Here is a 72,089-nt window from a genome sequence, read left to right on the forward strand (position 1 = left end):
ATAAAGCCACAGGGTCTAATAACCTTAACAAATGAACTTTAAAAGTACAATATAAAAAAAGAAAAAAAAAGAAAAACTAAATATTGCACAACAAGCTTTGCTTTTTTTATATAATAATTTAAAATGAATACATTTTAAAATAAATAACACTTTTGTGCCAAAATAAAAACTTTATATCAAAGAGGATAACTATTCCCCAAATAATTTTAAACCATTTAAATAAAAATAAATGAAAATGAAGAGATACTAAAGCTACGGAGCCTTATAACAATAACAAATTACCTTTAAAATCACAACAACAACAAAAATATTGCACAACAAGCTAGTGTTTTTCTAAATAAATAAAAATAAATAAGCTTTAAAATAAATAACACACTGTGGCTATATTTTTAGGACTTGCTTTAAGGCATGTTTGCATTAAAAAAAACAAGCTCCCTGACCTTGGATGGGCTGAGTCTGTTTCTTCTATCTGAGATAATCTGCCCAGTTTTAGAAAAAATTCTTTCAGATGGCACAGATGTGGCCACAATGCAAAGTCTTGTCTTTGTGACTTCAGAAAGGCTTTTGTATACTGGTGAACATCTCCTCCACCAGGCCAGAGGGTCTGATGTACGGGGTAAGAGTGGCTCTGCAAGGTAGGCCTGCACCTTTATAGCATCTGATGTCTTAGAAGAGGTAGCAGAAGGCCTCAAGCTTGCTACCCTCTCGTCAAAGTCTTCCTAAACATGGCCCCTGCACTGGCAGTAGCACCAGGATCTGAAGTATCCTCCTCACTCTGAGCTGGGTTAAAATTGTTAAAGCTGAAGTTATCATAACCTTAATGTTTTAAACTAACATTAATAATTCAAATTCAAAATTTTATTTGCTTTTAATGTATATGTCATTATGTCCTTTTTTGAGCAATCTTCTTATACATATATTACACCAATATGTCAAGTCTGCATAGGAAAAGCAATTATTATACCAGCAAACTCAAAATTGGAGTAAAAATGAACAAACTAGTATAAATACTTTTTATTGTAAGCTTGTATTATTATATTATTATATAGCCTAGTGTTTATTTACCGATAGACAGTCAAAAAGACAAATTAATCAATATTTTATTTATAACAGGGTTTTATTTATTTATAAAATAATAACAAACCACAGATCCTCAACAAACAGTAACAAAAACACAGTGACAGAAATAGCGTATGGGTCTGTCACATGATTAAGGAACGAGTCAAACTCGACCCGAGACCCGAAAGACTCATGAGATGAACTAATCAATTCTCTTTCCGGCTCAAGACTGCGTAAGTTTTGCGTATGGGGCTGTCACGTGATTAAGGAATGACTTAAACCCGAGTACTTCTTGTCAGATAAGAGGTGAGGCGAGCTAATCACAGACTGAAGACCCAGGTAAAGAAGGATTTTTTTTTCTGTATCTTATAGCATTTTAGTTTTGTATTGTTTTTAGTGTGATCAACGTTTGTGTAAGTACTAGATGTGTTGGGGAAGTAACATAACATTTTCATTACATTTTGCTAAAATGAACGAAGTGACTCGAAAAAAGATTTGTTCATTTTGCTGAACGAGACTCAAAAGTCCGAGTCGGTAAAATGATCCGAACTTCCCATCACTAGTCTGAAGTATTCCTTCCACACGTTCAAATTTCCTGACTCTGCCTCTGCTTCAAATTCATTGGTTGAATCTGTAAACCAATCACTTTCCTTTCTGCCCTCAGAACATGTTTGAGTAAGTAAAACTCCCATCTGCCCAACTTTACAGCACGAAATAATGATTACAGACTGGTACAAAAAGTAGTTTTGGTCTATATAACTAATTCTAATTCATGACAACTGTGAGGGGGTGACTTTTTCTTTATAACTCATCTGTTTAAATCTGTCCCCTTCAGTGTCTATGGTGGATGGTGGTTACAGCTCTGTTTTATGCATTGCATTGAATTTTTCATTGGCTCGGGGGCAAATCCATTAATGTCTGATAAATCACTGAGATGTTTTAGAAAACTAAAAATCTGCAATTATATCTTGAGACGTCCATCAGAGAATGATAATCTCTGGTCACAAATAAGTAGACATGTTTTGGTTCATCCATTTGCGTCATCCAATCAGACACAAAATAACACATGCAATTGCTCATCGTTTTAAATGAGGGCAAGAAGTTAAGCTAACACAGGGACAAGAATGTAACCAATGGGCCAAATGAAAAAGTTCTACCTCTAGTTCTACCTGTCCCCAGTGTTCAATGTTCCTGCCCAGCTACAGTCCTGACTCCAATAACTTGATTCCCATTTGACTAGAATAATGACAAGCTGAGGTCCAATCCACTGGTGGTCTAATGTGATGTAACATGTCTTTGATGTTGAATTAGATCTATAATTGAGGGTTTGATGTGATTAACATTTGTTCTTATTGGGCAGTATTTGATTAAGCTAATTAGCATTTCACCGTTATTAATGGTCAGTGGAGGAAAAGGGTGATGCTTTGAATATGGAAGTTCTATCCAGCTCTCGGGCATTTAAATATTGCCTAATTGTAATAGACAGTGACACGTGTGTGTGTGGCAGCTGACCAGTCTAAAGACATATCCCAGATCCACAGCAGCTTGATGTTTGGTCTGTTATTATATAGAGAGGCATCTATTGGTCTTCCAGTCTATTGACGTCTCTGTTTGCTTGTGAAACAGAAATCTTTACCCTTGGACATTGTATCAAGCTCAGTAAGTCCCTTGAGCATGTCTTGAAGTTTAAGAAACCTTCTACTCTCTCTGTTTTCTATCCCTAAGTAACATCTGAATAATGGTCTTTTAGAACCAGATTTTTTTCCACTCTCTCCTGTTAATGTTCCTTCATTTACTCATTTATCGATTTTTACTTTCTTTTCAAGCAAAGAGGATTTATGACACTGCACTTTTAGCCGCAAATACTTAAGCTGTTTTCCCAGTACTTCCTTCCATTAAAAGCGAGTTCTTGTGGTTATAAGTTGTTTTGATGGACAAACTGCCAGAGTCTAGGGGATTTAAGGCCAAAGTTGAATGCTGACCTGATTTATTGAAAATTGTGGTTTCAAGAAATTCTGACAAGCACATCAGCTTAATGGTTCTCTTTATGCAAAAACCACTGCATATGTGACAAATAAACTCAAATAAAATGTCAAAACTGAAAAACAACAACTTTGAGACTTTTTTTTGTCTTTTTTTGCAAAATTAGGCATATTATTAATTAGGCATTAGGCATATTATCAATAATTAATCTTATATTATGAATATTGCATTATACTGGTTTCTTAACAAATGTACATTAGAATAATAATAACAGTAGTAGTAATAAATATAATCTTTATTTGTAGTTGAGGAACCAGATGATATATATGGATTTTATGATGAATATTCATATTCCTCAGCACTCCGGCGGCCAAAATCCATCCAGCCAACATAATCCCGATCTTTTATCCGGTGGTTAATGCTGTTTGCTCTGTTGTTCATGGAGGAGTTACGACGAACAGAGCCTATGAAAGAAAGAAAGAAAGAAAGAAATGAATACAAATCTCTTAACATCCTAAATATATAACCAGCAGTGACGTGATGAAAAATGTATAGAAGTAGAAGGAAGTGGATTTTATATCTATGGATTTAGTTCCATTCAAACACTTACAGTATAAATAATTTATCTGTCAAACATCTCTGTTAGACACTGCTTTCTAACATTTCTTACATAAAACCTTTTTCTAGGTGGCAAACTATCAATGAAGTTGGCACTGTGTTAATGTCAAAACAAACGGTTCAAAAAGATGTGAACTTGTTTTTTCTTTTTTAGATGTGTCAAAAATGGCATTCAGGATTCTCTTGACTTGCTGTAAACTAATAGTAGAGAAGGAATTATTTTTAATAGTAATTGGAAAAGAACAGGCTACTGTGTGTGGCAATGTTTTGGCATTGTTTCAGCTACATACAACATGTAAAGTGTCATTCAATCTGTTTTCAAGGTGTTTGCAACTGATGGGAGAATTTTAGCACACGTTACATTCTATCTTTTCTAAGTTGTAGACTTGTTGTAAAATGCTGACATGTGTAAAGCTTTCACCTCCTTCTCACAATTATTAAAAGAGAGAGAGCTAAGCTTAATAAAAAACTAATGCAATGAAAAGGACTCTCGTTAATGGGATCAGTTAGTTCCCCATGCACATTGAATGTCATTGTTTTCATCACGTACGTGCAGATTTGTTGTTCTATCATGGTTCAGGTTTTTTTATTTTTTATGCTGGGCTAATTATATACCTTATCCCCAAAATCTAAATCTAAGTCTTGAAGAAAACCTTTCCACATCTTAGACATAATTTATCTGTTTATTAAACAATTTTCCTTTTGGAGACCATAAATGCTCCCCATTTTTTTAATTGAGGTCCTTATGGAAATGTTTATAACGGGGTTGCTATAACGTGTAGAAAACCTGATCTACATACACACACACACAGACACACACACATTACAGGCACTCGTTGTTTACAGTTAAAAATGTCATGTCACACTGAGCTTGAATGTTCAAAGGTGCACTTCCCTTTTCCTGCGATTAGGAATGATAATAGTTAGATCCTCTTTGAATAGGATACACCCTAATGAGCAGTTATGCAATTTAATGGTACACACCTGACCTAAAAATATCCACTCCTCGTACACCTTGGGTATAAACACGCTTCACTCAGCTGTGTTTGTGTTTGTCAATGCCCAGCAATGCCAAACTGGAGCTACTGTATAGTGCTTGACAGGTTTTCCTTTCATTATTCGGAAACCTGTAGTTTCATATAATCATTTTACCTGCTTGTTTTGTTTGGGGAAGTCGTGGCCTAATGGTTAGAGAGTCGGACTCCCAATCGAAAGGTTGTGAGTTCGAGTCCCGGGCCGGCAGGAATTGTGGGTGGGGGGAGTGCATGTACAGTTCTCTCTCCACCTTCAATACCACGACTTAGGTGCCCTTGAGCAAGGCATCGAACCCCCAACTGCTCCCCGGGCGCCGCAGCATAAATGGCTGCCCACTGCTCCGGGTGTGTGCTCACAGTGTGTGTGTGTTCACTGCTCTGTGTGTGTGCATTTCGGATGGGTTAAATGCAGAGCACAAATTCTGAGTATGGGTCACCATACTTGGCTGAATGTCACGTCACTTGTTTGTCATTTTTACCTTCCTTTTTGAGTATTTTATGTGTGTTTATGTGTATCAAAAATATGCGCAAAAGTCAAACAGAGAGAATGCAGAAGAGATGGAAATAAACACACAGAAAAAGCAGAATTAAATCAGTCTTGATCAGTTTGTCTGTTTCCTTTCTTTCCAGCTCTTCCTTCTGTCCGTACTGCAGTATGAGTTAATTTCACTGTTTTACTCATTCATTGTTTCTCTCCTGGTTAGTGTGCAAAACACGAAGCATTCGCTGAAGCTATTTTTTTGGTTTTCAAGACAATTGTGGTCTTTCTGTCACTGAGGATGGTTCTTCTTCATCATGTGTTTGGTTGTTAGAGTGTCTCTCACCTTTTTTGGAGATAAGTTTGGCCAGCAGTTCGCTGAGGTTGGCATGGGTGTCTGGGTCTGTGTTGCCTTCTGGCTGCTGTTTGATGGTGAGGCTGGTGGAGCGGACGACCCGGTGGTGCCCACTTAAACTGGCGTCCAGCTGCGAGGGGAGAGGGCTGTCATCAGTGTCAGGTGAAGAGGAGCGGGGCAGACCCAAACAGGAGGCAGAAAGCGCAGCCAGGATCACACACATGCACACCCCGCTGTTCATCCTGCAAATGTGAACAAGAGGAGGAACAGAGAGAGAAACGAGCATGTTCAAAGAAATCATTGTAGTAAGACTGTTTAATTCTTATCTTGCTGCCATACAATTTTACGCTTTTTCTTTTTAAATTGTATTATATATATTTTTTATATATTGAATGTATGTACATATTTTTAGTTTTTACTGCCTTACAATTTAATTTAAGAAAATACAGTTATTTGATGTAACAAATTAGCTATTCTTATAAGACTTTTTGTCAAGTCATTGTAAAGGATGAAAGACAGTTTTAAGTCTATATAGATAAAAAGTATTAAAGTAAATAATTATTCGAAAGACAGGAAAGTTATCAAGCATTGTTTAAAATTATCCTCTGTTACTCTAATGTTTGACATTTCATACAAAAATATTGACAGAATGTTAAATCTTTGAAAAGTTAAACGATAGATAGATAGATAGATAGATAGATAGATAAATAGATAGATAGATAGGATCTCTTACCTTATTCTGTTTTGCGAGCTTGAAGGAGAATGGAAGTGGGTATTCTAAGGAAGGAGGGAGAGAAGCACTTATATACCCAGCTGTGACGTGCACACACACGCACACACATGCATTTACTCACACACGTACACAGACATGCACGTACATGGAAAGTGTTTAAGCGTAAACATAATGTGCTTCATTCTATTTTGGCATCTGCTTTTTCTACAAAATTGGAAAAAATGCTTTTTTTTAATTTAAATGATTTCATTTTTATAATCAAACTCTTTTAATTGTCATTCTTTCTGAATTTGGTGATACTTTAATCCAAACTCAATTACACAGACAAAGACAGTGAGGGAGTCTCAGCATAGCAGTTTTAGCAAAAATCTGCAACAACTGAGGGTCAGGTATCATGGGGAACAGGAAGCCAATTAAACCCATATCTGGCTATGTGGTGGTCATCCAAACATGCAGTTTGTATGCCATTTCTGTGTGTTAGATATACTGCATTTCAGTCCTTCCTGTGTAGGTAAGTGGACACCATCATGGCACCAGCCCCACCTGTACTCTCTGGATGTCCAGGTGTGGGCCAAAGTAGTGTCTGACTGACTTTATGTAACTCTTTATGTAACTTACAGCTTTACACACACACACACACACACACTTCTTCTGCCGTCACACTGCTTTAATAAACCCTTGTGGGCAGAACGGAGACTGTGGTGTCAGACAAAAAAAAAATCAAACAGATTCATTTTGAGATAACCTGCATGATCAATAACAATTGATCCCTGTCATTTGCATAGTAATGGGAAGAGTTGATCAGAGTTGATCTGTGGAGCTCTAATAGTGTTTCCAACGTGAACTTCGAGGGATACTTCACCCAAAAAGGAAAACGGTCATCATTTACTAACTCTAATGTTGCACCACATTACTTTCTCTGAAGAATTCTCTTTCTCTGGTTTCACTATAATTTTTGTGAATCAAGCTGCTAAGCATCAAAATGACAATGAAAAAAAAGAAAAAAAAAGTGAGTCTGTCATCCCTCTTATTTTTGGCTTTCTGCCCCATCCTTTTTGTAGCTTTTGTTTTTTTCATATTTGACATCTTCTTTAAAGCTTTTATGAGGTGAGAATTTAAGTACTCATGGGGTACTTAGTTAGTTAGTTTTCACAGAAAACAGCTGTAAATAAAAACATCTTTGTCTGTCCACCTGTCTGTCATTCTTTCTCCCTCTCTCCATTTCTCTCTTCCTCTCATGGTTATCAGGGTGAAACATTTACGTGGTCGGTGTAGGAACACTTGCGTGGGAGGTGCTGTGAAGCATGAGTATTGATTGGCTGGCGTGTGGGAGGTGTTCGTGTGATTGGAGCCCATCGTAATGTGAAGGCAACCTGTATTTCAATTTGCTTGACTTCTTAACTCCAGGTGTGAAGGATGGTCCCACATTAGATCCACTCGCAACCAGTGTTTGATGAGGAGATTTTTATAGCTAAGGTCATCAAGACTACTGAATTTTAGCCCAGAGTAATTTCCCACTTCCATCACTTTACATAATAAAGTCAAGGCTCAAGAGGATTTATTACAGATCAGGGGTGTGGCTGAAGTTTGAATCTGGTTTGCAACATCTTCCAATCATGTCTCTTTCCCCTTAATTTCCTGTTCTAATTTTATTCTTCTCCTAATAAAAAATGGCAAAAAGGCTAAAATTATTTAATGGGCGGGTCTTTTGGTAAAGTCAGAAATAATCTTAATCAAACATAATATGCTAATATTATTGTTGTAGTTAATAAGAAATGTTTCTTGAGCACAGTCATGCATCAAGGCATTTTAGAATGATTTCTGAAGGATCATGTGACACTGAAGATTATTAGCTTTTCCATCACAGGAATAAGTAACATTTTAAAATATATTAAAATAAAAAAAAGTTATTTGATATTATAATCAAATTTGATCAAATAAATGTCACCTTGGTGAGCATTTTCTTTTCTGTGTACAATAAATATATATATTTTTTTTATGTATATTGCTTGTTACTCAACGTGACCTTGTGAATTGGCCCTTGGGGACAAATCAAGTATTTTAAATTGAATTAAGACACTTCGTTGAAAAAACAACCTGAAGAAAAACAAATTTTCAATTAAAATGGAAAAAAGAATGATGTTTCGTGTCAAACCAAGTGCTGTTCAAATCATTACTTCAGTCTCTCTCCAAGCGGGTTCGTTTGCAACAATTGCTGCAGTCCATGCAGAAATTCCGCCTGTCGCAGTAACTGATGTTCATCATGTTTTATTCTGATCTGTGTCTGTCACGATAGGGTCAATTCTAAATCGAGGTTTAGGAGGTTAAACGGCAGATGTAATTGTGCTCACCTAACAGTCTTATGGAAAGAAATGAAACCAGCGCCATTACCAAAGATCATTCCAGAGTAATTGAGGATGACCTATGTAAATCTATGCTTCTTCCAAGACAGCTAAACTTTCCACTGCACACATGAATGAGTAATTTAAAGCTGTTTCTCTCATTGCTGCTGACCCTCTCTCTGTCTGTAATTACATACTGGCACTTAATTACCACATTTCAGACCAGAAAATACCAAGTAAAATGGTCCATGTTACTTACAGATGTTAGGTGGAAAGGGAGAAGACCAAGCAAAATTGATAGACTTATGCTTTATGTAACATCTATGAAATCAAAAAGAGTTTTGTAGACATAGCCTATATGCTAGTGAACTCCCAGTTAGCAAAATGAACATGTAGTAGATTAAACATATACACTCTTTTCTTTCAGTGGAAATAGACCAAAAATATTGACGACTCTAGTCATGGGCGTAGGTTTGGTCTCAGCTTTGGTGGGGACACCCCCAACCCCCGCCCCACCCCGGAATTATTTTGTTGTAAGATACAAGTGATTTTATGGTGATTTCCTTTTTTATTTCAGACTGTTGGCAATACAGAATATCACAATACAGAAGTGAATCTACTTCATCTCATTATATTGTATCCTGACCCCGATATACCATCCTTTATACTGTCCCTAAAGAGCTAGTATAACTGTATAATCTCAAAAATGCACTCTCAAAAAATAAAAATAAAAACCTGAGACTGTGTAATGCTGAACAACCAAACGTTTTATTAACATAAATTATGTACATTAGTATTTACACTAACAAAAAATACTCTGCCACAAGGAAACAAATCTAAATAAATAAATATAATAACCCTTTTCTATTATAAACACTATTTACCCTCCAGTACACTCACATTTATGTTGATTGCAAGATTCTAAGTTAAGGTACAGGCTAATTGACATTGTTACTTGCTAACGTAGCATTCTATCATCCTGGGTAACACATACTATCACCAGTTAATACTATTTTCCACAGTAGAATCTGCATTTAAAAGCCTGGTCAGTCACTACTGCTAGTTTATTTGTGTGGCTACTGGATAGCTAGTTATTTTGCCTAATTAACGTTACACTCTGACTCTGCTTTACGAAAAAGCTTCTTATGTCCCCTTTTTTCTTCTTGGGTGGCATCTACAAAGTACAAAAAGGGGAAAAAATACTGAATATTAAAATGTTTTTACTGGCCTTTGTATGTGGCACAGAGACAGCCCTGGTAACTTACCGTCGGCCGTCATCAACATGCGCGCGCGCGCGCACACACACACCACCCGCTCGCTGCTAGTGCAAGCACAAAAGTAGTCCCGGCCCGCACGTGTAGCCTGTCAGATACCCCGCTGCCAATCAAATTACAGCGTTTCTTGTACTGTCGTCGTGGCCGTTAGAATCGATCCAAATAGCAGTGCAAAGATACAAATAGCAGTTCAAACGAGCTTGCTAAATATTGGTGGGAACAAATTTGACATCTCAAAATATTGATAGGGACTAGTACCTAGCGTCCCCCCCTAAACCTACACCCATGACTCTAGTACTCTCATTCAGAAATGTCCAATCAAATACTCAGTATAATGGCAAAGTCCCTACCTCAATACCATCTATTTCTAACTAGCATTAGCAAGTAGCAAATAATATCAGTGGCTGTGAAATGTACAAGCCCTTTCATATCCCTTCCAATCATCCCTTTTCAACACTGAATGCAGGAAGTGTGGGAACTGTGCTCTTCAAGCCATTTAAAGGGCTCTTTAGTTTTTTAAGAGAACGCAAAGGACTGTGGAGACATTAAAGGGGTGATATGATGCTTTTTTAAAGATCATTATTTTGTGTATTAGTTGAAACAGAATATGTTGACATGCTTTAATGTTTAAAAAACACATTCTTTTTCAAATAGTGTACATTTGTATTATAACTCCCTCCTAATGACAAGCGCAGTCTGCTCTGATTGACCAGCTGACCCGGTGCATTGTGATTGGCTGAACACCGCAAGCACTCATTGGTAATGTAACGCCCCTTTCCATAATCATGAGCTTCATCTTTCAAAATAAATGTAAAGACAATTAATAATGTCCTTAGTTGTACCATCAGTTCAAGCCCAAAGAGGAACAGAGTGGTGTGACAGACACAGTGATGAAGCTCTTATGTGTTTGCAGTACACAAGCCACGGATGGTTTAGACAACTGACTCCAGTGTGTGACCATCTCTCTCTCTCTCTCTCTCTCTCTCTCTCTCACACACACACACACACACACACACACACACACACACACACACACACACACACACACACACAAACACACACACACACACACACGCGACACACAAAACTCCACATTGAACATTCAGTACCAAATACTTAAACTAATAACAAAATATAGTTGCAGTAGCTGATTCAGAAGTGCCAGATTGTCGTAGCAAAGTCAGAATTACCTCCTCTACTAGGTTCACAAAACGGTCATCCATAAAATGCGTTGCTGTTCTGTTGAAAGTAATCTTAACGATTCCTAAATGTATCTACTTTCGGAAGGCCAAATAAAGTGCTTTTGCTTTCTCCTAGATACACACAGCATATCCCTCACATGACTGCTTCAACACTAACTGCGGTTACTGAAACCACGCCTTCTTTCTTTGCCTGAACATTTTGACGGCATTATGCAAATATTGCACACAGTGATGTAGACATGTGGAGGCGTGTTTGTATGAGCAGTTTCAGGGTTTTAACTTTGATAAAGAATATCTCTTTGGATTTGAGACTTTAGTCTTTGCAACTTTATAGATATTCTTTATGCACCAAGAGCTTGTAACACTCCAAAGAGAAAGAAAAAACTGAAATCGCATCATAGGACCCCTTTAATAAACAAAAAGTTTGTTATTACTCAGCTCCGAAAGTCCCTTTTAAAGTCTTTTTAAATGCAAATAATTTTACTCTGCTGCCATCTAGGACAGCTATTTCACTCATCTCTTTGAATGGGGAAACATCAAATTCACCAAAGCTGTTCCCCAAGCTTAAGATTAAATGTCATATTTGAAATCAGCAATGAAATCTGACAATATCATTCTCTTGAATTTTTTTTCTTATGCTTAAATTGCGTTAAGAATACTTGTTTTTCAGGCTAGAACAGCCAATGCATATGTTCATTCCTAAGTGCGTCTTAGAACACTAGCTGTTTCTGTGGCAACCAGAGGTTCCAACGGCAGCAGTGAATCGATGACTTTACCAATTAGTGATCGGCAGGCAAGTCATGTCACTCGGCGGCCATCTTTGAAATGCCTCTTGGGCATGCAAGTGCAGCTCCTATCTCTTCATCAAATTCTCCAAAACTGTTCACTAAACTTATGATTACAGTTTATATTTGAAATCACCAATGAAATCTGACAACTGTTTCATAAATGTTGTTTCTTTAGCTGAAATAGTGTTATTAAAAAGCTTATTTTTCAGGCTGGACAAGCCAGTGTGCTAGCGCAGTCCTGAGCGCAAGTCTCAGAGTGCTGACTGTTTCTATAGCAACCAGGACTTTTATGGCAGCTGCAGTGACTTTATTGATTAGCGATTGGCTCTTTCATTCAGAAGGCGGGGCTTCCTGCGATTTAGAGGCGATATTAAGCATTGCATTTTCCCCCATTCAAAACTAATGCGTGTAACACGTCTTGGGTACAGTGTTGCCAACTTAGCAATTTTGTTGCTAAATTTAGCAATTTTTCAGACTACCCCAGCAACTTTTTTCCAAAAGTACCTAGCAACAAATTTAGCCGTTATAAAAATGTATTTGCCAACTTTTAGAAATGTTTGATATGTGACTCACATCATGTGAATTAAGTTAGCTACTATTTGCAATTGTTCATTTTATTAATAATAATTTAAACATTTTTAATTTATGATAAAATTTGTTGTTCTGTTAGTACACTGTAAGAAAAATGGTAAAGATACTAGTAATTTTCCAGGACATTATCCATTACCCACTGTAACCGAAAACACAATGCGTAATTTAAAATGCAGGTTAAAAAAACAATACAGAAAATGATTTTATATTAACATAATAAATTGTGCATGCATATATGTTTGCAAATTAATTTACCAACAAATCTAAACTGACATATATAAATATAGTTTTTCTATTTATTTCTTTTGCTGAGATTTGATGTCGTCATGATTACACAATTATGTCACCACGCAATGACATCACAATGTCATTTAACAACTTTTAGAAACAAATCAACCTTCCTTTAGCAACTTTCTGTGAAAAGTAGTTGGCAACACTGCGAATTCTAGTCTTTGTCGGATTTAGCAATCTCTTTTATTTATAAGGCGACACTATTCCACCATATTGTGTGTTGCACTTTTTCCCATTTATAATAGTATCAGTGCACCATTTTGTATATAAGTCTTTGTAAATGTACTTTGCATTTGTTTCCATGATCTCTGGGAATTGAGACTTTGACCTAAATTAGTGTCACATTTAACCATTTAATCTATAGCAACTCTCAAATAGCTGAAGGAGGCATAAAGAGAACAACAGTTCAATGTGACAATAAAACACACAAACACACACACACACACACACACACACACACACACACGCGCGCACACACACACAGCCAGATGTCACTGTGATTAACTATATAGAGCGTCCTCTGGTAAACACTAAATAATTCACAACTAAACAAATGTATGTTTTTAAGTGCAACGCTCTGTCACCTTTACAATCCCACTTAGATTTAAATAAGAAAAAATATATATTACCTTTCCATTTACAGACCCTAAAGATTCATTGATTGTAATGATAATGATACTCCATGGTGAATTCATCTTTAACTTTTAAATTGCCAAAGCACTTGCTTGTGATAATAAAATCTCTATTGATAAGGGGAACAAACTTATTTAGTTCACTTTTGTCACCAATTTGGTCCAAAGGAAAAGGCACCCGCATTACAATGACGCCACTGTAATTATCCTTGTGTTGGGTGCCGTATAGGAAATGGCATCCTATTTTGCAGTGTTTTGTTGTGTGGTCTACCTCTAGCTTGGCCAATAGCACTTGAAGCAGGATGAATTAGGACTGAAGAGCCAGCTGGGTTGTGCTGAAAGAGGCACCTGTCCTCTTCAGCATTCTTCCTCGTCAGCATTGCAAAGAGCAAGTTAACGAGAGGATAGATTGACAATTATCAGTCCCTGAGAGGCTCCTTGCATATATCCGTTGTATTTTTGGTAAGCAGAGTATTGATTCTGTGATTCTGGAGGACATCATTTTATTTTATCTTCATTAATCGGAGTTAATATTAATAGGCACATTTCAACAAAGAATTATATACAATTAGAAGCTTATGCTCTCATCATATACTCATCCTTTAGATGACTGACCATTTTGGACCATCTCAAAGAACCATTTAAACATCAAAAACAGCACTGATGCCTTGTAAAGACAGTTTGAACTTCACTGGCCTTCTATAGACTTTTTTATGAACTCCCCATGGTTAAATTCATAATTTGTGATAGTTTCTTTGAGTTGAATACAATGACAATGGCAGAAAATCTCTGCAATGACAATAACTCTTTGTTTTCCTAGCCAGCTGAGAGGTTGCATGAGTTTCCCCTAGGGGATTCATAAAGTAACACTATCTATCAATCTATGAATATTTAATAATGCTGAGCTCCACCATCCAAACAAAATACATTACAGGTTTCCCTTCTCTGCAATGTTTGAATATTTATTTAAAGATTTTTTCCCCTCTTTATCCCTAAGCCTGTATATTTTTTATATTTTTAAGATGCTGGATGAATCTAATTAAAACCATTATCCTAGGAGGTGTTAAGATCTTTAAAAGATGCAGGAAGTCAGTGATATTGATTGAAGCCTCTGGCTAATGAAAGGAATTGCGATACTCACAAAAAGTTTAGTGTAGTTTTGATTTATAAAGCACATTTAACAATGACAGAGTTGACCAAAGTGCTGCACAAATAATAATAATAATAATAATTATTATATATATATATATATATATATATATATATATATATATATATATATATATATATATATATATATACATATACACAGTACAGACCAAAAGTTTGGACACACCTTCTCATTCAAAGAGTTTTCTTTATTTTCATGACTATGAAAATTGTAGATTCACACTGAAGGCATCAAAACTATGAATTAACACATGTGGAATTATATAAATAACAAAAAAGTGTGAAACAACTGAAAATATGTCATATTCTAGGTTCTTCAAAGTAGCCACCTTTTGCTTTGATTACTGCTTTGCACACTCTTGGCATTCTCTTGATGAGCTTCAAGAGGTAGTCACCTGAAATGGTCTACCAACAGTCTTGAAGGAGATCCCCGAGAGATGCTTAGCACTTGTTGGCCCTTTTGCCTTTTGTCTGCGGTCCAGCTCACCCCTAAACCATCTCGATTGGGTTCAGGTCCGGTGACTGTGGAGGCCAGGTCATCTGGCGCAGCACCCCATCACTCTCCTTCTTGGTCAAATAGCCCTTGATGCCTTCAGTGTGACTCTACAATTTTCATAGTCATGAAAATAAAGAAAACTCTTTGAATGAGAAGGTGTGTCTAAACCTTTGGTCTGTACTGTATATATATATTGAATAAATACATGAAACAACACTATAAAACAATCACAAAATTGTAACAAAGATAAATCTATGGTAAATTTTTTCACAGCCTATAGGTTATAGGTGCTGCCACTGAAAATGCACAATGTCCCTTGAGTTTCAATCATGTCATAGGTACAGACAACAATAAAGTATTTGATGGCCTTAGAAACCTATTAGTCTCATGGAACGAGAGAAGGTTGGACAAGTAAGATGGTGCCAAACATATTATGGATTTGTACACAAATAGTAGTACCTTAAACTGAATTCTTAACTTTATAGGAAGTCAGTGTAAACTAATCGAAAGTGCAGTAAAACATTCTCTCTTTCTGGTGCCTGTCTGGCTGCAGCATTTTGGACCATCTGATGGCGAGATAAACAAGACTGAGTGATCCCTAAATACAATGATTTAAAATAATCCAAACTTGTTTTCAGATCCTTAAAAGAAATAAAAAATTTCATTCTAACCTAAAACAGTACTGATTTAATAACTGAATTTATCTGCTATCAAATTTGAGAGCCGGCTCAAAAATAACACCCAAATTCTGAACCTAGGGTTTTAGTTATAGAACACAGGGATTTGGAAAGATTAGCAGAACAATCAGACTGTCCAAAAACCAACACTTCAGTCTTACAATTTATCTGTAGAATTGTTTTTGATTTTTTTTATTTATCTATAAAAAATGATCCGCCATCCAAATTCAAATCCAAATCCAATATCAACCAGAGACCTAGAGAGATATTTTCTCATTTGTTTTCATTGGAAGATAAAGCTGTACATCATCTGCATAAAAATGGTATGAGATCTGATACTTCCAAAAGATCTTGCCTAAAGGAAGAAAATAGAGGGAGAACACAAACAGGGCCTAAAATGAAACCCTGCGCTACTCCACATGTACATGCAGCATTGACAGAGGTAAAATTCTCACTATAGCTACAGAAAAAGATCTCCCTTTAAGATAGGATGAAAACCAGTTTAAGATCATTCCTCTAATACCAACATGATCCTCCAATCGGCTCAATAAGTTGATCAGTAGTATCGAAAACCGAGCTTAGATCCAAAAACCAAAACTCCAAATTTCCCAGAGTCAACAGCTAGTAACAGACCATTTAACACTTTCAAAAGAGCAGATTCTGTACTATACTGAGCTCTGAACCTGGCCTGAAACTCGTCTAATATGTCACTATTCTTTAAGAAGGAGGAGAGTTTAAGAAGGAAAGAAAGTTTTGACATAAGCTGGTAAAACCTTAGCTAAAACCTTTGGAACAAGGGTAGGCTCTTTAAAGTGTAACTAAACCCCTGCTCAGAGCCTGACTCCACCCACTGACAATATTTGAAAAATGCTGAAAAGTGGGCAGAGCACAGCGGAGATAGAGGGGACGAACCTAGGGCGGGGCTGAGCGAGTGCGGCGTGATCCTGAGACCCGCAGTGACGGATTGATTGACAGCTGCTGTCGGAGACGCTAAAATGGAGAGTGACTGTAATGACGCAAGTAGCTTTGCAACAGAGCGATCATTTGAAGTAGAGGACTTTTCTCTTTTCTCCCACACTTTCACCTGAAGTGGAGGGTGTCGAGGTGTCTGTTCATATCAATTCGAGCCGCTGGCTCAAACTGCGGTCTTAACTCCCTCACCTTGTCGCTTTTCAGCGCGAGCTGTGTGGAGAAGCCCATTTCCACCTCCATTGCGTTGGAGAAGCAATCCCGTGTAAAATGCAGTTTGCACACTCGAGCTCTAGGCGGGAACTTGCGGTCTTCCAGGCCAAGTGCATGCAACCACTGGCGCTTAATTTTAAAGTCTGCTGGTAAACTATGCAGTCCGGCAGTGCTGTAGCAACCAGCAACACACCTCCGTACCATCCTGACCACTGTACTAAATACAGATAAATCTACGCTAACTTGAAAATCTAAATAACTATATAATTGCTATGCTGAAAGATGCTATAATAGTCTATTCTGGTCGTTACCAATACTCGCAATTCCAGCTCCTGACTCACTACAGTGATTTTGATGTTTTTATACTGCCAAGGGCGTGGTGAGCTGGAAACTGCTTACGTCACCTGCCACCGCTTACGTCACTTGCCACCGCAACATCCAATAGGAAAAATCAACTGCAGTAGCCACCGTTCAACCTGAAGAGGGCAGCACTCACACGTTTTTACACCATATATTGTAGAATTAAAACACTTTATACTCAAATGTCAAAAAAGTTACTCGAATCAATGAACAGCACCAATAAAGCCCCATTCTTATAGATTATTAACTAAAAAAAGTTGGTTTAGGGTTTAGTTACTCTTTAAGTACAGGCTGTATCACATCATGTTTGAAACGAGATGGAACATAACCATTATTAAGAATACTATTAATTTTAAACTTAAAATATGGACCAATGGCATCTAATACTTGCACAGTTAAAGATGTGGGAATAGGATCCAGGGAACATGATGCAGGTTTCAAATGACAAATAATGTCCATTAGACAAGAAATAGACAAAGGCTCAAAACTAGATAATGTAACATGATTGCAATGATCAACAAAAGAGACATTCCCAGAATGCACAATATTAAAGCGAATATTTTGAATCTTATTAATAAAAACCTCTAAAAAAGCATTACAAATGAAAGGAGATGGCCCAGGAAATGAAGTCGTAGGGTTTAAAACCCTGTTTATAGTGCTAAAACTATTACCAGTATCTATACTATCTGCAGCATTGCATGAGATAAGATTAGAAAAATATAATGACCTAGCATTCTTAACAAATTGCTGATAAGTTACTAAACAATCCCTCAAAATTTCATAAGAAACTTGCAGTTTGTCCCTTTTCCATTTTCTCTCAGCTTACATTTCCGTCTTAAAACTCTAGCTTCACCATTTAGCCAGGAAGGGTATTTCAGTTTCGGGGGAGCAATAGAATCCAAAATATGCGCACAAGTATAATTAAAACATGAAGCTAATTTTTCACAATCCCTATCAAAAGAAAAGGATTGTGTTGTACCTGAATTAAGTGAATTAAAAATAACATAAATTTTATAAGTCAAACAGTGCTGTAGGAAATTGCATCCTGCATATAACTAAACAGTCTTGCACATTCTCATCCCCTTCATTTGGAAAAATCTGGCAAAGCCTTGGCAAACTCCGTATTACCACACATACTTAAAACTAAGCAAAATACCCATACTTTATTATAAAGTAAGGTTTTTACCTGTCATTGCAGTTTTCACATTAACTTTAATATATACAGTATAAGTTTGTTTGGCTCAAAAGTAATGGCATACAATAGTCTATATATAACTATTTGTAAAAAAAAATCTGGAGACCCAAGAAATAGCTATGAATTTGGGGAATGAATGCACTCAAAAAACAGCGGCAATTTAATAAATTAATAAAAATAAAAATCAATCATGTGTTTAATCTTGCCAACCACATACCAGCATCAAACGTCTATAGAAGTTCCTGACAGGGGATCCTTGTAATAGTTTGTGCAATTTCAGGATAGTACATCAACTATAATGCCTCAGCTGTACTTTTCCCATTACAATCAGTGAATAGGTTTAATCCCAAATCACAATTGCAGTGTCATTATGATGAATTACCCCCCAAATTGAATAAGTTTGACCTGACAGTCAGCGAAAGGGCTTGCGTAGGATTTGGGCAACAATCAGAGGCTGATGCTTGTTTTTTAATAAAAGAAATGACAGTCAATTGTGTTAGAGTTTCCAAAGGGCTTTCAATTAATCAGGCTTTTGATATAATAATGAAGGGATGCGCCTGTATACACAAAGGGAACACTTGAGTGAAAACTTTAGAGGAGAATGTGAAGTGGATCAAATCATGACTCACTCTCATGCCAAAATCTGTCCACAAGCAGTTAACAGAGATCTCAAGAGCAAAACACAAGGTTAGCAAACTCATTGACTGTAAACAATATAGGTATTCAAGGCAATGCATTGTATTTGCAATGCATTGAGTTATTGCATAACTCTGCATGCATTCTGCTTCATTCGGCTCTTCTGCTTAGATTTGCACTTTTTATCTGCACTGTCGGTTTTCCTCTTGTTAATTATCATCCATATTTTGAACATTTTGAATTTCTTAAGCTACAGTATTGGATCTGTGATTCAGGGCAGGAAATCCCCTGTAGAGTTGGGCCATGTGAGAAAGTTCAGCCTATACTTAAAGTGCACTGGATTCAGTCTCACTGGAGATGAATCCTTCTATTTATAAGTCAATTATTAGTGAGACTCTTAATCGATAAATAACTCTAGCTCAACTGTTTCACCACTTGAGACTTTAATTGGCACCTAAATGAGTCAATAATGCTGAGACTCTTAGTAAGAGCAGTTCATAAACGTCTCGACACAAGGTAAAGAATGCATGAAAAGGCATAAAATAGCTGAAAGATTTTACTAATTGAATTGCTTCTACAATTTCTGCAGTGATCAACCGATCAAAGTCTCGTAGCTTCATTAGATATATATAGTTTAAAAATACCCTGAAAGACACATTCTCTATGATGTATTGAATGTATTGATTTGATTGAAGGAAACCCCCATCACTGGTGTGAATGTCAACCTGGTAATGGCTTCGTTCCAGGGGCGCTCTTAGGGGAGAGTGAATCAGATATGCAAGGAAGATACAACAGGCATATGCTGAATAATGAATGAATCTTGGCTCCTTGAGACATCTGATATTCCTTTAAAAAAGGGGGGGTTGGTAAGTAACATCATGGACATTCCAAGCCAAATGTATTCTGAATTCAACTTCAAAAAAAGAGAAATGATTGCAGAATAAAACTATGTTGTATGATTTTTGTAGGTAAAAAAAGTGTTTTTCTAAAACATTGCGGCAATGATGGGTGGGAAATCTAAAGTGAGATCAATAGAGATGAAATGAGGATGTTTTCTATATGAATGGACAGATTGTTCAATGAGTTTCATTGTATTTCAGTCTTCAGTGAATTGATGGAATAAATGACAACAGTCAATTAATATCTAAAAGCCTTGCAAGAGTTTGTGGGAAATTGCAACTTAAATTTTTCATGCAAACTTGAAGTATCTCGGTGAAGTTTAATGTACATTACTCTGAGTATTTTGCACTTAAACTGTCCTCCAAAAATATTTATCAGATGATGTCATTCCCACTTTGTCCAAGGGCCCAATGGCTTTGATAAACATGTTTTTAGACTCTATAGACCCTAGGGAATTACTGCTATATACTTACATCTTCCTCTTCATCCACTAGATCTCATTAAATAAAACCTCCTGCTTTCCCACCTCTTGTCTCTCTCATTCCATAGTTCATAATCTTCTTCTGTAAAAGGCTTCAATTATTAATGGCAACCTAGCAAAACAAATGTCAATGTCAAAACCGATTATACATCGTTGACACAAGTGATAGGCCCTTATTCAGGATAATTGGCCCCTTGGTGTTTGAATAGTATGCTTTATCAAGGCCAGTGCTTAATAGATTACGAATGACAGTCATTATCACACACAGCTTTCCTGTGCATAGGGAAGTGTATTAATTGATTGTTCGAGATGACTGAAAACATTGCTCCTGTAAATAATGTATGACAGTTATCTATGATAAATAATTGTATTTTTTTTAATCAATATCCTACATAATTTTCTTTATTTCATGAGTTAAAATGCATGTCTTATCCTAGAAAGTGCTGAAGGTAAACTGACTGACCATTTCCCAGCATGCACTGGAGCATAACAAATTAACATGGTGGGGTTGTTTCACCGTTTTATTTATACTGGTGTTGCTGATTGTGTTATGTTTAGTAACATGAAACTTCTTGACTTGATGTAGCCCTGTTTGTTAAATTAAAAAGGATCATATATAAAATCATTTATAAAACTATTATAGATGCTGTATATGAATATCTGTATATGATAATGAATTTAGAAAATGCAAATCTTTAGTGACATGTTTATGTATAGATAAATGGGCAGTAATAAAACTGACATCACTGAAAATATGGATAACTTACAGCTTATTATGTAAATCAGATGCTGATTCAGATCAGTGAAGGATTCATCAGAGTGATTCAAACTGGCAACTTGTCTTAATTGAAAGAACAGGCTTGTTCATTTGGGAATCATTTGGTTCATTTTGATTCACTAAAAAGAACCAGTTCATAAAAGTCATTTGTTCATAAATTAGATTACACGTCATGCTGAATATTTATGATTCACTAAAAATGATCACTGTTAAGCATCGTGTTTTCATGATTTGCACTACTCTGGTAGCGTTGTATGTTTGTTTACTTGTGCAGCCTGTGAAACAACTCAAAGATGTTTGCTTCTTGCAATTATTTCATGGTACACATTCTTTTAATTTTTTTAACAAGCAAGAAAGAGAATTTGAATTCACAACATTTGCATAATTTGTTTCTTTTATTTTCCCTAGATGCTGAAGATTCAGTATTACGGTAAAGAAGTTGACGATCACTGTTGAATAAACTTAAATACCAATGTAAGTTAATCCTTTATTAATCTAAATGAGTAAATGAGTATGAGGTTTGTTGCAAGAGTTTGCAGACAGTATGATGCTCCAAATGTTTCACATATTTTACAGAAACTGTAAGATTTATTAGTCAGACTTTGGGAATCTGCCAGCTGCTGTCACACCAAAGCATAAATCACTCAGCAACAAACTTATAATTATAAACCGAGAGTAAAGAACTCTACACCCATGCACCATCTTCAAAGTCACCATCTGTGTGCATGCGCACCTTAACTAAAAAAAAAAAGCAATCAAGGGAATGTGTAATCAACCAGGATGACTTTGAAGACAAATTTGAGACATTTTTCAGACACCCTTACTGAAACCAGTAAGTTACATACTGACTGATATTGGAAATCCAAGCCTGCTCTGGAATGATGGAAACATGTCATATTCTGTTCTGCTAAGAACAAGTAAATACAAATATAATTTCTTCCTGTTGTTGGTATGAGTCACATTCAAAATCTAATTTTCAAATCCCCCAAGACACATGTCTGTTCATAACTTTCTATGATATTTCTGAATAAGTGTCGAGCAACAAAACAAAAACAAAAGCACAAAGAGACAGAGAAACTTTTGTAGATAATTTTTATGGTTCAGGTAAATACTGCACAACATGTGCATAAGGATACTGTAACAAATATCTAATCAGCTTAAAGAAAAAAGAATGCTACATTTTGTACACAGCACTTCACACTAGCAAATGCAAATTGCATGGGATTTTTTTTTTTTTTTAATTTTACTAAATTAAATAATCAAAACAAAATAATTGGCAGGTAACAGACATAAACATTACATTTTGAAGTAAAATGACTGACTAATAATCTTTATCTACAGCTAAAAAAAAAATGTACAGTGCATAATATAGTTGAATCCCTCTGTTTTCAGATTGCTCTCTGTCTCTAATTGCACAAGATACTTTCAAGATACCTCAGCAGCATATTGACTTGTATCTGCTTGTTTGGATCCTCTAATGGTGCTCTCATCAAGATGAAAGTGTGTGGTTAGGACAGAAGTTGATTGGGAAGTATGTTATACCTTGGGGAATTGTGTTTATTTAGTGGCTAATTATGTAATCAGTTGGACAGAAGGCACAAGAAGTGTTCCTGATATTTCTGTATTGCTTTTATTAGGGCAACAACAACAATAATAATAATAATAATAATAATAATAATAATAATAATAATAATAATAATAATAATAATAATAATAATAAAGTGTTTAGGATTCCTGATGGGATCTTTATCAAAATTTCTAAATTTTCCTTTATTCAAATTTAAAATCCAAACATTTTAAAGGATCCTAATGGTATTATATACAAAATCACTGGATTAAACTGAATACACTGAAATTCCTACATGATAGACATATTTAACATTGTGTGATATCCAAACTTTACCTTTATTATATTCATAGTAATGTTTTGCTACTAGATACTGGAATCAGAGTGGGAGGGAAATTCTTTTTCATGTTCCAATAGTAATGAAAGTATCAAACTTTGTCTTCTAAAATTAATTAATACATTTTTGGTGTTCTGTTGAAATATCACGAGAAGAAGAATCCCATTAGGAGCCTTCAGGATTAGATCTAGATTGTGAAATAAATCCCAAAACGAGCCGTATACACATTCTTTTAGGATTTCTGGACAGGATGCATATATTTAGACAAATCTAGCTCTGTCAGTCAAACATTTAACCGATATTCAGGTAGGACATAACCAATAAGTTTATGCTTGTTTTCCGGCCTTATACAAGTTCAGATTTGATCAAGATTTTAACTCTGAATTCCTTTCAGTTGTATATTCAGGTTCAGTCACCTGTGAATGAAGGGTTCAACTTATCGATGTCACAACTGGAGTGTAATTGAAAGAGGCTAAAATGAGGCAGATATTCTTGGCTGTTGACTAAAATGTAAATGAGATAAAGCTCTGGACACAGCAGGGACTTATAGTGAAGTGCATAAACAAGTCAAACAACCTTTTCCCAAGACACCAGTTGGTTTGAGGCTTTGTAAAGTGAATCGTGAGTGTGTGCAAGTGACTTACATATGCATACATATATACACTCTGCTGTGCTTATACAAGTGTGTAAGGGCATGTGAGGCTGTCAGCCAGTGTCTGCCCATATTAAAGTGCATGAGTGTTTGTATGTGTGTGTGTGTTTTTGTGTACTTATGAATATTTCATCCCTGGCATGTCTTGCAGTAGCAGCAGATGGCTTGTCTCTTGCCATCTTAATGTGCACCTGTACCCTCACCACACATATTTAATTAAGCCATGCCTTGAGCATCTGAAATTCCCTTAATCTTTCCATCTCCCAGCATTTTCAGTGGAATGTCCTCTTTTCCATCACCACCATCTCCTGTCCGCCCTTTCTATATCAACAAATTAGATTAATGATCAGAAAAGCAAATATAGAAATGGACTAATCAATAAGCAGTGCCGAACTGCATATTAAGCTATCAGATTCGAAATGCGTGTAGATTCTGATTTGGCTCGGTGGCTGAACCGCCAGAGCTTTTGTCATAGAACAGTATCGATCGTGGGTTCAAGATGTTGTTGTCACACTGGCATAAAGACTCTATCAGGTAAAGTCAACATGTGAAATAGTTGTTAGTCATTAATCACCTGTAATGCACAGAGGGTAGATTGACTGAATAATCATTAAGCACACAGGAAACAGGAAGAAATGCATGAACACGTCATGCATGAGGACATGGTGACATTTCATAGTATTAGTAACAGATGTAAGAGCACCTCGTTGTTTTGTTTATAAGATTAAAGTTACTTGTAAAAAATGTAAATAATTGTTTCATTAAACAGCAGTGAACAGTTATTTGTGTTTATCACTGAGACATATGTAACTGGAGGAGCTAGTTGTCACACTGGTTGTTCCAAGGAATATTTCTCAGTTTATATTTTCAGTTTTTTAAGAACTTCAGAAACTTTTAAAACTTTTAAAAACTACTCATTGCTCATTAAATAAAATGATAAATTGTGTAATACTGCTGGTTGCCGAGCATGTCAAGTGAGCTAAATGCATTTTCTTCATATGTTCATATGCTTTTTTCATTTTTAGGTTCCTTTAATTTTCATAAAAAATTTGTTCATAGACTGTTATTCTCAAAAATGTGTAAGTTAGTATATTTTGTCTTTTAAATAGCTGTATAATGATTACAGTAGTTTATTGTTAAGTCAGAATGGGCCTTAGGTCATGTTTGTTTACGCATCAACACAGTCAAGGAGTCGTCAGATTTACATAAAAATTCATCCACTTCTCCTGTAAAACAGAAAAATGAATGACTGGTCACCTGTGAGAATAATATGGTAAAATGTATAGTTTACACAATTTATATTTGACATGAATAAAACACATTGTAGTTAGATGGCTAGGATAGAACTTTGAAACTGCTGGTTATCTTTCTTTTCTGCTCAAGATGAGGACGTTTTGATGATTGTAAACATTCTTAGTAGATAATGCTTTTAAGTCAAATATTAAAATAATAATGATTTCAGGATGAAAAGCCTGAACAGAAACGGTAGTTTCCTTATGTGTCATGGTAGATAGGACTCTTATTATAGAATTTGTTTACAGAAAAAATTTTTGAACATGGTAATGGATTGACAAATTGAAAAACTTGAATTAGACTCCAACTTAAAGACTCATGAACATCTCTGCCATGTATTCCTGTGGATCATTGAATTAAAAGCTTGTTTCATGCATTCCTGGTTTCCTCGTTCCTTGCTCCTTGACTTTAGGCAAAGTGTGACACTTACATAGTTGAAACACTTTTACAATTATGATATATGCCTACAACAAGTACTGTGTGAGTTTCTCTCTGGCTAGTTTGAATTAAGTAGTATCATGATTACATGTTATTTATTACTTTTTTTTTATATTCTTTACGAAATCATCTACAATATCACACTGGTCTCTTGGCACTTCTATAGATAGATACATGATAGAAGGGTTGATGGAAAGAAAGAGGGCTAGATGATGGATGGATGTCTGAAATATTTAGTGTTTCTCTGTAGTAGTTTTGTCCAAAATTTCGAAAGGTGGCATTGGTCACATTCTGTCATTCATCTTTGCTCAAAGATTTGACTTTTTACCATATAATCAAACAGAATTTTTACTATTCCACTTGTGTAACTTCATCTCAGGGCAGCTATAGAAATGAGCCCACAAGAGCAAAGACTTCACAGGGTAATGCCTTGAAAAGTTGAAGAGTGAACTTTGAAACATTAATAATGGTTATTTCTTTGGTGAATATCGGAATATAAGTGTGTAGGAGGCTGACTGACAGTTTTCTCAACAAATTCTTGATGTCAGTGTAGAAAAAGACTAATTACTACGGGCTTTTGAGACATCAGCTCTCACATTCATACTGTGGACCTCTCAGCACTCTTTCTTACCATTTAAACATCACTTAACAAGAGCAGACAAGAGGAAATGGAAGAGAGCTTGGTAAGAGCTATGTGAGGGTGTGGCTCTGCGTTTGGTCCATTAACATGTCTATTAACACTCAGTCACCATTAATATTCTATACCTATAATATTCTATAGTGGGAAAACCTGTCATTAGGTCACCTCAAACTGCCCAAAATTCCAAATTAGAATAAAAAACAAAACTGGCCCCAAACAACAAGCGCCGATTTCTCAACTTTTGACAAATGAACCCTTTTTTATCTTCTCATGGTAATTTATTCATCATTCTCATGTCTGGCGTGCCATAGGGAGAGAGTTGGTTTTGCCATGTGTCCCTCAGGTTTTAATTAGGGGTTTCATTCAGAACTTCTGTAGAAGCCTGAGGGAGGCCAGTATTTGCATTTCAAATATTACAGACATCACCCCTTGACATACAGCTCCATTGTTACCTAATTAGGACAGAATGATTATAAGACATGTGGATTTCACACCTTTAAGGAATTATGTTTACAATTCTCTTTGATATTCTTGTGATTGCTGCTATTCAATTGCTATTTTTCAATTTATTGATTGCTATTATATTCAATGAATTTAAGACAGAAAACTTGTCTGTCAATGCTGAAGTCGTAGCATATTGCTGCAGTATTTCAAAGGACTCTTGACAGAGTTTGATGTAAATCAGCGGTGATTTCTGTGAAGAGACAGGAGAGAAAACAGCAAATTCTGTCCACATCGTAAATCTAAGAAAATATTCTTGAGAGGATTTCACACTGAGGAGTACTAGAGAGACATATGGTTGTTTAAGCTTATACATTTTTAATGTCACTCTATGTAAATATTTGATGTTTTATCCCTGGATTTGTCCAAGACATTCTTTGAAAATGATGTACAGCAAATGCCTAATCAATATTCGTTGGAATATTTGGTTGAAATGGGAGAAAGGGGTTAGTTTTAAATCTTAGTTTTTTTTTGCAAAAAAAAAAAGAAAGTTATTAGACAGAAAAAAATGTTCACATTTAGATTTTGTAATGACATGTCCCAATAGCAGAGCATGTGGCCACAGTGGGATCTTGCCATTAAATAGCCATTTAAAATGCCATTAAATTAAAGAAATTAAAGAATATATAATAAAATTTTAGTTCAGAAAAAAATAATTGGAAAATAGTTATGAAACTTAAAACTATTCAGAAAACAGCAAAAATATCAAACATACCTAAAATATCAAAGTGTAATTGATAAATTGTATAGAACTGCACAGAACTGCTTACCTCAATACCTGTGACAATTCTTACGTCATTCCTCTGCCAGCAGTTCATTTTGAAGCTCCATACACAAACATTTGAAGGATTTGACATACACAATTGTTAAACAACTGAAAAGAGCCCCAGTGCCCGTGCACCTGCTCTGCGTGGTTTCTGTGGCTGGTGGGACAGAGAGTTGGGAACTCTGTGATCTCTACAGGAATTGTTTTCAACCCCAAGGCTGTTTTTTTCAGTTTATATTACTGCCATGGGGTTCAACACCACAGTAAACACTTGCTGGGACACATTTGCAAAGCAGATTGCTCCGTATCGATCTTGTCGTTGAATTGAAGTGGAGCTTTTCCAAGGAACTGAGGATCTCCGTTCTCTTATTCTCATTCCAGACTTTCCCTTCACACTTAATCAAGTTTCTCTCTGCTCGGCTACTTGTTGGACAAATCCATGTGAACATGGAAAAATCAATTTTGTTAGATTCATGCCAACATAGCAGGACTTTACAAGAATTTAATGACTGCAATTAATTTTTATAGTGTCTCAACTCACTAGCCATAAATTAAAACCATAACAACTCTACATTGTATTTTTAGCAACATTTTTACACACATATACTAAATAAAAAAACTAAACTACTAAAGCCAAATAATTTAATATAATTAAAATGATAATGTAATTCCAGGACAAAAAATCCATAATGCTCTGCTCCCAAGACTATCTATCACAAGTGATTCTCACTTCATCAAAACCTCTTGTCTCTGCCTGCCACCTAGATAACCTTGGTGACATTTCAATGCGTAATCACAACAAAAATATTCAATACACACAGAATAAATGTTTGCCAGGCATAAAACACATGTGCATAATCAACAAAACATTGGAACATAAGAATGTGAGCTCTGGCCCAATTGGCAAGTAACAACTTATTAACTGGCGTGAAACTCACTCATACTGTACTGTCAAAATCTAAATTTAATACATTTAATAATCAGAAAAACATGTTTAAAATCTGCTTTATCCACATTTCTGAACAGTTATGGGAAATATTTGCTTGGTTGCCTTCTGTGTATTCTTCATATGTTGGACCCTTATTTCCTCTACTCTAAAAACAGCTGTTACATTTGTGCTTGTGTGTGTGTGAGGGTAAAATTATGATAAAATCAAATCTGAAAACAGCATATTCATCCATGTTAAATATCCATGGCATAAGTGAAATGGCCACTGTGAGTGCATTGTGCATTAAATTATTACTGTTGTTACATTTATAAAGCAATCAAGCATATACTGCTTGTCACATTATAGTCACATTAGTCAAGCTTGGATCAGCTGACACTGTAATTATTTAAAAAAAAACTTAATGTATAACATATATCATAAATGTTGCTTAATTTCTGTTCAAGGTTGCATGGATGGGCGAAGAGTTCTTGCCCAGAATAAAACCAATCCAAACTGTATGCTAATTGTCAACTATATTGGATGGATGTTATCCATGTGCCATTACGTCTTTTTAAATCTAGAACAAGGGTGGTGAAGCTAGAAGTTCTGTATATGTGTATTTTCCAAGAAACAGAATACAAGAAGACAAGTCTTCTTTCTTTAGTTCTGAGAGAGACTTATACTTCACAAAGCCATTTTTAGATTTATATAAGGGCAAACTGTTGAAGTCATTAATTTATAATTGTTAAGTAATAATATTGCAGACTTTCTATTTGAATATCCAGCAAAACCTTATTCAAGCAAGATTTGTACTTTTCTAGCTGCTAAACGGCTGCAATTTTGCTGTCAAGTAAGGATTATGCAGACAGCTCTCCAACAACTTGTTAAGTCAGATGCAATTTATAGACTGTGGTCCTCTAAACATTATGCACACTTGAGCTGGTTTCAGTACCAGTGTGGAAGACACAACAGGAGACTCATCCACCCTGAGCAGAGGTGGAAAGTAACGAATTACATTTACTCGCGTTACTGTAATTGAGTAGCTTTTTTGTGTACTAATACTTTTTAAAGTAATTTTTTAAATCTGTAATTTTACTTTTACTTAAGTATATTTTGTTTGAAGTATTGTACTTCGCTACATTTTAAAACACATTAATTACTGAGTAAAAAAAAAAAAAGAAAGAAAAAAATCGCTCCCTGGAAACTACGTCAGTAAATTATGGGGAGGGCAAACTGGCGCTAAAATCACAAGAAAGATGCAGACGGACAAAACAGGCGTTAGTGGTGCAGACACCGCTGAAAACGAAACCCCGTCATATTCTGAAGTTGAACTCGAAGGAAATGAAGTGAACCCTGGCCATATGTATGCTCTATTATGCAGTGTAAGTTGTATTTGCCTAGGAAGACCAAACTAGCAGCTTATAAAATCTCGACAAGACATCAACCATTCGCAAGAATGTAGAGGTAAGCTAAATAATTGCATCGTTGCATTGGTGGTTAAAATGAAGCTTTGACATTTTAGCAAGAGGTTTTGCACAAATTAGCTAAAAAGACAGTGGTGAGGAGTGTGCTATTTTTGTTTTAATGATGTGCGCGCGCATTTGCGTTCTTTCACTGTGTGATTCAGTCTCCTAAAATGCATTTAGAATGATCACAAAATTGAAGATATAGGGGCAGAAAATTAACATATTTATATAATTTCATATATTAAATCAAAATCACACAAAGAATGCCATCGTTTCCTCCCAAAATCATCATGAATATATACATACATATATATATATATATATATAACAGTTCAGTAAACAAGTTAATTAAGAGACTTGCGTTTTAGAAACCATATTGCCTTTTTAGCTCTATTTCTACAACAGAAAATAATTCCAAACACAGCCACCAAAGCACAGTTTTGCGTCTCTGAGCAACGTGACAGTGTTTCGTTCCTGAATGAATCAACCGTTTAAATGATTCGGTTCAATCGCAATGACTCACTTATTAACAGTGACTTGCTGACACATACTGGCCATTTTAATTTCACATTTAAAGTATCTTTTGATTTTTTTTAAATAATTAATTTCTTATCATTTCAAATGAGTATTCAACATTTTATGTCTTGTATATCAAAACATTATTCATGCATTTGTAACTGCAGGTTAAATGCATTCTTGTCCTGCACTAAACAGTGTAATACATCTAAATGCCACTTCCAATGAATCTTCTTCATTTCCTCTGCATTAAAAGATGAGTTTGTTGATACTGATTTGCCTGGTAACAGCCCAAATGTTTTATTATTCTAAATAACTGATTCCTTTAATTAAAAACAACTAGTTTGAGATTAATAGACCTATCCCAGGGGTGTCAAACTCAGTTCCTGGAGGGCCGTAGCCCTGCAGAGTTTAGTTCTAACCCTGCTCCAGCACACATATCCTGTAGTTTTCAAATAAACCTAAATGATTAGATTAGCTGGATCAGGTGTGTTTAATTAGGGTTAAATCTAAACTGTGCAGGACTGTGGCCCTCCAGGAACTGAGTTTGACACTCTTGGCCTGTCCCATTTTGACTCCCTCCCACTGTTAAAATGTAACTAAGTAATTTTTACTCTGAGTAAAGTTTAAATGAGCTACTTTTTACTTTTACTTGAGTAGATTTTTAGACTGGTACTTTTACTTGTACTTAAGTAAAATTTCATTAATGTAATGGTACTTTTACTTGAGTAGAATATTTTTGTACTCTTTCCACCTCTGACCCTGAGCGCTGACCTGATCAGGCAGAGTGCAAATTGACCCAGTCAGAGAATGCCATGAAGAAGAGAGACTCAATTACTCTTTCAGTATTTTGCTGAATTACACATCTGGAGCTCCTGCCTAATCAATATGCTTCCTGACTTTGCTACTTGAATGATTTATTTTTTTTACACTGAGGGTCAGAAAGCCCTGCTAGTTTCTTTGATTGCATTTGTGTGTCATTTCATTTATCCAAAGGTTTGGCTGGTTAGTATGCTCCTGTTGACTTCTGATGGTAGGTTCTCATTAGAATAACATTTTTGTGATTTTTTAGACTTTCAGATTTGACTGCAATTGCTAATGTACTTGTAAACAGTGACAAAATAACTTTTAGCAAATGTACATATTTAAAAGTTAAAGGGTTACTCCACCCAAAAATCCACCTGAACCCCATGTTATTCCAAACCTGTAAAAGCTTCGTTCGTCTTTGGAACACAATTCAAGATATTTTGGATGAAATTTTGGTAGGCTTGAGACTGTCCCATAGACTGCCAAATAAATAACAGTGTCCAGGTCCAGGAAAGTATGAAAAGCATCGTCAGAATACTTCATCTGCCATCAATGGTTCAACCACGACATTATGAAGCAACAACCATACTTTTTGTACAAGAAGAAAAAATAACAACTTTATTCAACAATTCCTCTCCTCTGCATCTCTCCAAGTCAGCGTAGCACCATTTCCTCTTGTGGGAAAACAGCAAAAACCTGCACTGCATAGATGTTGTCCTCTCAGATTTTGCATTTAACGATAATGTGATTGGATATGCTGCATATTTTGTTTTAAAACAATTGGAAACATCAGGAAGTTTTTATATTTCCTTCTAAAGCCATTTTCTTATCACAATGCTTTATCACATCTAATTATTCCTTTTTACATATTTCAACCTTTGTTACCTTGACAAGAGTGTAATGTCTATTGAACGTCTATGAAAATGTGTATTTAATGTTAGCATATTGTTATATAGTATACAATTTTCATGTTCTTTAACTGGCACAAATGAAAATTTGTCATATTTGACAATGCATTGGAATGCTAAAACTGCTACAATAATTGTCAAAACTGTAGAGCTGTGCTTTTCGGAGATGTCCTTTTTGTCAAGTGATTTTAAAATAATCAGATTCACATTTTATCCTTTTCCACAACAGTCTTTGGTCCATAAAACTGTATATTGATAGATAGCTTGCAAAAAAATCTATCCAAGTGCTTTGAAGAATTAAGCACAGATGGTCTCCCAGAAGGACAACCTAATTTCAAAGCATACAGCTGCTCCAAATTCAATTATTTTGATGAAAAGTTATCTTGGAAAGTTATCGAATCAATATTGATCTTACAAGAAATGGACACTTTTGATTTAGTAATTTCTGTCATGTAGCTTTTGGTTTGGGATTAACAGAAACAGTTTACTTGGGTTTAACTCTCAGTTCAGGGGGAAAGAATCAAGCAACAATCTTTGCATAGTATTATTGCAATTGCATAGTTTCTTTCAAGTGAAGTTAAAGCAATAGTGACATCAAGTGGTTGGTATGAACAATTTTTTTATTCAGATAAGCTAATATAAACATCATAAAATTCATATTAGCTTACATATTTCACTGGAAGTAAAGTAAGACATTATTTTCATGTTAAGTTTAAGACAATGGTTTTGTTTCCCATGCAAATATCTGTAACAGGTATAGGTAACAAACAGGGTGCAGGCAGGAATTATAAAAATATGATCAGATCATAATTTATTAAGCATATATGAATTAGGTGGGTTATTTACCTGCTGAAGAAAGGCAAAATCAATATTATTCTGTTGGAATCCCGAACACCTCCACTTCACACAAGCTCAGAGTCCTGTTTTCCCCTGGAAGAGCCAAAGTCACATAACGGCCTTGAAATGCACCGTGACACCTGAACGTCCCCGTCCCTCCCGCAGGGATGAAGGAAACTTTAACACACCTGAATAAGAATGAGATAGTATAAATAAAATTATGCCTTAAGAATCCTACGTCTTCTATTTATGCAACACATTCTGTCTTCAGAATTCGGTTGTTCAAAAGACAACCTAATTTCCTCAAAAGCAAATTTCTTATTTAAACCACATATTAAGATGTGATGTTTTAATACACTGACTGTATCACAAAAAATAAAATAAAATAAAATAAAATACCCAGATTCCCATGATATCGTTCCTATGTACTGTTGTTGCTGTAGTTATGATGTGGACTCCACTACTTTTTAAGTTTAGAACGATTTCTAGTTAGAACGAATAACTTCAGCTTTAGTTTAGTCTCAGGAGCCATTAAATAGACTAAAACAGGTGCTGTGTTTAAAATGAAAGTAACTCAATATTACATTTTACTTTAATAGTTGAACTAAAGCAGTATCACATGGTGTTTGTCTGAGCACACAGCACACTTGCTCATGTAATATTGCTTAAATAATACACATGCTTTTACTAAGTCTTTATGCAAATAATAACACTCCTTACACCGGGTTTGCACGGCCCTCAGACTCTAGTGAATCTCCAATGTGAATCACCACTCCGTTCAGTTGCTCAGAACAGCAGTCACCGCGGTTGGTAAGAGCCACTGATGCAATTGTATACGTCTTCATAAGATCCACTCTCCACCAGGGATTACTTTCAGTGTCTGTTTGAGTGCAAGAGCCTTTCAATAGGTCATATTGGCGATTCCCATCAATGGCATTTTGTGCAAGACTCAGGCATGCCGTAGAACCTCGATTCACGCTGGACTGGGTGGCACGTCCATTTGGTGCCACGTTGATCTGTTCGGACTCTATTAATGCTACCATGTCTGAGATGTTATGAAGCATAAAAAGTTATAGACAGTGCTGTAAGACTCACTCTCACAAACATCATATTTGTGAATTTTTTTACCTTCAGAGACTGCGTACACCTCTACTTCACACAATGTCAGAATGCGGTCTACTCCTGGAAGGCGAACATTAACATACTGTCCCTCCATGGGGCTAATCTTGAATTTTTGTGTTTTCCCAGGCAGCATGGAGTACACACTTGCAATCCTAAAGAAATATACAAATTACTGATTTCATATTCTGGGTTTATTTTCAGTATGATTTAAGACAGCTTAACATGGTCTCTTACAGCTGATTTTGGTTGCCGTCATCGACAAGGCTGTTCCCAACATGAATCTCGGCTCCACTGATCCTATCAGCACAACAGTCGCCCTGGTTGGTGATGGAAACCATGACAATTTTGTACGGCTTTTGCAGGGTTACTCTCCACCAGGGATTACTTTTTGCAGTTATGTTAGTGCATGTATCATTTGATAAACTTGCTGCTCGGTTTCCATCAACAGCTTTGAAAGCTGTGTTTCCATTCAACAAGTCAACGGACTGATGGGTCACACCTTTTAAAGCAACATTTCCTATAAATGTCAGCACAACAGAGAATATTAATGGAAAATAAATGGCTTACATATATGAAAAACTACAAGAAACTTTCTATATAGATTCAGGTGCAGGAAATGTATGTAAACCGTCTCGGTTACGTATGTAAACCGTCTTGGTTACGTATGTAACCCTCGTTCCCTGAAGGAAGGACAGACACGTTATGTCAGTGACTGACGAAATTGGGATCTCGCTAGACTGACGAATCGCCTTCGAGTGTTAACAAAACAAGCCAATGAATATTGGTGTGCGAGATTTGCAATGCACACCCCGCCCCGCAGCGTGGGTATAAAAGGAGATTGCGTGCAGTCGCGCATTCAGTTTTTCGCTGAGGAGCCGAGACATTGTTGCAAGTAGCTCAAATGATAGAACGCTCGCTTAGCGTGCGAGAGATAGCGGGATCGTTGCCCGCATTCTCCAAGTTGGCTTGGTTCTATTGTTCTCATTTGTAAGTCACTTTGGATAAAAGCGTCTGCTAAATGATTAAATATAAATATAAATATAATAAATTGTGCCCCGGCCGTACAGCATAAAAGTGCATAAAGTGGTACAGCAACTGTGGAGATGGAACATAACTTCTCCATTTCCTCCTTCAGGGAATGAGGGTTACATACGTAACCGAGACATTCCCTTTCAGTCGGTAACATTCAACGTTACATCAATGTTAATGACGAAATTGGGATCCATATAGAAAACACCACTATTGCTGACCCCCTCCAGTGCCCTGCGAAAGCCGGCAAGTCACCCCACACCAGTTGGGGCAGAAGATAGGACAAGGCCTAGGCAGAGGAACCCGCACTGCTGTTCCGTACATTGAGAATTGGATAAAACTGGGAAAGCGTACCCAAGTAGGGGAACGCTACAGAACCACATCCTGCTACATATGGAAGTCCCTGTGGAAGACTCAGGCCACCTGGGCTGAGATCACTTCACAGCAGAGACGATGAGAGATCTCTGCCAGGGAAAGACACGGGCTCACCGTGAGGGAAGCCGTACCATGGAAGAATACACATGTGGGATCACCCCTCACCTTGTACCCTCTTGGCAAAGTGCCTTTCCCTTCTGCTGTCCTCAGTTGCAGACAAAGAGCTGGTTTGAGGTCCTGAAGCTTCTGCGTGTGGTCCACGTAAAGCGTGAACGGGACAGAGCAAAGAGATGGCTGGGCTGCCTCCTCCTGGGGCAGCGATTGAAACTTCACCACCTGATCCCTGAAAGGCGTGGTGAGAACTTTGGGCACGTACCCAGGCCGGGGTCTCAGGAGAACGTGAGAGTCGGCTGGCCCGAATTCAAGGCATGTATCGTCGACCGAAAATGCCCGCAGGTCCCTCTTGACTGAAGCCAATGCAGTGAGGAGCGCTGTCTTCAGTGACAGAAACTTAAGCTATACTGACTGCAGAGGCTCGAAGGCCTCCTGCTTCAAGGCTGCATCACACCCGGGTCAGAACTACTCTCATGCAGCTGCTTTAACGCCTTGGCCTGGTATACCTGCAGGAGGGCCATGGCGTGCAGGGCAGTGGTGGCCTGTCCAGCAGCTCCGTAAGCCCTGGCCATCCGTGTGGACGAAAACTTACGGCCCTGGACGGCAGGCGTGTATTACCCCGCCAGGCGGCAGCGCTCTGCGGGCAAAGCTGCATCACAAAAGCACACTCAACTGGGGGGATCTCCACATACCCCCTAGCCGCTCTGCTGTCGAGGGAAGTGAGGACGGAGGAGGCACTAGATCTGTTTCCGGCAGAAAAAGGTGCCCTCCAGGACTTAGTGACCTCCTCATGCACTTCCGGGAAGAATGGAACAGGTGGCTTGCGACGATCGGTGTGCAGCACCCCCAAGAACCAATCATCGAGCCTTGAACATTCGGGAGATGGAGGCGCCTTCCATGGCAACCCGACACTCTTATGGGCCTGTGCAAGCATAGCAGTCAGCTCTGGATCTGACTCGGGCAACGCCACTCTCTTAGAAGGAGGCAACGCAGCTGAATCCTCATCTCCAGAGCCTAGCTCGTCCCCCGATGCAGTGATCAACATCAGGTCATCTGCTGGTGGGCCAGATGAAGTGCTGGGTCCCGTCCTGTCTGAGGCACCAGCATCCGCATCGCAGTACACCAGCGGGCACGATATGCTGGAGGAGTGAGGGGCCTGTGGAGACTCACTCGGCAGGGAAGCCCTTACTGTTGTAGCGTATCAGACCCGAACCAGACAAATTAAAGAGTCGATCAGGACTGTGGTTGACACATGAGCCGAATTCCTCAGAAAGGCAACAGGAGGTTGTAAATTATTCCTAGTGCCACAAGTCAGAAGCAAGATAACCAACCAACCAACTCTTTCACAGAACAACTTTCAACATTAACACCACTAGAACAATTAGTGACAATTTCAATTCAGAGAAGAGATTGTCAAATTTGGGGCAAGTAATCAAGATGCAACGCTGGCCAGCACATGTAAACCCATTAGAGTAATAGACAAGATCCTTGGATTGACTTCCCCCCACCTAGCAGAACCAGACTGAAATTCCTAAGGGGACCTCTTAACATCTGGTCCCCACAGAACATCTTTTGTCAGAGAATGGCACAAGAACTGTCTTTTAATGAACTAAAAAAGACTAATTAATGAATATCAGTCTATTATATTCAGAATATCAATAACTATTGGATAGCTTAAGGATTCATATTCATGATTAGTATGTATGTGTTTGAATCTGTTAGCTTGAAATATTCCTGATCATCAGTTATTTGTCAAATGTATCATATTCTTGTTATAGGAATCATGTCCAAGATTAGACCCTGCAAGAGTGGGAAAATTCGGACCACGTGCTTGATAAGATAACATATGATTTATGATACCCGAGCAAAGACAATATCTAATTGGTCAAGACAACATTTGAGGTGTGGCCAAAAGGCCAGTTTAAATACTCAGGACACCATCAAATCATGCTTTTAGCTTGCGTTTAGCTTTTCCTATCAGTCATGCTGGCTTTTAGCTTTTAGCTTTGCTTCTTAGCTTTTGCTATTAGTCATGCCTGCTTTTAGCTTTGCTTCTTAGCTTTAGCCTTTAGTCATGCTTTTAATCATCACTGTTCGCGTTCTTTGAGCGCGGTTTCAGCGTCCTTCGGCCTGCACGCCTACTGCTACTTAGCCACGATGAGAAGAAACACCACCTAGTCTCGTCAAACTTTTCTTCTGTACTTTTACTTTAGTTTCTTTTCTTTTCCGTTGAGAGTTTCGTGTTCTGAGTTAAGTTTTGTAACGCCGTGTCTCCGAGTCTGACCTCGAGTGCCCATTCAACTTCAGCCAGCCCACAACTCTGCATTTTCAGCCAACGCCCACCATGGGCTTCCCAAGACGTCACTTCAGCGACTACTGAACTTCCAGCCAATCAGCAACCTCGGAAAACTTCCTTTCAATGACAACAAAGGGAACCCCTTTACACAAGAGATGCAAGTAACTCCTCCAGACTCACATTTGTACTGGTGTATCTAATATAATTTTAACCTCATTGAGGAACTCAATGCGAGGGTTAATTAAGTGATTGATGGCTGTTCAGGTCTATGCAATTTCACATATTGCTGTAAACTGGGGATTCCACATTTTTGTTCTCTTAAACTCATTCTTCCCTAACTTTCTATCTTCCTGCAATTTGTATGAATGTGTTAGTCCGTGTGCTTATGTGTTAGTTTAGTTTATATGTCTTAGATTTATCTAATAAAGCCTTATTCATATTGAAAAGAGAAGTATCTTGTGTTTTGTGCTTACAAGTTAATGTCTTAAACTGCCGATCTTGTTACTGTGCTAATTGATAGTGTTTTCACTATACTTTGGATATTAATATCCAGTGCAGATTTGATGTTAAACGGCTTGTTCAGTGAATCGCAGGGCGTCTCAGTGATCAGCCGTGAAACAGTGATTCTGTTCAAATTCCCTTTAAAACCTTAAATGATTCCCTTTGAGCTAAATTGACCTGTTTCCCTTACACTGTAATCCTCAAATCACCCTGGCCATGAGCCGAAGTAGCCCTCCTCTTGAAGGAGGAACTAGAACGGGGCATGGGGAGGGGGACTCCTCCTCGTTTGATATAGAGGAGCCTTGAACGCAACATCGCAACCACAAGGAGAACATGACTCATCCACGAACGCTGCCTCAGCGTGCTCGAGGCCCAGGCACGAGATGCAGCTGTCGTGACCATCAGATAAAACCAGGAAGCGATCACATCCAGAAATGCATGAGTGGAAAGACATCTTTAAAAAGATGCCCCGTCACTCGTGGAGCTGTTTTAGAATTTGCTCTTTTAGTTTTGAAAAAAACACTGAAGTGTTGAAGTGCCCAGGAGGAGTTGCAGCGTGACTGCAGAATGGGAAGCTGCAGCACAGTGAGAAAAAGCAGCAGCACTGGCAACTCCGTTGATGCACTGTAATGCCAACACTCGTCAAAAGGCTGTCTTGACGACACTCTGCTCAGAAAGCTGAAGGCTCAGCTCCAAAGCAAAAAGCTGAATGTGGGACTGCACGCGATCTGCTTATATGCCTGCGCTGTGGGGCGGGGTGTGCGTTGCAAATCTCGCACACCAATATTCATTGGCTTGTTTTGTTAACACTCGAAGGTGATTCATCTCTCTAGCGAGATCCCAATTTTGTCAGTCACTGACGTAACGTTGAACGTGACCGACTGAAAGGGAACTTTTGGTTTAGTACGGCTTTCTATATAATTTGGTCATAAAATAAATACATTTGTCTTCAGCGAAGTCACAAAAGAGCAGGGTACAATATCAAAATTTCCTGATATGATTCTGATTCATTTGGAAAAATATTCCTTATAATGCCATCTTTGCTTGCACATCCAAGAAAATGTATGTTTGTAAAATACACGGGACAGTGTTTTTTTCTGTTTGTAACTGTTCATTAAAATAGCCTGCCTCCTTAAAGTTATCAGTATGTTTTAGATCACTAAAAATTAAAGGCTCATTAGTGACATCATAAAAGACATTGTTCATAGTTTGGGCTGGTTGCTCAGAATATTTTTGATTGACTAAAGAACTTTCTCACAAGATTCATGTGTTTGTGAATAAGACTACATCGGCTGCCCTGTTGGTTGTTAAATCAGTAAAAATCATTGGTCATTTGTTCATAAATTGGACTACACTGAGCCTGACCCAGTAACCACACTTTGCTGACTGTGCACTTGACCACTTGTCTACTTGTGACTTTTATTTCCCCATATTTGGCCCAAGTGTTCAAGTGAACATAGCTCAGTCTGAGTGGCGCCGATACAGGATGGCTGCCTCCGTGACGTGCTCTGCAGTTGTTTTTGTGTTTTTGTTAGTTTGTCCTGTCTTTAGTTATATTCCTGCAATCAGTTTCACCAGGGACGAATTGCTGGATATTCGGCAACACACATCTCCCGATATTTCACCGGTTTTCGACTATTCTGATGTTTTGCTAGACATTCTTGTCGGCGGAGTGGCTGCCCTGATCACACGCTTCAAGAGGACGCGCAGGCGGGGAAAGCGAGCGGGAGCGCTCGTGAGACTCAGAAAACGCGGATTTCGAACGCCGTTGCCTAGCATCCATCTGGCAAATCTCCGCTCTCTACCCAACAAAACGGACGAACTGCTTCTGCTCTCTCGGACAAATAAAGATTTCTCCCACTCTGCTGCTCTGTGTTTCACGGAAACTTGGCTGAATGACACCATACCGGACAGCGCGCTCCATCTGCCGGACTTTCAGCTGTTTAGAGCGGATCGCGACGCAGAATCAACGGGGAAATCGCACGGCGGCGGGACATGCTTTTACATCAATGAACGGTGGTGTACAGATGTAACTGTGTTAAAGAAGACGTGCTGCTCAAATCTCGAAACGCTCTTCATTAACTGCAAGCCGTTCTATTCGCCGCGGGAGTTTCATTCGTTCATTCTGGTTAGTGTTTACATCCCTCCTCAAGCGCACGTGAGCTCAGCTTTACAGAAACTCGCTGAGCAGATCACAGAGACAGAACAACAACACCCAGACTCTGTTTTAATCATTCTTGGGGACTTTAATAAAGCCAATCTCTCCCGTGAACTGCCAAAATACAGACAGCATGTTACTTGTCCCACAAGAGACAGTAATATATTGGATCACTGTTACACAACAATAAAGGATGCATTTCACTCTGTTCCACGAGCAGCTTTGGGACATTCTGATCACCTTCTGGTTCATCTTATACCGACCTACAGGCAGAAACTAAAATCAGCTAAACCTGTATTAAGGACTGTAAAAAGATGGACTAATGAAGCAGAGCAGGATTTACAATCTTGTTTTGACCTCACTGATTGGAGTGTTTTTGAAGCTGCTGCCACCGATCTGGACGAACTCACAGAGACCGTAACATCATATATCAGTTTCTGTGAGGATATGTGTATTCCTACCAAGAATCAACTAAATTACAACAATGACAAACCGTGGTTCACTGCAAAACTCAGACAGCTCCGTCAGGCCAAAGAAGATGCTTACGTGAAGGGGGACAATGTCTTGTATAAACAGGCTAAATACACACTGGAAAAGGAGATCAAAGTGGCAAAGAGGAATTATTCTGAAAAAATAAGGACTCAGTTCACTTTCGAACGACTCCGCATCAGTGTGGAAAAGCCTAAAGAAGATCACCAATTACAAGGCACCACCCCCCAGCACTGTGGAAAATCAACGACTGGCAGACGATCTGAACGAGTTTTACTGCAGGTTTGAAAGAACACCCATCACCTGCCCTGAACACCTCTCCACACAACCGTTCACACCAATAACAACTCCTGCAACCAACCCTGAATGCCTCTCCAAACAAACGTTCACACCATTCACAGCTCCTGCAACCAACCCTGAATGCCTCTCCACACAACCGTTCACACCATTAACAGCTCCTGCAACCCATCCTGATCACCTCTCCAATCAACCGCTCTCACCATTCACAACTCCTGCAACCAACCCTGAATGCCTCTCCAAACAACTGTTCACACCACTCACAACTCCTGCAACCCACCCTGAACACCTCTCCAATCGAGCGCTCTCACCATTCACACCTCCTGCATCCCCCCTCTCCCCCACACCTGCAATACAGATCAGCGAGGATGCGGTGCGCCAGGTCTTCAGGAAGCAGAAAAGGAAAAAAGCACCAGGCCCAGATTGTGTTACACCAGCCTGTCTGAAATCCTGTGCTGACCAGCTGGCCCCCATCTTCACAAAGATCTTCAACAGATCGCTGGAGCTGTGCGAAGTCCCTTCATGCTTCAAATGCTCCACCATCATCCCCATCCCAAAGAAATCCAAAATTACAGGACTAAATGACTACAGGCCTGTGGCTCTAACGTCTGTAGTCATGAAGTCATTTGAAAAACTGGTGCTGGCCCACCTGAAGGACATCACTGGACCCTTGCTGGATCCTCTTCAGTTTGCCTACAGAGCAAACAGGTCTGTGGACGATGCAGTAAACATCGGACTGCATTATGTTCTGCAACACCTAGACAGACCGGGGACCTATGTGAGGATCCTGTTTGTGGACTTCAGCTCTGCCTTCAACACGATCATCCCAAACCTCCTCCTGCCCAAACTAACTCAGCTCTCCGTGCCCACCTCCGTCTGTCAGTGGATCAACAGCTTCCTGACAGACAGGCAGCAGCTAGTGAGGCTGGGAAAATACACATCCAGCACCCATACAATCAGCACCGGAGCTCCCCAGGGCTGTGTTCTCTCCCCACTGCTCTTCTCCCTGTACACTAATGACTGCACATCTAAGGACCCCTCTGTCAAGCTCCTGAAGTTTGCAGATGACACCACACTCATCGGCCTCATTCAGGACGGTGACGAGTCTGCTTACAGACAGGAGGTTAAAGAGCTGGCTGTCTGGTGCAGTCTCAACAACCTGGAGCTTAACACGCTCAAAACAGTGGAGATGATCGTGGACTTCAGGAGAAACCCCCCTGCACTCCCCCCACTCACCATCATGAACAGCACTGTGACTGCAGTGGAGTCATTCAGGTTCCTGGGCACCACTATCTCTCAGGACCTGAAGTGGGACATTCACATTGACTCCATTGTGAAAAAGGCCCAGCAGAGGTTGTACTTCCTTCGCCAGCTGAGGAAGTTTAACCTGCCACAGGATCTGCTGAAACAGTTCTACTCCACCATCATCGAATCCATCCTCTGCACTTCAGTAACTGTCTGGTTCAGCTCAGCTTCTAAATCGGACCTCAGAAGACTACAGAGGGTAGTCCGGACTGCTGAGCGAATTATCGGTACAACCCTCCCATCTATTCAAGAACTGTACTTATCCAGAGTGAGCAAAAGGGCTGTTAAAATCACTCTGGACCCCTCACATCCAGCACACTCCCTCTTTGAACTGTTGCCATCTGGTCGACGCTACAGAGCACTGAGCACCAGAACGACCAGACATAGGAACAGTTTCTTCCCTCAGGCAATCCATCTTATGAACAGCTGATAATAACTGTGGGACACACTACACTATTTATATTTATATACACTACACTTTTTATCCAACACACATACTTAGCGTACACGTAAATCTTTTGCACATAATATACATGTACATACATGGAACACACTATACTACTTATATTTATATTTATATACACATACACTTATTTATCCAAACACACATACTTAGCGTACAGTTACAATTTTTCCACATAATATACATGTACATACATAAATGCTCTTTTTAATATACCTGCCATACATTGTCAATTTGTATATTGTCAATCCTTACCCACCTATTTGTATTTTTTTGTATTTTTTATTCCTTATTGTGTTTTTTGTTCTGTCGCTGTTATGTTGCACTGCGGAGCTCTGTCACGAAAACAAATTCCTCGTATGTGTGAACATGCCTGGCAATAAAGCTCATTCTGATTCTGATTCTGATTCTGATAATGTATCAAAGTTAAGTAAACTTTTTACAGAGCTTTATTTACATTTTGATTTTGACTGCTATAAACTTTAAAACAAACTTCTGAATGTATGTTAGTAGTCCCTATGTAACAGAAATAGAATTAATAATTGTTGCAATGTTTTATGTTATATTACCAAATTACATGTAATTATATCTAATTAAATAAACCTTGCACTGGGCACCTGAGTCCTGAACATGAATGAAGGCAAATGCTTAGCTTTAAATACCACATTGAAGTGGTATTAGCGGCTTTTGCCGACCTCGTTCTTCTCACTTTTCCCATCACATGTCACATTAGAATTTATTTTCAATAAAAATGAACAAAATGTTCTAAAAGTGGAAGTAAAGTGCCTAACGAGTGTTTAATAATGATACAACTATTTATAATTGTAATAAATATAATAATTTACAATCTGTTATAATTGCATCCTGTTAATGTATAACAATACTGAGGTGCAAATGTATCTGCCAGTATAAAGTATAACTAGCATCTAATTATTATTTACACTTAGCCTGTTGCAAAGAACTGCTACTTTTACATGGTAAATAGAATGTCATGATTTTCACTGTACATTTTTTTTCTGTAAGTAGCATCTAGAGCTTCTTGCACTTAGCCTACTGTAAATAGATCTATCACTAAGAAAGTTTGTTAATTCCACTTAGTGTAAATAGCCACTGCCATATTTTTCTTACTCTTTTGGCAGATCATTTGTAAAATAAGAAAAATGCATTTAAAATATTATTATTAACATTATTATTTTATAAATATATATATTTTTTCCCCATGAGATACCATAAAATGATTAGCTATTAGTTCATTAATCTAACGCTCTGCCAGTTTTCTCCTGTGATATTATAACACTGAGAAGAATTACATTTGTATTGAGTCTGAAGTATGCAGACGGCTTTTTGGCGGGAGCTGTTGCCATGGTGAATCGTAATATCTGCGCTCCATTGATAATGGCTTTTTATAGTTGTGGTGCACGCGCTTAACTCAGAGTCAGTCAATTTAGAGTTGATTAAACCAACTCATTTCAGCTGTTCTGTAACTGAAAACTCAGAGTTTCCCATCTCAGGGTACGTCAACTCAGAATTCAAGTTTAAACTCAGAGTTGGTTGAACCTCCTTAGTGAAACGGGCCCCTGGTCTTATCTTTGTTTTTTATTTTTAAAAATATGTTTCATGTTTTTTAATGATTGCAGTTTTTTCTTTTCTGCTTTCCATGTCAATACAGACTGTGTATCACATTCAGAGCTCAGTGAAAATATGATTTTGCAAGGGTACTTTAGGTTCAGCAGCAACAAAGACAACAACAACAAAAAACACAAAGCAAAGTTTGCCAGAATGATCTCTTATCTGCATCTCTGTCTGATATTGTAACTTTTTGCCCAACTGAAAAGCTGACTTAGATGACATCATGTTGTTTTACATGCAGTTATAGGCTTTCTGTTATTCCTAATCTTAACCTTGAGACACAAATGATGGTAACTCGAGCATTATCCATTGAACTTTAACCCTTGTTTCACAGGCAAGGCTTAAACATAGTCCCAGACTAAAATACACGTCTGAGCTGTATTAACTGAAAGAAACGTACACCGACATATCTTAAAATCTGTCAGTGCCATTGATTTGTCTCAAGATGCACACCAGTATTGTTTTTTAAGGCACATTTATAAAAGATACCTAAATGTCCTAATTAAACTATGGCCTAATACTGTGAAACCAGGCCAGATCTTTAATCACTGAGGCAACTTATATGTTAAATAAACTTCAACATCACAAGCCTTAGTCACCCCAGATACAATATAGTGTATAACATTTTTGCATTTATGATTTTGAATTTAGTAATCATTTAAAATAGAGTGACTATATGTCCTCTTTTTCCAGTACATGTTCTTACCTTGAATTCTAAATTGCCTAAATTGTCTGAGTTTTGGCTCTTTTTTGCTATTGACTCTATACAGTCTTCATACATAATATATATATTTGCATTGCTTTGACTGTTCTCTGTAGATCCATCCTTCCCGCATGCCATGATTGGTTGATTATGTACAATGCCTGCGTGCTATTGATCAAATGTCTTTTCAGTCATTACCTTTATAAAGTATGAAAACACCTGGAAAACAAAGCCAAAGCCTTGACAATTTTGATAATTTATAATTCACAGGCAGGACATGCCAAGGAAAAAGATGATGTATGATCAAATTAAACAGATGAATGTCAAAATGAAACAATTAAACATTGTTTACCTGAGATCCGATAGGCCATACAAGGTCCCACAGAGATGAATAGCATCCCAGCCACCATCAGAAGCTGAAACTCTGCCATACCTAGGAAACAAAGATAGAAAACACAATACTTTAAGATTCTTCTTGTTATTCTGCCTGCAATAAATACTTTAAGATGACCAACTAAACTACCATTAATATATTTTCTATGAAATTTTAGAACAAGTCTGCGGTACCCCCTGAGATTTGCGTCCTCTCTACTGTTTTATAGTTATACTGTTTATCTTTGTAAGATGTGGCAGAGATCAAGAAGTTTTGACACCAAGGGTGTGTCTACTAGATATAGATCACAAGTTACCATTATTATGCAAATCATTAGGGTGTGTGTGTGTGTGTTTTTATTTTTATTTTTTAGGATATCTATATTAGAATGCCTAATCGAGATTTTTGCAGAATCAGTATAAATAAATCAAGACAAATTAAATAAATTGCATAAGAATTGGGAGTTTTAGAGTTTATACACAGAACCTTTTCATTGAAAAGCTGAAACCATTGATTTAGGATGGCATTCATTTCATCAAGATAAAAAAGTTGCGTATTACCAGTTAACTGAAGATAGCATTTTTTTTTTTAATTTCACCCTTGCCATCTCATGTTTCCTCTTTTGTTCATGAACAGTACCCCACTGTGGTCACCTTTTTATACAATTGCATTTATGCATCTATAAAGATCACATAAGAGCACAAACATTCTTAAAACATTTATTTAGCAAATTTACTCACATTATGTTCCTCTTTCAGTCATATGTAGAGGATTGTGTGAAATATGTTAGGAAAAAAATCTATTTAGCCAAAATATAATGAACTCCCTTTCATTTTATCTTGATTGTTTTTACAAACTGAGGGCATCTCAATTTAATGAGATCCCATTTAATCTGGGATATTACTACATTTTACCTACAAGTCAATACATAAAAGATTTAGACTGCATACTCAAGAGGAGAAGGACATTTTAACATGCACTGACTGTTATTCCATTGGCCCTATACTTGCTAAAAATCAGTTCACTTGTATCTACAACCCGAATTCCGGAAAAGTTGGGACGTTTTTTAAATTTTAATAAAATGAAAACTAAAAGACTTTCAAATCACATGAGCCAATATTTTATTCACAATAGAACATAGATAACATAGCAAATGTTTAAACTGAGAAAGTTTACAATTTTATGCACAAAATGAGCTCATTTCAATTTTGATTTCTGCTACAGGTCTCAAAATAGTTGGGACGGGGCATGTTTACCATGGTGTAGCATCTCCTTTTCTTTTCAAAACAGTTGGAAGACGTCTGGGCATTGAGGCTATGAGTTGCTGGAGTTTTGCTGTTGGAATTTGGTCCCATTCTTGCCTTATATAGATTTCCAGCTGCTGAAGAGTTCGTGGTCGTCTTTGACGTATTTTTCGTTTAATGATGCGCCAAATGTTCTCTATAGGTGAAAGATCTGGACTGCAGGCAGGCCAGGTTAGCACCCGAACTCTTCTACGATGAAGCCATGCTGTTGTTATAGCTGCAGTATGTGGTTTTGCATTGTCCTGCTGAAATAAACAAGGCCTTCCCTGAAATAGACGTTGTTTGGAGGGAAGCATATGTTGCTCTAAAACCTTTATATACCTTTCAGCATTCACAGAGCCTTCCAAAACATGCAAGCTGCCCATACCGTATGCACTTATGCACCCCCATACCATCAGAGATGCTGGCTTTTGAACTGAACGCTGATAACATGATGGAAGGTCTCCCTCCTCTTTAGCCCGGAGGACACGGCGTCCGTGATTTCCAACAAGAATATCAAATTTGGACTCGTCTGACCATAAAACACTATTCCACTTTGAAATAGTCCATTTTAAATGAGCCTTGGCCCACAGGACACGACGGCGCTTCTGGACCATGTTCACATATGGCTTCCTTTTTGCATGATAGAGCTTTAGTTGGCATCTGCTGATGGCACGGCGGATTGTGTTTACCGACAGTGGTTTCTGAAAGTATTCCTGGGCCCATTTAGTAATGTCATTGACACAATCATGCCGATGAGTGATGCGGTGTCGTCTGAGAGCCCGAAGACCACGGGCATCCAATAAAGGTCTCCGGCCTTGTCCCTTACGCACAGAGATTTCTCCAGTTTCTCTGAATCTTTTGATGATGTTATGCACTGTAGATGATGAGATTTGCAAAGCCTTTGCAATTTGACGTTGAGGAACATTGTTTTTAAAGTTTTCCACAATTTTTTTACGCAGTCTTTCACAGATTGGAGAGCCTCTGCCCATCTTTACTTCTGAGAGACTCTGCTTCTCTAAGACAAAGCTTTTATAGCTAATCATGTTACAGACCTGATATCAATTAACTTAATTAATCACTAGATGTTCTCCCAGCTGAATCTTTTCAAAACTGCTTGCTTTTTTAGCCATTTGTTGCCCCCGTGCCAACTTTTTTGAGACCTGTAGCAGGCATTAAATTTTGAATGAGCTAATTAAGTGGATAAAAGTGTAAAATTTCTCAGTTTAAACATTTGCTACGTTATTTATGTTCTATTGTGAATAAAATATTGGCTTATGTGATTTGAAATTCCTTTAGTTTTCATTTTATTAAAATTTATAAAACGTCCCAACTTTTCCGGAATTCGGGTTGTACTTTGCAGACATCTGATCATCTGAGAATTAAAGTGGATTTAATTTGTAAGGCCAATCACTAAAGCATGTTAATAAAAGTTCATTTTTATTGTATTTTTATAGATTTTTTTTTAATGTAGACAATCACAAAAAAACTGCATATTAACCGAAAGTCCAACATAGACGGTGAGAGCTATATTTGACATTAAAGTCTCACACAAACACACACTGAAAGTGCCATCAGCACCGATCTAAACACAGCAAACTCTTCCGGTGTCTAAGTTACAGTAGTTAGTTACTCTTACATTATGTAGAATTCTGTCATTAAAAAATAAATAATAATAAAAATAAAAACTTCAAAACTCCATTGTTCTAGTTCCTAGACTTATATTTATTAAAGTTAATGTGTACTGCAAAGACAAAGCACAATTTCTAATTTTCTTCTTTCTAAATGCTAATTTGCCCTAGACACTTACAAACTGTGAAATAAACTAGGAATATTAAATTGATATACTGAGAATATGTAACTGCCTCTATATTTAAATAATACGAGAGCATTATCTGACTAATCACATGAGCAAATAATGTACTAATTCATTTCTAAGTTGTTTGCGGTTTCTCATTTTTTTTGTGTGTGTGTGTGTGTGTGGGGGGGGGGGGGGTTAGGGGGTTCTGCCTTGTCTGTGATTGTGGCTAAGCAGAAGTGCTAGCAGTGCAGAACTTTTTTTGTATTTTTTATTCAAAACTAGAAACTAGTTTTACTCAAAACCAACAAATAAAAGTACTCATTCAAATCTAAGGTGTTTGTGGTTTGGTCTCTCTCTCTCTCATTTTTTTTTTATTTTTTTTTTATTTCTACCTTGTCTGTGATTGTGGCTAAGCAAGAGTGCTAGTAGTGCAGAATTTTTTTTTTTTTTTTCAAAACTAGAAACTAGTTTTACTCAAAACACAACAAATAAAAGTATAAAAGTGATTTGCTGTCAGCAACATCCATTATTATTAATAAGTCCATTATTATTGCATTGTTAAAACTTGTTGAGGCAGCAAAAAAAATTCTGTTCCCGATGAGGTAATTGAGATGCTGAGTAGACAAAATCATACAGCACAAGTAATCCCTGAGAAGGAGAAAGGCAAGAGTTTACAGATAGGACAAGGGTCTTGCCTTAATCTGACCTGTAGAGATATTTTACACTTTTCATGCCAAGCAACTTCAGTCAGCTTCTAAAAAGAAATTATGATTAATCTGAAGTAGACAACACTGAGGGATATTTTCTGAATTTGGTCCCTCAACTATGACAGTTACACCCAAAATCTTTGGGTTCTTGCTTTCTTTATCAATAAAGAGAGATAAATATATAGTAGTCAACATCTGAAGTGGATAAAAAGAGGAACGGGTATTGTTCTGGTTTTAGGACAACTGATGACATATAACGTATATATTGGTTTAAAATACATCGTATGAGATATGAATGTAATTTCACATAGGCTAGCCTATAAAAACACAAGCAACATGAACTTTACGTTCTATGCATTTTTAAAATATATATTTCAACATATACATATACAAACAGTGCTTCACATTATGTGAATATTACCTTTACGTATGGGTGGGAAAATAGCACATTAAAAATAACTAATTTAACGCTCCCTGCCCAAGGGTTCAGTTTTTCACGAAATGGGGTTTTATTAACAAAGTTCAGGAGGAGCACGATCAGATAATCATCCAATTTGGCACAGGTGCATCTCGTTTAGCTAACCATCTTAACTAGCACAACAAGTGTATATATATCCAGCCTTCCTACCTCCTGTCCTACAACAGTTTTTTGGCATCCCTCCTCCACCCCAACTCCTCACTTTTAATCTGTTTTATCCCAAATTAGGGATAGGGGGAGTTCTTTGGGTTCGGGCTATGTTCTGGGCCTGGACCCCTCCCCCAGGACAGCATGCCAAAATATGCTTACTATTCACTTTCAGATTAGATGTAAGGGTGAACTCGTGAACAGCAATGCTGCAAGACGATGACGTGACTGTGTAATGTGACTGTGTAAAAAAAAAATTGCTATATGTCAAAGAATTTGTATTTTTTTGGCAGGTTTCACAAGTCAGTTGAAATGAATAGAACAGACAGGTGTTCGTACATAACTTTCAATATTTATTGCACGTCAACAGACAGCAAGTTTTATCCTGCACTTCAAGTATTATCAAAGTGTTTTTGGCCACTAGCTTTGTAGATGCGTGTGTCACACATTACATGTACACATTACATGCACGTTCTTGCCTTTGACCACAATGAATTTGAAGTAGTGCTTATATCTCCACCTTGAAAATGCCAACTTTTCATCGGATTGCTCCTGACTCGCCATTTCTGCTGCTGCTGGTGCGAATCTTCGTGTAGCTATTGCGTGTGTGTGTGTGTTTGTTTGTGTGTGTTTGGCGCCGCTGGCGCGTGTGCCTGCATGTGTGTAAAAACACTGGCTCTGATTGGCTACCATGAAACACATGACTCTCTCTGCCTTAGCCAATCATAATTGCTTATCTCGTTATTAACCCACCTGCTCACTCGCTGTGAGCCAGGGGTGCAATCGGATTGCATAGTTTATTAAATCAATGCATAGTAACGCACCGCAATTAACGTTCAGTAATGTTAACGGCATTGTAACGATGAGAAAAGTAATTAGTTAAATTACCCCGTTACTGAAAAAATAACGTCGTTACCTAACGCCGTTCTTTTAAACGCCGTTATTACAAACACTGCACACTGGCATATTGCACCTGTCAAACATAGTCTATTTTGCCGTCAATACTGTTGACGGTGTCCTTTATCAGTAGGCTTTATATTTATGCTCAACATGAAGTATAGATATTGTTGTCATGAAGACAAGATCCTGGTCTGTCGGCGGCCTCCCTCTATGTCACCTACAGTAGCAGCTGCGCGCCAGTGGTGTGTAAAGACACAGAAAACGTGAAGCAGCCGTCACGCAACTGACACGCAGCAGAAACGCCACGCTCATGCCACGCAGCCAGTGTGTCACCGGCCTTAGAATCAGCTGCAGGGCGGGATTTGTGCTGAACGCGGAGACTTCCACCACTTAAAATTTTCGTTTGGAAACACGAAAATGTACCTATGTTCTGCACACAAAATATTGCATTCAGTCATTCGGTACACACGTGCACCGTACCGAAAGCCCTGTACCGAAACGGTCCAGTACGAATACACGTACCATTACACCCCTAGAACGCACTCATGTTAACTACAAACTCAGGTAAATATTCACATCCACCTCAGTAGTAGAAAAACATGCAATCTCCTTTCCGCAGAATCTTCTCCACGATCATGAGTTTAAAAGAAACTGCAGTGCTATGACAAGAGGTGTCATCTCTGTTGAGAAAAGGGGCTATAGAAGAAGTACACCCCTCTCAGACAGAGTCAGGTTTTGTTGTGCCCAAAAAAAGATGGCGGCTTACGGTCAATATTGGATTTACGCCATTTGAATCTTGCACTCAGAATGAGCAAATTCAAGATGTTGACAGTGGAATCTATTCTGTCTCAGATTCAACCAAATGCCTGATTTGTCACAATCGATCTGAAGGATGCATACTTTCATATTCAGATCATCAAGAGACAAAAGAAGTTCCTCAGATTTGCTTTAGAGGGCAAAGCGTGTCAATACCATCTTCTTCCTTTTGGATAAGCCCTGGCTCCACGAACCTTCACAAAATGCATGGACATAGTTCTGGCTCCATTGCGGCTCCAGGGCATTAGTGTGCTAAATTACCTTGACAATAGCTGACATTAGCGCAATCACAGTCTCAAGCACACTTTCACCAAGATCTTGTGCTAAATCATCTAAACGAAAGAATGTTTTGATCCCTTCCCAATGGATAACCTTTTTGGGCATAGATCTATATTCAAGCCTGATGTGGGCATGATTGTCCCCCCGAATGTTCAGTCTTTCAAGTCATGCCTTCCCCACTTCAAAGCAGGCCGTACAGTGCAATGAGTAGGACAACGGTAGGACAGAGTGGAACGACTACTGTTGGAAGCTCCGTGGTGGCCCACTCAGCCATGGTTTGCGGAACTGATCGGGCTCTCAGTGGGAGATTCCCTTCAGACAGGACTTTTTTTTCGCAAGCACAGGGAATGATCTGGCACCCACTGCCAGATTTGTGGAAACTGTGGGTGTCACCTCTGAGCAGAGTGAGTTAATATGTCCTGGTCTTTCAGCGGAGGCTACCGAGATTATAATTAATTCTAGAGCGGTTTCTACAAGACGTTTATATGCCTTGGAATGGAAACTTTACTACCTGGTGTAGACGTCATGATATGGATCCATCTTACTGCCCTGTTGCTTCAGTACTGAACTTTATTCAAAGCCATTTTTCAGAATGAGTAATGCCAGCCACTCTTAAAGTTTATGTGGCAGCCATATCCACTAAGCACACGTACATAGACGGCATTTCAGTGGGCTGTCATCCCCTGGTCTCTCGATTTATGCAGGGTTTGCGATGGCTGTGACCTTTCTGCGCTGCGCGAGTTCCATCATGGGATTTGTCCGTTGTATTACAAGGGCTATTAAGACATCCATTTGAGCCCTTGAAAACTGTGACTGAAAAAACCTGACTCTAAAAACAGTCCTACTGTAAGCGTTATCCTCCCTCAAGGGATTTACAAGCTCTTTCGCACCAGGATTGGTGAAGGTTTCGCTGCGACCAATGCCTTATTATGTTCCTAGAGTCACTTCAAATCCTTTTTGCTTCCAGCAGGTGATCTTGGAAGTTTTCTTTCCCACAGAGGCGGGGTCAGAAGATCTAAGCCTTTGTCCTATGAGGGCACTGAAGATCTATGTAGATCATCCATCCCAATGACGTGAGTCTGACCAACTGTTCGTCTGTTTTGGGAGTAAAAATAAAGATTGTGCTGTCACAAAGCAATGCATATCCCATTGGCTGGTGGAGGCTATATCCTTAGCCTATGAGGCGTGCGGGCTTCCAAGCTCATTTTCGAGCTCATTTTCCTTAGTGGATCTTCTATGGATGATATATGCTCTGCAGCAGGATTCAACAGCCTGGATGTGAGGATTGCCCCTGGCTCCTGGGTTCTTTCTGCTTGAGCAGATTCTTTCCTGGGACCCCAGCTATTTCCGGTACGTCAGGCGTGATGGTATAGTGTTCCCATACGGTGACGTCCCCACAGTATTGAAGTGACCTATGAAAGGGAACATCTCGTTTACGTATGTAACCACGGTTCCCTGGATAGGGAACAAGATGTTGCAGTTTGGGCCATTTCGTATCTATGATTGCATTTCCTTAGTCCAGGAAATCTGAGCGAAAAAAAAGTGCGCAGCATGCAGGTATACTATGCTTACGTATGCATAAGGTGGTGCCAAGCACAATTTGGCCAATAGGACTGACGGGATGATTCAATTGTGTAAGTAGAGTGCAAGAGTGCAAGACAACACTTACAGATCATTGCTTTGCCATTATTTGCCAGGCTGTTGCTGATATGGATCTGAGCACCAAATACCCTCTCTGCACAACAATTAGATTATAACCCTGGTTACCTTGTGCTCTTTCTTCAAGTCAACTCTCCACCAGGGATTGTCCCCTGCAGTGCGAGTGCAGGACCCGAACATGTAATTTGACTCACTATTGCCATCGACATCATTTTGAGCAGTTCCTAAATAATTGTATGTAAAAGACCGGACAACTGCAGCTCCAACAGCGATATTCTCTGTTCAACATAAACATATATGTGTGTGTGTGTGTGTATATATATATATATATATATATATATATATATACACACATACAGGTGCTGGTCATATAATTAGAATATCATCAAAAAGTTGATTTATTTCACTAATTCCATTTAAAAATTTGAACTTATATATAATATTCATCCGTTACACACAGACTGATATATTTCAAATGTTTCTTTCTTTTAATTTTGATGATTATTACTGACAACTAAGGAAAATCCTAAATTCAGTATCTCAGAAAATTATATACAATAGAATATTACTTAAGACCAATACAAAAAAAGGATTTTTAGAAATCTTGGCCAACTGAAAAGTATGAACATGAAAAGTATGAGCATGTACAGCACTCAATATTTGTAGGGGCTCCTTTTGCCTGAATTACGGCAGCTATGCGGCATGGCATGGAGTCGATCAGTCTGTGGCACTGCTCAGGTGTTATGAGAGCCCAGGTTGCTCTGATGGCCTTCAGCTCTTCTGCATTCTTGGGTCTGGCATATTGCATTTTCCTCTTCAAAACACAAGGTCAGGCGAGTTTGCTGGCCAATTAATAACAGAGATACCATATTCCTTAAACTAGGTTCTGGTAGCTTTGGCACTGAGTGCAGGTGCCAAGTCCTGTTGGAAAATGAAATCTGCATCTCTATAAAGTTGGTCAGCAGCAGGAAGCATGAAGTGCTCTAAAACTTCCTGGTATACGGCTGCGTTGACCTTGGACCTCAGAAAGCACAGTGGACCAACACCAGCAGATGACATGGCACCCCAAACCATCACTGACTGTGGAAAATTTACACTGGACCTCAAGCAACGTGGATTGTGTGCCTCTCCTCTTTTCCTCCAGACTCTGACACCCTGATTTCCAAAGAAAATGCAAAGTTGACTTTCATTAGAGAACATAAGTTTGGACCTTTCAGCAGCAGTCCAGTCCTTTTTTACTTTGGACGCTTCTGACACTGTCTGTTGTTCAAGAACGGCCCAGAAGAATCATATGTTCCAACCCCTCTGCTTTTCTCCAGTCCTCCAGGGCTTGTACAAACTGCTCCTCTGCATCCTTTGCATCCCTGCCGAAGGTTGGTCGACTACTGCGTCCAAAACCCAGCTTGTCCAGTGCCAAGACGGCCCATCCTTCCTGTGCAAGAGCAGGTAGGTTTTATACCCACAGACCCACTCCACCCCCCAAACCATGTAGTAACACCAGTGGGACCTGATGTTGCTGAACCCCAGAAGCAGAGAGGTCTGAGCTTTCTCTCTCATTAAAGTAAAGCTCATAGACAACAAGTTTTAATAAAGCCTTGAATTGTTCTGTTATTCATTTATTTTTCTCTTCTTTATCATCAATCTGATGCCCCCCAATCCCCGCACACACATATATATATATATATATATATATATATATATATATATATATATATATATATATATATATATATATATGTATATATATATTGTGACGGGGTGAAGAAGTACACGACATGAGGATCAAGGTAAGTTCCCCGAAGGGTGGATTTTATTGTCACCGTGAAGGGGAAATAGCCAACGTGAGGGGTTTCCGGTGCTCAGTGCTCGGCCTTCTCCTCTTTTTCTCTCCCTCTCAGTGCGAAGTGATGTGTGTGTCCGTGAAGTCCGTGTCCGATGAGGGTTGGCGGTCACACGCTGCTATCTGGAGGGAAACACAGAGAAATATTAGCTGAGTCTTTAGGAGACATCTCTCACCTCTGTGTTCGTCGGCGCAGCTTATGAGGCCCGTCTTTGATGGGCTGCAGGTGTGACCGCTCAGCCCGTAATGAGCAGGTGCAGTTGTGCCTGCTCTGTTTCCAGGGCGACGCTGATGAGAGCTCGGGTCCTGTCCTTGTGGAGAAGTGAGGAAATTGGGGGAGGGTGGGAAGTGGAACCTGACAGACCTGCGAAAGCTGACCATATCCTCGAGAGACCATCGGCATTCGCGTTGGCCGTCCCTGCCCGGTATTGTACAGTGAAGTGGAAGTCCTGGAGCGCAAGGAACCACCTAGTCACCCTTGCGTTGGTGTCCTTCGCCCGTGTCATCCACTGCAGAGGGGCGTGGTCTGTGGGCAGCTCCAGGACTGCCCACTTGATGGCCAGTGCCTCCTTCTCGATGGTCGCATACCATCGCTCCGCTGAGGTCAGCTTTTGGCTGATGACGGCTCCTAACCCAGTATCGGATGCATCCGTTTGTAACAGGAAGGGGCGATTGAAGTCGGGGGCCCTGAGCACGGGCTCGGAGGTGAGGGCGGCCTTTTCACCCGCTGGAACGTGCTCTCCATCTCTGGGTTCCACGGGACCTTCTCTGGTTGCCCCTTCCTGGTCAGGTCTGTCAGGGGAGTGGCTAAGGAGGAGAAGTTAGGGATGAAACAGCGGTAATATCCCGCCAACCCCAAAAAGGCCCGTACCTGCGTTTTGGTGGTGGGCCGCAGTGCAGAGAGGATTGCTGCCACCTTCTTCTCCTGGGGTCAAATGAGGCCACGGCCCACTTGGTAGCCAAGGTACTTGGCTTCGGTGAGGGCCAGGTGACACTTACGGGGGTTGGCGGTCAGCCCAGCCCAGCGGAGTTCCGACAGCACCTTCCGCAGCTGCTCTAGGTGACCCTCCCAAGTCTCAGAATGTATGACTACATCGTCCAGGTAGGCGGCCGCGTAGGCCTGGCCGCAGGTGGATGTCCATAAGATGCTGGAAGGTGGCAGGAGCCCCATGCAGGCCGTAGGGTAGGACCTGGGTCACTCACTCCGGGTGTTGTGCGGATATCGTGCTTGAGTACGTGGGTCCGCCCTGGCTGGGGAGAGAACACATTGGTGAACTGACTGACCAGGTGTTGCAACTCCGACTTTTGGGCGGCCGAGAGGTCGCTGAGCAAGGGCTGCAAGCTGGGGCCCGGTCCCGACCCAGCGCTTCAGAAGGTTCACGTGGTATAGTTGGTCCTCTTTGCGTCTTCCGGGCTGCCGGACACAGTAGGTGACAGGGCCGATCCTTTCCGTGACAATGTAGGGACCTTGCCAGCTGGCCAAGAATTTACAGGTGGCGGTGGGGACTAGGACCATGACGTGGTCTCCTGGCTGAAACTCCCTGGCTGGGCCGCCCTGTTTTAATGTCGTTGCTGGGCCTGCTGGGCTTTGGCAAGGTGCTCCCGGACGATGGGCATGACCCTGTCAATCCTCTCCTGCATCTCCCAGACATGCTCGATTGTGGAGCGGTGGATGGCCGGCTGCTGTTCCTAGGTTTCTCTGGCGACGTCAAGCAGGCCGCGTGGCTGCCGGCCGAAGAGGAGCTTGAAGGGGGTAAATCCGGTGGACGCCTGGGGTACCTCCCGGATGCCGAACAGGACATAGGGTAGCATCTTGTCCCAGTCACGCTTGTCTTCAGCAGCCACTCGCTGCAGCATCTGCTTCAGCGTTTGATTGAAGCGCTTGACCAGGCCGTCCGTTTGCGGGTGGTATATGGTGGTGCGGAGCTGTTTTATTTGGAGAAGCTTGCAGAGGTCAGCCATCACCCGGGACATGAAGGGGGTGCCCTGGTCAGTCAGTATCTGGGATGGTAGGCCGACCCGACTACTCAACAGGAAGAGCTCCTGGGCAATGGCTTTCGCGGTGGCTTTGCGGAGGGGGATTACCTCAGGGTAGTGGGTGGCGTAGTCCAGGATGACCAGGATGTGTTTGTGTCCCCGGGCGGACTTCGGCAGCGGCCCCACTAGGTCCATTCCGATCTGCTCGAAGGGCACCTCAATGATGGGCAGCGGAATCAGCGGGCCAAAATCAAATATTTAAATATATTTTTAAAATATATTTAAAAATATGTATTGTATAACATACATTGTATAACATATTTTCTTCTATTTGAATTTAAGATATTTAAATACATGAAAATCTATTTATTATTAATATCAATCTGTGACTTCTGTATGGGCATAATTGGTTGCCCCAAATTAATGCGTTAAATCGACATTCCTAATTTGTTGTCATGTGTCTTAAATCAGCACAGCAAACATGGAATATCGATAGTTGAAAAGTATTGCTAACTTAAGCCCAATTCATGCGTCCCGCAAATTGAGACTGTGTCACGCATAATCAATGCTTGCTCAAAAAAAGTTGGTCACTCTATATCCTCGAGCCCCAGGCAGCCAAACGAACATTACTTGACAGTTCAGAACGCTACTTTTGCCACACCCACCCCTCAGTTGAACTGCTGACTAGGTTGTTGTCAACTTTTTCATTGTTGTCATGGCAGCGCACGCACGTGCATACCAGACACACTGGGAAGGAACTTTTAGATGCACGCTTTCCAATTCGAAAAATGGAGAAAGAGACTCTGAGGCACCGCCATCATCAATTAAAAAACAGAAGGTGTGTCCTGTTTCAAACTTTTTTTTTATGCGCCTGCCTTTACTAACATGCGAGTTCACCATCCTTCCTCCCCGTGAACCTCTGGAGTTGTGAGTTTAGACTTTTTTTTTTTTAACTGTTCCTGTGGTGTTGAGCAACTACAATTCATTTTAATCCTATAATTTTATATTATAATTTATTTAAAGTGAATAAATTGTAATGAAAATAAATAAAATTAAATAGCTAAAGTAAATCATAAGTGGAAGTGCATCTGTCAATTCTGTCATGAGCAAACATCAGCAGCTACCCGTTTAGGGGAATAGGGCATTATTAATATACCATGTAAGTTGGTATGTGCTAGAAATGGGTAAACCACTATCAGTTAGTCTGCCCATGGTGTGGGGGCACCGCCGCACAAGGCAGTGTCCCACATTGTCCCTCAGAAACATACCCCTTGTCCCCCCTTGGGCTTTTTAGCAGGTGGTCACCCTATACTGTGGGCGACGCTCCTCTCGTTATTTTATCTTAATGCAATAAATGTTATAAATGCTTCAGTTTATTCCAAACGCGCCGTCTACTTTTCTCTTTGCAATGAGCGATGCCCATTCGCGAATGATTCATTCTTTTGAGTCAATTCTGTTCAAAGGCTTGATCAAACCAATTGGCAAACGAGTGAATTGGTTCATGAATCAGTTTGAATGAGTCGTTCAGTTCCCTGCCGCGCGCGCTGAGTGTCTGAAGCGATTCACTCAGAGTTGTAACGTTTAACATCACCAGCGTTGAAAACATGGCTATGGAACTGCACTGAATTGAAAGCAAATATGCAAAGGCTATTATTTGCTTGCGATGGAGATCCTTATTAGATGAACACCACGTGTGCTGTCTACTGTTTAACAGGTAATAACTTGGGCTACATTCGATTACAGTACACGATACCACTGTGACATTAGTTTGTTGTACGTGTGTGGCTTATAACAGAGGGGAGTCAAGTTGAATGCAGCTTCCAAAAGACAAAAAATTGCCGATTAAGATTTTATTAATTTCAGAATCAGAATTAGAATCAGAATGAGCTTTATTGCCAGGTATGTTTACACATACGAGGAATTTGTTTTCGTGACAGAAGCTCCGCAGTACAACAGAATGACAGCGACAGAACATAAAACACATAATAAAAGAATATAAAAATACAAAAAATACAAATAAGTAGATAAGGAATGACAATATACAAATTTACAATTGTAGGCAGGTATATTACAAAAATGCAGTTATGTATGTACATGTATATTATGTGCAAAATGTAAGTGTATACTAAGTATGTGTGTTAGATAAATTAAGTGTATGTGTATATAAATATAAAGTGTAGTGTGTTCAGTGTGTTCAGTGTGTATCAGCTGTTCATAAGATGGATTGCCTGAGGGAAGAAACTATTCCTGTGTCTGGTCGTTCTGGTGCTCAGTGCTCTGTAGCGTCGACCAGATGGCAACAGTTCAAAGAGGGAGTGTGCTGGATGTGAGGAGTCCAGAGTGATTTTAACAGCCCTTTTGCTCACTCTGGATAAGTACAGTTCTTGAATAGATGGGAGGGTTGTACCAATAATTCGCTCAGCAGTCCGGACTACCCTCTGTAGTCTTCTGAGGTCAGATTTAGAAGCTGAGCTGAACCAGACAGTTACTGAAGTGCAGAGGATGGATTCGATGATGGTGGAGTAGAACTGTTTCAGCAGATCCTGTGGCAGGTTAAACTTCCTCAGCTGGCAAAGGAAGTACAACCTCTGCTGGGCCTTTTTCATAATGGAGTCAATGTGAATGTCCCACTTCAGGTCCTGAGAGATAGTGGTGCCCAGGAACCTGAATGACTCCACTGCAGTCACAGTGCTGTTCATGATGGTGAGTGGGGGGAGTGCAGGAGGGTTTCTCCTGAAGTCCACGATCATCTCCACTGTTTTGAGCGTGTTAAGCTCCAGGTTGTTGAGAGTGCACCAGACAGCCAGCTCTTTAACCTCCTGCCTGTAAGCAGACTCGTCACCGTCCTGAATGAGGCCGATGAGTGTGGTGTCATCTGCAAACTTCAGGAGCTTGACAGAGGGGTCCTTAGATGTGCAGTCATTAGTGTACAGGGAGAAGAGCAGTGGGGAGAGAACACAGCCCTGGGGAGCTCCGGTGCTGATTGTACGGGTGCTGGATGTGTATTTTCCCAGCCTCACTAGCTGCTGCCTGTCTGTCAGGAAGCTGTTGATCCACTGACAGACGGAGGTGGGCACGGAGAGCTGAGTTAGTTTGGGCATGAGGAGGTTTGGCATGATCGTGTTAAAAGCCGAGCTGAAGTCCACAAACAGGATCCTCACATAGGTCCCCGGTCTGTCTAGGTGTTGCAGAACATAATGCAGTCCAATGTTTACTGCATCCTCCACAGACCTGTTTGCTCTGTAGGCAAACTGAAGAGGATCCAGCAAGGGTCCAGTGATGTCCTTCAGGTGAGCCAGCACCAGTTTTTCAAATGACTTCATGACTACAGACGTTAGAGCCACAGGCCTGTAGTCATTTAGTCCTGTAGTTTTGGGTTTCTTGGGGATGGGGATGATGGTGGAGCGTTTGAAGCATGAAGGGACTTCGCACAGCTCCAGCGATCTGTTGAAGATCTTTGTGAAGATGGGGGCCAGCTGGTCAGCACAGGATTTCAGACAGGCTGGTGTAACACAATCTGGGCCTGGTGCTTTTTTCCTTTTCTGCTTCCCGAAGACCTGGCGCACCGCATCCTCGCTGATCTGTATTGCAGGTGTGGGGGAGAGGGGGGATGCAGGAGGTGTGAATGGTGAGAGTGCTTGATTGGAGAGGTGTTCAGGATGGGTTGCAGGAGCTGTTAATGGTGTGAACGGTTGTTTGGAGAGGCATTCAGGGTTGGTTGCAGGAGTTGTTATTGGTGTGAATAGGTGTTCAGGGCAGGTGATGGGTGTTCTTTCAAACCTGCAGTAAAACTCGTTCAGATCGTCTGCCAGTCGTTGATTCTCCACAGTGCTGGGGGGTGGTGTCTTGTAATTGGTGATCTTCTTTAGACTTTTCCACACTGATGCTGAGTCGTTCGAGGTGAACTGAGTCCTTATTTTTTCAGAATAATTCCTCTTTGCCACTCTGATCTCCTTTTCCAGTGTGTATTTAGCCTGTTTATACAAGACATTGTCCCCCTTCCTGTAAGCATCTTCTTTGGCCTGACGGAGCTGTCTGAGTTTTGCAGTGAACCACGGTTTGTCATTGTTGTAATTTAGTTGAGTCTTGGTAGGAATACACATATCCTCACAGAAACTGATATATGCTGTTACGGTCTCTGTGAGTTCGTCCAGATCGGTGGCAGCAGCTTCAAAAACACTCCAATCAGTGAGGTCAAAACAAGATTGTAAATCCTGCTCTGCTTCATTAGTCCATCTTTTTACAGTCCTTAATACAGGTTTAGCTGATTTTAGTTTCTGCCTGTAGGTCGGTATAAGATGAACCAGAAGGTGATCAGAACGTCCCAAAGCTGCTCGTGGAACAGAGTGAAATGCATCCTTTATTGTTGTGTAACAGTGATCCAATATATTACTGTCTCTTGTGGGACAAGTAACATGCTGTCTGTATTTTGGCAGTTCACGGGAGAGATTGGCATTATTAAAGTCCCCAAGAATGATTAAAACAGAGTCTGGGTGTTGTTGTTCTATCTCTGTGATGTGCTCAGCGAGTTCCTGTAAAGCTGAGCTCACGTGCGCTTGAGGAGGGATGTAAACACTCACCAGAATGAGCGAGTGAAACTCCCGCGGCGAATAGAACGGCTTGCAGTTAATGAAGAGCGTTTCGAGATTTGAGCAGCACGTCTTCTTTAACACAGTTACATCTGTACACCACCGTTCATTGATGTAAAAGCATGTCCCGCCGCCGCGCGATTTCCCCGTTGATTCTGCGTCGCGATCTGCTCTGAACAGCTGAAAGTCCGGCAGATGGAGCGCGCTGTCCGGTATGGTGTCATTCAGCCAAGTTTCCGTGAAACACAGAGCAGCAGAGTGAGAGAAATCTTTATTTGTCCGAGAGAGCAGAAGCAGTTCGTCCCTTTTGTTGGGAAGAGAGCGGAGATTTGCCAGATGGATGCTAGGCAACGGCTTTCGAAATCCGCGTTTTCTGAGTCTCACGAGCGCTCCCGCTCGCTTTCCCCGCCTGCGCGTCCTCTTGAAGCGTGTGATCAGCGCAGCCGCTCCGCCGACAAGAATGTCTAGCAAAACATCAGAATAGTCGAAAACCAGTGAAATATCGGGAGATGTGTGTAGCCGAATATCCAGCAATTCGTCCCTGGTGAAACTGATTGCAGGAATATAACTAAAGACAGGACAAACTAACAAAAACACAAAAACAACTGCAGAGCACGTCACGGAGGCAGCCATCCTGTATCGGCGCCACTCTTGTTCTGCTTTTAATTTTAATTAATTTTAATACAATCGCACCGGTGCGAGTACGTTCAGCAAGTCATATCATCAGCTGCTAAATTCAGATCTGTGATCGCTTGCTGGCGCTGAGCCAGAGACAGACGCGTTTTTACAGCAGTGAGCATTATAACCAATCACACAAGATTCTGTTGAGCTTATTAAAGCATTGGCCAATCAGAGGCATTCAGATGAGTCATCGCTAAAATGCCGGTGCTTCCTTCACTCGCTCGCTGACTGAATACCTCTTTCTGGCGAATTCTCTCTTCAGAAACAACAAAGTGCAGATGTTTGTACGAATCTATAATTAAGATATTGATTCCACAGTGTTAACAGTTTTAGTGATTTTAATGGGAGTTTCTGAGAGTGATTGAAATCTAGACTGTCAGTGAAAATGATCTTTAATAATGTAAATGTTATTTGCTCTCTTTCTGAACAATGAAAGATTAGTAGCAATATTTATATCACATTAACTTTCAATGTTAAATTCACATTTAATATAAAGTCAGTCGTATTAAAAATATGTTATGGCATGACACCTATATCTGTTACTTAAGTAAACAGACAGGGTTTTATAATAAATTACATAAATTGGAGTAAAGGCTGATAAAATAAATACATTTATACACGCACACATACATTACATACATTTTATCTATATATCTAAATAAAAATAGGCTCAGTATATATGACCCAAAGTAACTAGTAACTAACTACTTGAGTAGATTTTTTATCCGATACTCTTTTACTCTTACTCAAGTAACTATTCAAGACTAGTACTTTTACTTTTACTTTTACTTGAGTACAGTTTTTGGGTACTCTACCCACCTCTGCTGTTTTGGCGAAACAATACCGCTTGTAAAGAAACATGTTTAATTGCAAAATTAATTTAAATTTTTTTGTGCACATTGAATTTTGCTACATTCATTGTGGGACATTGAATGAAAATGCAAATTTTCATTTTCATTTTGCACCAAACGTTGCACAAATGTATTGGAAAATGTAAATGTAAATACAGAAATGCATTGCCATTTTACATATTGCATTGTCATTTTGCATATTACATTCCAAATTGAATATTGCTACCTATATGCTTTTTTTTTTACTTTTTAAGGTATAAAGCCACCTTTCCACTGTCTCTGACAAACGACAAGTGACAGACCAGAAGTCATTCATTTCCAATGGAAAGTAGTGCGGGAGCTGCGTGGAGTTCCGATCTTATGCGTATGCGGAAATTTCGGATCCGATTTGAGCTTCGGATGCGTTCAAATATTTTAACTTCTGCGGCTAGACCATATGCGACCGCCCGACCAGATGTGATGTATTCTAACCAAAACTATCGGCGCAAGGTCAAAATTACCTATATGTTGATCACTTTAACATTATTCTTTAAACACTATTTATGTGAAATTGTGCTTTAGAATAGTTATGGTAGAAATAACTAAACTATTTAATATTTGCAGTAAGTTTATCACAGTGTTACTGATCTCTTCTTTTTATTATGCATTACAACAGGAAGTTCCCCCTTTGACCGCAGAGAACTTCGTTTTCTGTTGACCAAGTCATAGTTAACAGCCACATCACCATCTTCTGCGATGCTCTGAAGTTGATGTTTGCTTCATACTACTGCTTGCACATTTCATACCCAGGAAACCAAGGAGAAATGCTAGAGTTTGTGCAATAGTAAAAACACACACTCATACACTCACTCTCACACGCATCACACTCACACGTGTCCTCACACACTCACTCACAAAAACACTTTTTTTAACACACATTGACTTTACCACGCATCCTTACATACAGTCACACACTCTCACACACATACAGTCACACATGCATTCTCACACATATCCTCACACATTCTCACAGTCACACACACATCCTCACACTCTCACATAGACACTCACAAAAGCATCCTCACACCCACACACTATCACATACACTTTCTTTCACATGCATTCTCACACACACAGTCACACATGCATCCTCACACTCATACTCACGTATACACAGACACACACATATCATCACACTCACACACTCTCACATACACACGCTTACAAATGCATCCTCACACTTGCACACTCACATCCGCATTCTCTCACATGCATTCTCAGACTCACATACAGTCAGACACACATCCTCACACTCACACACACACACTCTCTCTCAAACGCATCCTCACACTCAAACACTCTTACATGCACTCTCACACCCGCATCTTCACACACATTTACACACTTTCATATACTCTCACAAATGCATCCTTACACTCTCACACTCTCACACACACATTCTCACACACGCATCTTTACACTCACACATGCATCCACACTCTCACACACGCATCCTCACACACACACACACACACACACACACACACACACACACACACACACACACACACACACACACACACACACACACACACACACACACACACACACACACACACACACATAAAATTGTGTGTGGTATATTTGAATAAACTGTATTGGTATATTCTTGCAGTCAAGATGGTATATTCTTGCAGATATGTCAAAAAAAATTAAAACACTGTTTCGCACTTACGGCTGATTATTTGAATTAAAACAGTGTTCAAACTTCATGATAATTTAATGGTTTTTACTTAACTGTCCACAATATTTAAGTAAAACATCTTATTGATCATTAAAAGTTGAAGAAAATACAGAAAATCTCAAAAAGTTATGTTTTATGTAGTGTAAATTTAGAGTGCACTTAGTGCAAAAATATGTCACCATCATTGGCTGTGTCCATTATTGTACGAAATAATGTTCCAACAAATATTTATCTTTAATGCATGGGAAATACAAGCTTAATAACTACACACCAGCATTTAGTCCAAAACCTCTGTACCTTGTTACTTGCAACCAGATTACCTATCTTTATCTTTTTAAATTTAATTGTAATGTTTGTTTAATTTATGGTTTTCCTTAAATCTTGCAGCTATATTCATCAAACAGACTACAAACACAGGTGGGTTATAAAAGATAGTTTATCTGATACTGATTAAAAAATTACTTCACTTATTTCCTTTAAAGTTCTTTGCTAAAGTAAAAAAGGGAATTTGACATCCATTTTTTTTAAACAGAAGTTGGTGTTATTTACTTATCTATTTAGAACAGACGTGAGTAATTTGAAATAGTTTATCTGATTTTGCAACACATCCTCCACAAACACTTACACATACATACTGTGAAAGGGCAAAGAGCAAACCACGTAAATATCAATGCACTCATCCATGTTGATCTTGTTCACACACATTTACACTGAAGACAGCCAGGTAAGGATCATGATGTAACTCTTTTCCCACCACCATCAGCGGAACACACATGCGAATATGTGACACTTCAAATCTGGAAATCAATCACTTGCAGGTTAAACTGTTGTATTTTAGTGTCGAAGCAAAAGGACAGTGCACTTTATGACATGTGATGACTTAAAAAATTAGATAAAACAGAAAACAATCATAGGCTCAGTCATTGTGTTGTATTACAGGTGCATCTCAATAAATTAGTATATTGTGGACAGTTTCAGTAATTCAACCCAAATTGTGAAACTTGTGTAGGTTAAGTCTTTGGTTCTTTTAATTGTGATTATTTTGGCTCACATTTATCAAAAACCCACCAATTCACTATCTCAAAAAATTTAAATATGGTAACATGCCAATCAAATAATCATCTCAAAAAGGTTTCCTGAGCCTCCAAAATGGTCTCTCAGATTGGTTCACCAGGCTACACAATCATGGGGAAGACTGCTGATCTGACAGTTGTCCAGAAGACAATCATTGACACCCTTCACAAGGAGGTTAAGCCACAAACATTAATTGCCAAAGAAGCTGGCTGTTCACAGAGGGCTGTACCCAAGCATGTTAACAGAAAGTTGAGTGGAAGGAAAAAGTGTGGAAAAAAAAGATGCACAACCAACCGAGAGAACTTCAGCATTATGAGGATTGCAAACAAAATCGATTAAAGAATTTGAGTGAACTTTACAAGGAATGGACTGAGGTTGGGGTCAAGGCAGATGTGTCAAGGAATTTGGCTACAGTTGTCGTATTCCTCTTGTCAGAGGCATCTTACCTGAGCTAAGAAGAAGAAGAACTGGACTGTTGCCCAGTGGTCCAAAGTCCTCTTTTCAAAATGAGAGCAAGTTTAGTATTTCATTTGGAAACCAAGGCCCTAGAGTCTGGAGGAAGGGTGGAGAAGCTCATAGCCCAAGTTGCTTGAAGTCCAGGGTTAAGTTTCCACAGTCTGTGATGATTTGGGGTGCAATGTCATCTGCTGGTGTTGGTCATTGTGTTTCTTGAAAACCAAAGTCACTGCACCCGTTTACCAAGATGTTTTGGAGCACATCATGCTTCCTTCTGCTGACCATCTTTTTGAAGATGCTGATTTCATTTTCCAGCAGGATTTTGCACCTGCCTGCACTGCCAAAGGCACCAAAAGTTGGTTAATTGACCATGCTGTTGATGTGCCTGACTGGCCAGCAAACTCACTAGACCTGAACCCCATAGAGAATCTATGGGTTATTGTCAAGACGAAAATGAGAAACAAGAGACCAAAAAATGTAGATGAGCTGAAGGCCACTGTCAAAGAAACCTGGGCTTCCATACCACCTCAGCAGTGCCATAAACTGATCACCTCCATGCTACAATGAATTGAGGCAGTAATTAAGGCAAAAGGAGTACCTACCAAGTATTGAGTACATATAAAGTAGATTAACATACTTTCCAGAAGGCCAACAATTCACAAAAAAAATGTTTTATTGGTGTTATGAAGTATTCTAATTTGTGGAGATAGTGAATTGGTGGGTTTTTGTTAAATGTGAGCCAAAATCATCACAATTAAAATAACCAAAGACTTAAGCTACTTCAGTCTGTGTGTATTACATTTATTTACACTGTCCAGTCTTCCACATACAATCATTTAGGAGCTGCTCAAAATGCTGTTGATGACAATAATGAGTCAAATTACATGCTCGCGGGGCTGTGCACATACCTTTTGAGGGGCATGTGCTGAAACTGAAAAAGGGTACTCCACTCTCCCTTTTTTATTGGTTACATCTTAATGAAAAAAGGAAATAAGACAAAATTGTATTCTCTAAAGTCTCACTACACTTTCCCTTAAATAAGCAGTAAATGGAAAAATTAAAGGGGTCATATGACGTAGAAAAAAAGAACATTGTTTTGTGTATTTGGTGTAATTAAATGTTTATGTGGTTTTAGGTTTAAAAAAATATAATAATAATAATAATAATAATAATATATACATATATATATATATATATATATATATATATCATATACTGTACATTATTGTGTCTCCTCTATGCCCTGCTTTTCTGAAAAATGCGTCAATTTTTACAAAGCTCATCAGTCTGAAAAGCAAGGTGTGCTCTGATTGGCCAGCTATCCAGTGCATTGTGATTGGCCAAATGCCTCAAGTGCATGACAGAAATGTTACACCCCTGCGTAACACCATACTGCAATGCAGGTATAAAAACAATAAAACCCATTATAAACTAGGCATTTGTTGCATCCATTGGGGACATAATTACTGATTAAAATGACTGTCTTTTTACACATTGTGTTGCCTCACACCGCATAATCATAAAACCATGTCTGCATTTGTGTCAGATAAACGACAAACAACAAGCACTACTCTATACTGCTCAAAACTCGCATTTGAATCGTCAGTAGCAAATTCTTTAAATATGAAAACATACAGTTTTTGAGTCAGAACAGCCGGCGTCATAGGCTAACATTACTCTCCCATGTTCAGGAAATAGTCCTGCAAAGAGAAAATAAATCTTAAAAAAGCCTCATATGTTGCAATAAAAAGTTTGAATATACTGTATATGTATAATTATTCTCTGCATGATAAAATATAAAGATTTCACAGTGATCTAATTCTGTAATGTTTTTTTAGTTACTACAACATTACTGTAGCAAAACCATGTTTTACTATGTTTATACATTTGAAGATGAGCAACAGAGTATAGAAGAGTATAGAATAGGCTACTAGATTTACAAATTAGCTAGCCATGAATATGTGAATATTAACAGCATAAACATTAACCATGTGACCATGTAATATGATTAAATGTTAATAAATACTCATAAATCAAATAAATTTCTTAGAAATAGATTTAACCTAGGTGACATTTATCCATATCTGTGAAACTGATATGAGCAACAACAGAACTCGTTCACATCTCTTTGACATTTCATCAGTCAGCTAGCCTTAGCATTAGCATAAGAACAGCTTTCAGGGCAGGAGTATTCAGTATTCATATTACTGTTATTTTTAATGTAGTATGCGCTGCTCTCAGGACAGGAGCACTCAATATTCATATCATTCTTTTACAGAACTATGTGCTTCTCTCAGGGCAGGAGTACTCAATATTCATATTACTGTTATTTTTAAGTACTATGTGCTGTTCTCAGGGCAGGGAGACTCAATATTCATATTACTGTTATTTTACTGAACTATGCACTGGTCTCAGGGAAGGAGTACTCAACATTCATATTACTGTTATTTTTACTAAACTATGGGCTGCTCTCAGGGCAGGAGTACTCAATATTCATATTACTGTTATTTTACTTAACTATGCGCTGCTCTCAGGGCAGGAGTATTTAATACAGGGATCTGAACCGGTTCAAGAAACGAGAACCAGAAACAGAAACAAAATCAAATGTTATATTTCCAAAACAGAATCGAATATTTGAAATGGCCATTAACCGGTTAATAACGTTATTTTATCGTTCCATTTAATATTTGAAATTTGAACTCCAGTAGTATAGTGTAATGATAAAAACTCCGTAATCTTCAGAAGAAGGAGGCGGGAACCGGCGGACAATCAACTGATATTTAATAATGACAAAATAAATACAAAACAGCACGTCAGCCCCTCATGGACGACTGACGTGCACAAATAAAAATCAAAACACAAACTAAAATCCAGGCCTGGTCCTCTCTCATCCGTCACTGTCATCGATCCGGTTTTATATCCCTCCATCTCCTCCGGTGGACTCGAGACCGGCAAGTGTCGCAGTTGTCGCTCATCTCCAATCACTCCACCGGCCTCGCTCCTGTTCCCACGTCCCTCGGCCCTGCCCCACTCGTCAAATATAGCATATGCAAATGTGATGATGAAGCCAACGAGTGAAATGTCCGCTCAGCTGTGAACTGATCATAGGCAAGTCGCAATGGCAATGCACCACCTTCAGGGCCGGATTAAGACCAAATTAGGCCTGATGACGCAGCGCAAAAAGGGCCTATTTTTCTCGGAGTTGGTGCATGTGCATTCATCACTCAAGCGCTAAAATGCTTAGCCATTCCTGCCCAACTGAGGACCGTAGCTCTCCTTTGATTATTCCCAACTTTGAGCCGGGGTCATTGGACACCATCATGCACAGATAGATGCGCAAACCAATTTTGATCCAATTTGATTAATAATCAGTTAAATGGTTTAAAAAGTCATTTATTTATTTTCAGTAAATTATCAAAATATTTTAAAAGGTCTGCTGTTTGTTCATTTGTCTGAACTGCTGTTGATCTTCTCCAAACTAATTTCTGTCTGTTTGTTTTCTTTCTGACTATTATTGGAGCAATATCATCAATAACATTCTTAACTTTTGAGTTGAAGGAATCAAGGAGAATATCAACAGAGTCTGCAGAAATGCTTGGTGTTAAGGATATAGCCTCCATAAATAGTACACTTGTGTTCTCGTTAATGCATCTCCTTCTGACAGAGACCGATCTAGATTCAGTTGTAGCAGAGATCAAAATATCAAAAAAAAAAAAAAAAAAAAAAAATTACAGAAGTGATCAGACAGTGCTACGTCCTTAATAACAATGGATGAAATGTTTAGACCCCTACTGATGATTAATTGATGGTGGCTGGCTGGTCTCTGGGTCGGGAGTGGGGCTGGAGATATCCTCTTCCATGGTGCAGATAGTCCATGCAGATCCATTCTTCTCCAGCACCCACTCCACGAAAGCGGGGACATCCTCTCGGGGACCGTTCGCTGGTAGGCGTGCCTTACTCCGCTCGCTCAGCTCCCACTCCTACCTCCTCCAGTCTGCTCCTCTGCTCCATTTCCGCTGGTTCCGTCCAGCCATGAATTTTCTGTTTCTCCGCTGGTTCCGCCCAGCCTTGAATTTTCTGTTTCTCCGCTGGTTCTGCCCAACCCTGAATTTTCTTTTTCTCCGCTGGTTCCGCCCAGCCCTGAATTTTCTGTTTCTCCGCTGGTTCCGCCCAGCCCTGAATTTTCTTTTTCTCCGCTGGTTCCACCCAGCCCTGAATTTTCTTTTTCTCCGCTGGTTCCACCCAGCCCTGAATTTTCTGTCTCTCCGCTGGTTCCGCCCAGCTATGAATTTTCTGTTTCTCCGCTGGTTCCGCCCAGCCCTGAATTTTCTGCCTCTCCGCTGGTTCCGCCCAGCTCTGAATTTTCTGCCTCTCTGCTGGTTCCGCCCAGCTCTGAATTTCCTGTCTCTCCGCTGGTTCCGCCCAGCTCTGAATTTCCTGTGTCTCCGCTGGTTCCGCCCAGCTCTGAATTTTCTGTGTCTCCTGTATTCCCTCCCAGCCTCCCTCTCCCACCTCCTCCTAAACCTGCCAGTCCCTCTGCTCCACTTCCGCTGGTTCCGTCCAGCCCTGATCCTCCTGTGTTTCCTCCCATCCTTCCTCTCTCTCCTCCTCCTGGACCAGCCAGTTCCTCGTCATCCCTGTTGGTGCCAGTCAGTCCTGCAGCTCACCCTCAGTCCGCGCCATCTTGGCGCAACGGTTCGCCGCTGGACTGCCAGTCTCCAGCTCCGCCTTGGCGCGTTAAGGCCCTGTCTCCGCCTCCAGCCTCCGAGCCCTGGACTCCTCCTCGGTCCTTCGACCCAGCGGCTCTGCCTTGGCTCTTAGCTCCCTCGTCTCCACCGTGGCCTGGCATCCCACCTGCTCCACCAGGCTTCCTTGTCCCTCCGGCTCCACCTTGGTCAGTCGTCGACCATCCGCCACCTTGGGACTCCATTCCTCTAGTTTCACCTCGTCACTCCATCCTTCTGGCTCTGTCAGGCTCCTCCTTTCCTCTGGTTCCACCGTCATCCTCAGTCACTCCGGCTCCACAGCGGTCTTCCAGGACCCCGCCTCCACCTTGGTCGCCA

At 39.3% G+C, this 72,089-nt stretch overlaps 2 protein-coding genes across 3 annotated transcripts; both read right to left on the reverse strand.

Moving 5' to 3' along the window:
• Positions 1 to 3,018: 3,018 nt before the first annotated feature.
• On the reverse strand, positions 3,019 to 6,400 carry LOC132104686 (cholecystokinin-like). The gene is made up of 3 exons (XM_059510249.1): positions 6,261 to 6,400; positions 5,519 to 5,769; positions 3,019 to 3,506 (listed from the first exon to the last, which is right to left on the reverse strand). Exons 2-3 carry the CDS (start codon positions 5,766 to 5,768, stop codon positions 3,376 to 3,378), a joined length of 381 nt encoding a protein of 126 aa, XP_059366232.1. The 5' UTR covers position 5,769; positions 6,261 to 6,400; the 3' UTR covers positions 3,019 to 3,375.
• Positions 6,401 to 32,676: 26,276 nt separating this feature from the next.
• Positions 32,677 to 46,027, reverse strand: si:ch1073-376c22.1 (uncharacterized protein LOC100000126 homolog). 2 transcript variants are annotated; one of them, XM_059509436.1, is made up of 6 exons: positions 45,916 to 46,027; positions 45,745 to 45,825; positions 34,268 to 34,550; positions 34,040 to 34,185; positions 33,632 to 33,956; positions 32,677 to 33,099 (listed from the first exon to the last, which is right to left on the reverse strand). In XM_059509436.1, the coding sequence occupies exons 2-6, from the start codon at positions 45,821 to 45,823 to the stop codon at positions 32,946 to 32,948; spliced, it is 987 nt and encodes a 328-aa protein (XP_059365419.1). In that variant the 5' UTR covers positions 45,824 to 45,825; positions 45,916 to 46,027; the 3' UTR covers positions 32,677 to 32,945. The 2 variants fall into 2 exon arrangements, with proteins under 2 accessions (XP_059365419.1, XP_059365420.1); XM_059509437.1 differs by having other exon boundaries at positions 45,960 to 45,985.
• Positions 46,028 to 72,089: the final 26,062 nt, after the last annotated feature.

This window comes from Carassius carassius, chromosome 25 (assembly GCF_963082965.1).
Source record: "Carassius carassius chromosome 25, fCarCar2.1, whole genome shotgun sequence".
In the NCBI taxonomy this organism is placed as follows: Eukaryota; Metazoa; Chordata; class Actinopteri; order Cypriniformes; family Cyprinidae; genus Carassius; species Carassius carassius.

What these genes read in the sequence shown, in the direction of transcription:
- si:ch1073-376c22.1 (XM_059509436.1), bottom strand. Translation starts at nt 45,823, where the DNA reads ATGGCAGAGTTTCAGCTTCTGATGGTGGCTGGGATGCTATTCATCTCT. An exon ending in GACGGCAACCAAAATCAGCT is followed by an intron (nt 34,186 to 34,267) that starts GTAAGAGACCAT and finishes ATATTTCTTTAG; the next exon opens with GATTGCAAGTGTGTACTCCA. An exon ending in GGTGTACGCAGTCTCTGAAG is followed by an intron (nt 33,957 to 34,039) that starts GTAAAAAAATTC and finishes ATAACATCTCAG; the next exon opens with ACATGGTAGCATTAATAGAG.
- LOC132104686 (XM_059510249.1), bottom strand. Translation starts at nt 5,768, where the DNA reads ATGAACAGCGGGGTGTGCATGTGTGTGATCCTGGCTGCGCTTTCTGCC. An exon ending in CAAACTTATCTCCAAAAAAG is followed by an intron (nt 3,507 to 5,518) that starts GTGAGAGACACT and finishes TTTCTTTCATAG; the next exon opens with GCTCTGTTCGTCGTAACTCC.